The sequence below is a fragment of the Oncorhynchus tshawytscha genome, linkage group LG01, assembly GCF_018296145.1.
Source record: "Oncorhynchus tshawytscha isolate Ot180627B linkage group LG01, Otsh_v2.0, whole genome shotgun sequence".
NCBI lineage: Eukaryota > Metazoa > Chordata > Actinopteri > Salmoniformes > Salmonidae > Oncorhynchus > Oncorhynchus tshawytscha.
Genome location: NC_056429.1, coordinates 62,595,160 through 62,667,248, shown reverse-complemented (window position 1 = coordinate 62,667,248; position 72,089 = coordinate 62,595,160). Strand labels below are relative to the sequence as shown.

The window sequence follows — 72,089 nt, the reverse complement described above, 5'->3', positions numbered from 1 at the left end:
TCTACTGAATGTGGCCCTGATCCTTGATAAAACAGAAAGCTCACCAATCAATCTCTCTAGGTTGCCCACAGCCAGAGAATGCCACGATACCACGTTTGCCTTGCATCATAGTAACAATTTAACACACAGACAGCAGAGTAACCATCCTCAAGCAGCCTCCAGCTTTCCTATAATTAATTCCCAAAGGCATCGGGAAGTATCGAAGTCAACTATCAAAGAGTTAATGGAGGCATGGAAAAAAGTCAATACCTCTCGTTATACCTTACAGAGGTGAAGGAACCCCATATGCACGCAGACATATGCACGCACACACACACACATGAACACACACAGACACATAGGCTTTGGAAAAATGAAACCCTGGACTATTATAGTAAACATTATTGCTGCCTTGTATGAAGATGTGAAATTGGTGTTTTTAATTTATGACCCATCAAATGAGTGGAGATTTTTGAGTGAAGAAATAAATTAAAACAACTTAGAATAATGTATCCAAATGTCCACTAGATGTCCCTTGTGCACCATGTAACACTGTAGGCTATATCTCTCCAAAGTGGGACTCAAATTAATAAAATGTTTTGTTTTGATAGGCTTAAAGTAACTGTTCAGTTAAAATCTTATGTTTAAAAGCTTATAATCTGTCAACCCTCATTCTATTAATTTATTTTATATTACCAACTGGGGTCATTTTGACCCCAAGAAAAAACTATGGGAAAAGCAACAATTATAGACAAACTAAACTTAATTCTTATCAAAACGTCATTAGACATGTAAATAATGTTATCAAAAACAGAACAAAAACAGAATGCTGTTTTAGCAAATATACAGTTAACTTGCATATTCTGTAAAACTAAAATAGAAATGTTTTCCTTAAATAATGTGCATCTTTTTTCCAAAGTAGGATCCACATTAGTACTAAAGAGCGGAAATTATTATTATTGTTTTAATTGTCACAATCACCGGATAGATGCAGTGAAATGTACCATCATTTGATTGTAGTATCATTTCATTTTTAGAATGTTAAAGTAAATATGAATTGTATCTTATTTATGTGGTACAAACGACTGTCATTTAAAGGGGCGGTACACTAAAGTTTTAAATATACTTCATTTTATTGACATTCATCCTGAAAGAGAATGACCAAAAATATGGATTTGTTTTCTTTATTTAGTTACCCTAAAACCAACATTAGCATTGCTGCTAGTGAAACAATGGGAGTGGTAGGGCCTATGTCAGGAGGCTTCAAAATTCATGCGCAAATCTTCAAAGTTACTTCAAAGCAAATGTTGTAGCAAACCAAATACCATATCAACTTTCACATATAGAATATTGGAGGATATTATAGGAAATCTGGTATTTAAATAATATTTTCCGTATAATAACTATTTTTCAGAGAATAAACATAAATACAGCACAATGTGTTCATTCAGAGGGAAGCTGGTTTCTGTATTGTAGTTCTACCAAGTATTTATACCACTGACAGACTTGTATTAATTTTTTTGACCTCAACTAAGCATGTACAGTAGCAGTTAAAAGTTTGGACACAACTACTCATTCAATGTATTTTCGTTATTTTTACTATTTTCTACATTGTAGAATCATAGTGAAGACATCAAAACTATGAAATAACACATATGGAATCATGTAGTAATCAAAAAGGTGTTAAACAATTCAAAATATATTTCAGATTTTTGATTCTTCAAAGTAGCCACCCTTTGCCTTGATATAAGCTATACACAATCTTGGCATTCTCTCAACCAGCTTCATGAGGAATGTTTTTCCAACAGTTTTGAAGTAGTTCCCACATATGCTGTGCACTTGGCTGCTTACCCTTCACTCTGCAGTCTGACTCATCCCAAACCATCTCAATTGGGTTGAGGTGGGGTGATTGTGGAGGCCAGGTCATCTAATGCAGCACTCCATCACTCTCCTTCTTGGTCAAATAGCACTTACACACCCTGGAGGTGTATTGGGTCATTGTCCTGTTGGAAATGAAATGAGTCCTACTAAGCGCAAACAAGATGGGATGTCGTATCGCTGCAGAATGCTGTGGTAGCCATAATGGTTAAGTGTGCCTTGAAATCTAAATAAATCCGCAAGAGTGTCACCAAACCACCTCGACAAGGTTCACGGTGGGAACCACACGTGTGGAGATCATCCGTTCACCTACTCTGCATCTCACAAAGACACGGCGGTTGGGAACCAAAAATTTCAAATATGGACTCATAAGACCAAAGGACAGGTTTCCACCAGTCTAATGTCCATTGCTTGTGTTTCTTGGCCGAAGCAATACTCTTCTTCTTATTGGTGTCCTTTAGTAGTGGTTTCTTTGCAGAAATTCGACCATAGAGGCCTGATTTACGCAGTCTCCTCTGAACAGTTGATTTTGAGATGTGTCTGTTACTTGAACTCTGTGAAGCATTTATTTGGGCTGTAATCTGAGGAGCAGTTAACACTAATGAACTTATCCTCTGCAACAGCGGTAACTCTGGGTCATCCTTTCCTGTGGCGCTACTCATGAGAATGAGTTTCATCATAGCGCTTGATGGTTTTGCATCTGCACTTGAACAAACGTTCAAAGTCCTTGACATTTTCTGGATTGTTTGACCTTCATTTCTTAAAGTCATGATGGACTGTCATTTCTCTTTGCTTATTTTTTATTTATTTATTATTATTTTTGTTTGAATTTTACCCTCTTTTCTCCCCAATTTCGTGGTATCCAATTGTTAGTAGTTACTATCTTGTCTTATCGCTACAACTCCCGTACGGGTTCGGGAGAGGAAGGTCGAAAGCCATGCGTCCTCCGAAACACAACCCAACCAAGCTGCACTACTTCTTTAACACAGCGCGCATCCAAACCGGAAGCCAGTCGGAGGCAACACCATGCACCTGGCGACCTGGTTAGCGTGCACTGCACCCGGCCCGCCACAGGGGTCCTCTCTTTGCTTATTTGAGCTGTTCTTGCCATAATATGGACTTGGTCTTTTACCAAATAGGGCTATCTTCTGTATAGCAACCCTACCTTGTCACAACACAACTGATTGGCTAAAAAACATTGAATGAGTAGGTCTGTCCAAACCTTTGACTGGTACTATACATATTTTTTTTCAAGGTGAGTGGTTAGAAGAGATTCGTCCAGCCCATTGGGTATCTCACTACATCCCCATATGCCATGTCTTGAAATATGCAGACATACAGATTACAAGTTTGCATTGTAATACTTCTGGCAGCCAACTTTCTAGCTCCACCCATAACTATTGGACATTATTGAGTCATTGTTAGTTAACACTTAAAACATTACTCTGCCATTGTGCTGTAAAATTTGTGAATTTTGTCTATTCTGTAATACATTTTGTACATTAGTTTACACTGGATTTAGCGTACATTTTCGTTAACTGTACTTTCGTTAGTTATGCTCCAACATTTTCTCCATCTTGCACCAACATCAGTTATCTTTAAGATTTGGTTCCAATAATTTATATTCTAACAGATTGTCAGTTGGATATGACCTCTGCAAGGTTTTGTATATCTTACCTATCATATGAACATCCTTCTGTGACTCAAATAAGACTCCCTGAAGTTTGCTCTGATGTCCATAAGATTTAAAATTGAAATGTTATGATATTTAACTTTTAAGTTGCATGTATTTGAAAATATCTACATTGGTCAGTCCAAAATTGCTTTTTAATTCTGTCATGGAAATAAAAGTATTTCCTGTTACTAAGTCATTTATGATTTCCATGCCTTTAGTTTTCCAAGGATTATTCCATAGGGTTGTTTTAGGGAGGGATATTGGTTCCTGTAGAATACACTAGTATGGTGTATAGTATATATAAATGTAGACACTATACATACAAATGTATGTGGACACACCTTCAAATTAGTGGATTTGGCCATTTCAGCCACACCCGCTGCTGACAGGTGTATAAAATCGAGCAAACAGCCATGCAATCTCCATTGATAAACATTGGCAGTAGAATGGCCTTATTGAAGACCTCAGTGACATTCAGCATGGCACCGTCATGTCACATCGTGATGTTTCACCTGTCTTGTAATTCTCTCCACACCCCACCAGGTGTCTCCCATTTTCCCCTGTGTAATTATACCTGTGTTTTCTGTTGATCTGTTCCCAGTTTGTCTTGTCAAGTCTTACCAGCGTGTTTTCCAGTATATCTAGGTTCTATTTTCTAGTCCTCCCAGTTCTGACCATTCTACCTGCTCTGAGCCTGCCTGCCGTTCTGTCCCATATTGATGCTGTCTTGGATTACTGACCCCTGCCTGCCCTGGACCTGCCATTTGCCTGCCTCCTGTTTTGTAATAAACATCTGAGAATCTAACTGTCTGCCTCCTGTGTCTGCATCTGGGTCTTATCCTGAGTTGTGTTGGTCATAGGATGCCACCTTTCCAACAAATCAATTCATCAAATTTCTGCCCTGCTAGAGCTGCCACGATCAACTGTTATTGTGCAGTGGATACGTCAAGGAGCAACAACGGCTCAGCCACGGAGTGGTAGGCCACACAAGCTCACAGAATGGGACCGTCAGGTGCTGAAGCGCGTAGCGTGTAAAAATCATCTGTCCTCAGTTGCAGCATGTGAACAGTACGAAGCTGTGTCACTACCAAAGTCGAATGGTTTTAAATGACTGTTTTGTATTGTCTGGAAACTCACTTGTAGAATTTGCTTGCAGTAGGTCTCCTAAAAAAGAGAGGCCGTGCAAGGTTATTAAACCGAGGTGCCTAGTTATTCTTCTTTTGTTGATATCAGGTAACATGCAACCTGGCCCTGATATGCAATGTCTCCAAACCGACTCTGAATTTAAATCTAACTCTGGTTTTGGTATTTTAAATGTACGCAGCCCGTTGTCCAAAATTGATGGGGTTAGGATTTGGGCTAAATCAACTGATGCTGATGTAATTGTGTTTTCTGAAACCTGGCTCAGCAAGCCTGTTCTTGATAAGGATATTTGTATAAATGGTTACAATGTGTATCGCACTGATACAGTTAAGAGTTAAGGTGGGGGTGTGGCTATATATGTAAAGACTAAATTCCTTGCAAGTGTGGCAAAGTCTGAAACTGCCGAGCCAATCGGGGCAAGGAAACCTCTCGAGCCAGCTAGCGCATGACAGCCCGACGAGCCAGCTTAGGCACCCCTGGTTCCATCGGTGGCGGCCCCCAAGTCTGATGTCATCATCAACAAAACAAAATCCTAAAAAACTCCCTGATGCTTCTTGTAATGTAATGGTAGTAGCTTTCTGTAAGGCCCAACGCAGCAGATGAGAAGCAGGTACAGGTAGTGAACCATTTAATACAGACGGACATGCAACGGAACAGGGACAGCATCTGGACATAAACACGACACGACAAACAATGCTACTACAGGGAACAACACAGAGGAGCAGACATACATGCAGGGGCAATAAACAAAGTGAGAGAGTCCAGGTGAGTCCAATGAGCGCAGCTGCACGTAATGATGGTAACAGGTGCGTATGATGACGGGTAGCCTGGCACCCTCCAGCGCCAGGGAGGGAGAGCGGGAGCAGGAGTGACACTTACAAAAAAATTAAGCTGAAGTTGTGATTTTACTTTAGAAATAAGGCCTGTTTTTCTTTTGAAGCCAGAAGAAGGCTAGTATCGGCAACATTTATGCCTATACTAGACTATGGGGTATTTTGAATATGAATGCTTCCACTCAGCATTTGAGATCAATTGACACCCTTTACCATGGAGCATTGAGATTTATTTTAAACGACAAAACCCTTATGAACCACTGCACTTTATATACCAGGGTTGGCTGGCCTTCTCCAGTCAATCATAGGCTCAGTCATTGGTATAATTTTATTTACAAAGACATTTTACCATTTTATTTGTGCATTTTTATCATCTCCGCATATGTGATTCCCACCGTGAAGCATGGAGAAGGAGGTGTAATGGTGTGTGGGTGCTTTGCTGGTGACACTGTCAGTGATTTATTTAGAATTCAAGGCACATTTAACCAGCATGGATACCACAGCATTCTGCAGCGATACGCTATCCCCTCTGGTCTGCGATTACTGGGCCTATCATTCGTTTTTCAACAGGACAATAACCCAACACACCTAAAGCCAGTGTAAGGGATATTTGACCAAGAAGGAGAGTGATGGAGTGCTGATTCAGATTACCTGTCCTCCACAATCACCCGACCTCAACCCAATTGAGATGGTTTGGGATGAGTTGGACCGTAGAGTGAAGGATAAGCAGCCAACAATTGCTCGGCATACAGTTGAAGTCGGAACTTACATAGACCTTAGCCAAATTAGGCAAATAAGGTTTAACTTGGGTCAAACGTTTCGAGTAGCCTTCCACAAGCTTCCCACAATGAGTTTTGGCCCATTCCTCCTGACAGAGCTGTTGTAACTGAGTCAGGTTTGTAGGCCTCCTTGCTCGCAAGCACACGCTTTTTCAGTTCTGCCGTCAAATTTTCTCTAGGATTGAGGTCAGGGCTTTGTGATGGCCACTCCAATACCTTGACTTTGTTGTCCTTAGCCATTTTGCCACAACTTTGGAAGTATGCTTGGGGTCATTGTACATTTGGAAGACACATTTGCGACCAAGCTTTAACTTCCTGACTGATGTCTTAATATGTTGCTTCAATATATCCACATAATTTCCTTCCTCATGATGCCATATATTTTATAAAGTGCACCAGTCCCTCCCGCAGCAAAGCACCCCCACAACATCATGCTGCCTCCCCCGTGCTTCACGGTTGGGATGGTGTTCTTCGGCTTGCAAGCCTCCCCCTTTTTCCTCCAAACATAATGATGGTCATTATGGACAAACAGTTCTATTTTTGTTTCATCAGACCAGAGGACATTTCTCCAAAAAGTCCGATCTTTGTCCCCATGTGCAGTTGCAAACCATAGTCTGGCTTTTTTTTTGGCGGTTTTGGAGCAGTGGTTTCATCCTTGCTGAGCGGCTTTTCATGAGAAGTTTTACTGTGGCTTTAGTTTTACTGTGGCTATAGATACTTTTGCATCTGTTTCCTCCAGCATCTGCACATGGTCCTTTGCTGTTGTTCTGGGATTGATTTGCACTTTTCGCACCAAAGTACGTTCATCTCTAGGAGACAGAACGCTTCTCCTTCCTGAGCGGTATGACGGCTGCGTGGTCCCATGGTGTTTATACTTGCGTACTATTGTTTGTACAGATGAACATGGTACCTTCAGGTGTTAGGAAATTGCTCCCACGGATGAACCAGACCGCCATAAAAAAGCCAGACTATGGTTTGTAACTGCACATGGGGATTGCTTCCGGCACCGACAGAGATGGCCGCCTCGCTTCGCGTTCCTAGGAAACTATGCAGTGTTTTTTTTAACGTGTTATTTCTTACATTGGTACCCCAGGTAATCTTAGGCTTCATTACATACAGTAGGGAAGAACTACTACTGAATATTAGAGCAACTTCAACTCACCTTCAGTACGACCAGGTATATGACTTTCGCGAAGCGGATCCTGTGTTCTGCCTTCCACCCAGGACAACGGAATGGATCCCAGCCTGCGACCCAAAACAACGACGTAGTAAAAGAGGCAAACGAAGCGGTATTCTGGTCAGGCTCCGGAGACCGGCACATCGCGCACCACTCCCTAGCATACTTCTCACCAATGTCCAGTCTCTTGACAACAAGGTTGATGAAATCCGAGCAAGGGTAGCATTCAAGAGAGACATCAGAGACTTGCTTCACGGAAACATGGCTCACTTGAGAGACGCTAACGGAATCGGTGCAGCCAGCTGGTTTCTTCACGCATCGCGCCAACAGAAACAAACATCCTTCTGGTAAGAAGAGGGGCAGGGGCGTAAGCCTTATGATTAACAAGACGTGGTGTGATCACAACAACATACAGGAACTTAAGTCCTTCTCTTCACCTGACTTAGAATTCCTCACAATCAAATGTCGACCGCATTATCTACCAAGGGAATTCTCTTCGATTATAATCACAGCCGTATATATTCTCCCCCAATCAGACACATCGATGGCCCTGAACGAACATTATTTGACTCTTTGCAAACTGGAAACCACATATCCTGAGGCTGCATTCATTGTAGCTGGCGATTTTAACAAGGCTAATCTGAAAACAAGACTCCCTAAATTGTATCAGCATATCGATTGCGCAACCAGGGCTGGTAAAACCTTGGATCATTGCTATTCTAACTTCCGCGACGCATATAAGGCCCTCCCCCACCCTCCTTTCGGAAAAGCTGATCACGACTCCATTTTGTTGCTCCCTGCCTACAGACAGAAACTAAAACAAGAAGCTCCCGCGCTCAGGTCTGTTCAACGCTGGTCCGACCACTCTGATTCCACACTTCAAGACTGCTTCGATCACGTGGATTGGGATATGTTCCGCATTGCTTCCAACAACAACATTGACAAATACGCTGATTCAGTGAGCGAGTTCATTAGAAAGTGCATTGACAATGTCGTTACCATAGCAACGATTAAAACATTCCCAAACCAGAAACCGTGGATTGATGGCAGCATTCGGGTGAAACTGAAAGCGCTAACCACTGCTTTTAACCAGGGCAAGGTGACCGGAAACATGACCGAATACAAACAGTGTAGCTATTCCCTCAGCAAGGCAATCAAACAAGCTAAGCGTCAGTATAGAGACAAAGTAGAGTCACAATTCAACGGCTCAGACACAAGAGGTATGTGGCAGGGTCTACAGTCAATCACAGATTACAAAAAGAAAACCAGCCCCGTCACGGACCAGGATGTCTCTCTCCCAGGCAGACTAAATAAATGTTTTGCCCGCTTTGAGGACAATACAGTGCCACTGACACGGCCCGCAACCAAAACCTGCGGACTCTCCTTCACTGCAGCCGACATGAGTAAAACATTTAAACGTATAAACCCTTGCAAGGCTGCAGGCCCAGACAGCATCCCCAGCCGCGTCCTCAGAGCATGCGCAGACCATTTGGCTGGTGTGTTTTCGGACATATTCAATCAATCCCAGTCTGCTGTTCCCACATGCTTCAAGAGGGCCACCATTGTCCCTGTTCCCAAGAAAGCTAAGGTAACTGAGCTAAACGACTACCGCCCTGTAGCACTCACTTCCGTCTTCATGAAGTGCTTTGAGAGACTAGTCAAGGACCATATCACCTCCACCCTACCTGATACCCTAGACCCACTCCAATTTGCTTACAGTCCAAATAGGTCCACAGACGACGCAATCTCAACCACACTGCACACTGCCCTAACCCATCTGGACAAGAGGAATACCTATGTGAGAATGCTGTTCATCGACTACAGCTCAGCATTTCACACCATAGTACCCTCCAAACTCGTCATCAAGCTCGAGACCCTGGGTCTCGACCCCGCCCTGTGCAACTGGGTACTGGACTTCCTGACGGGCCACCCCCAGGTGGTGAGGGTAGGTAACAACATCTCCACCCCGCAGATCCTCAACACTGGGTCCCCCACAAGGGTGCATTCTGAGCCCTCTCCTGTACTCCCTGTTCACCCATGACTGCGTGGCCATGCACGCCTCCAACTCAATAATCAAGTTTGCGGACGACACTACAGTGGTAGGCTTGATTACCAACAACTACGAGACAGCCTACAGGGAGGAGGTGAAGGCCCTCGGAGTGTGGTGTCAGGAAAATAACCTCACACTCAACATCAACAAAACAAAGGAGATGATTGTGGACTTCAGGAAACAGCAGAGGGAGCACGCCCCTATCCACATCGACGGGACAGTAGTGGAGAGGGTAGTAAGTTTTAAGTTCCTCGGAGTATACATCATGGACAAACTGAATTGGTCCACTCACACAGACAGCGTCGTGAAGAAGGTGCAGCAGCGCCTCTTCAACCTCAGGAGGCTGAAGAAATTTGGCTTGTCACCAAAAGCACTCACAAATTTCTACAGATGCACAATCGAGAGCATCCTATCGGGCTGTATCACCGCCTGGTACGGCAACTGCTCCGCCCACAACCATAAGGCTCTCCAGAGGGTTGTGAGGTCTGCACAACGCATCACCGGGGGCAAACTACCTGCCCTCCAGGACACCTACACCACCCGATGACACAGGAAGGCCATAAAGATCATCAAGGACCACAACCACCCGAGCCACTGCCTGTTCTCCCCGCTATCATCCAGAAGGCGAGGTCAGAAAATTCTCCAATAATTCTTTGGAGTGGTTGAAAAACGAGTTTTAATGACTCCAACCTAAGTGTATGTAAACTTCCGACTTGTGACCAATGTTCAATGACTATGTACATACTGTAGGGCAGCATTCTCTAAGAATCAGGGTTAAGTACAGGGTGGTAGCCGGCTAGTAACAGTGACACTAAAGTTCAGGGCAGGGTACTGGGCGCCTTCTTCATACTGTCTGTGCGGATGGACAGTTTCAGGTTGTCAGTGATGTCCTTTACCGACACTTTTTTAATTGACTTGCATTACAAACACTTTTAAAGGTAGGCCTATGTTACATTTCAATGTACAACCATACATTGCACTTCAATTCAGTCATCAACATTATTAAGGGTGAGGATCAATCCAGTTTATATGTTGTCTCAATGAAGTTGCAAGGAGTAGGGCCGAGCCTAAATGACTCAAACATAGACAAAACTGTCTACAGTTAGGGATGGATGGATGGGAGGATGGAACTGAGTGAGTGGGAAATGGAGTCCCTTGAGACAGCAAGAACGAGATGTACATCAGGAGAAGTGCAGTATTATCATAAGAAGACGCATATTTGGATTACGGAGGAGGAATGGAGGGAAAAAGAGAGGCAGAGGAGGTCGAAGAGATAGAGGGAGGAAGAGGGTGAGCTTGAATTGGTTAAAAAATTAGGAGAAAATGGAGATGGTTTGTTAGAATAATGGTGGTAGTGGTAAATGTGAAAGTGGACTGGAGGGGAAGATTCTCTGTGTTTGTGCTACTCGTTGTTTGGTGTGATGCAGACAGGGTGTCCTGAATGGAGAAACAGAAGAGTCGTTGTCTGTTTTTTTCTAGTTTGATGTTGAGTCGTTGCTTGACAAAGTGATGTTAGGATATATCAGTTATCCCGTACAAGCTTTTGTACAGAATACATTACGTTGTTACAAGGTGTCAAGCTTATGGGCATGTGGCAGCAGTGTTTAGGAGGGAGGTTCCTAGGTGTGAGAAGTATGCAGAAGGGTATGAGACAAAGGTATGTGTAACATTAGGATAAGAAGCAGTATGTTTTAATTGTAGGGATGCCCATGGGCCTGGGAATTAAAATGTCCGGTGACAGAGAGGCAGGTTGAGATTACCAGGGTTAGAGTAGTGCAGAAGTTACGGCATGCTGAGGCAGTGAATAAAGTTGAGGAAGATGGGTCAAGAAGGAGGGATCCTAAGTGGAATGGTGTGAGTAGTAGATCTGTACCAGTGCAAAGGGATAGGCCAACAAGTGATATATGGTTCAGTAAGATTGGGTTTTTCTTGTGTTTTATAGCAATGATTATCAACTGTACTGCAGGGATGGAACATACAGTAAATCGCAGAAAATTGAGGTTGTGGTGGCAGCTGCAGAGTGATGCGTTGTGCAGACCTCACAACACTCTGGAGAGCCTTGCGGTTGTGGGTGGAGCAGTTGCTGTACCAGGCGGTGATACAGCCCGACAGGATGCTCTCGATTGTGCATCTGTAGAAGTTTGTGAGTGCTTTTGGTCACAACCCCCCCTTGGGTTGTGCCGTGGCGGAGATCTTTGTGGGCTATACTCAGCCTTGTCTCAGGATGGTAAGTTGGTGGTTGAAGATATCCCTCTAGTGGTGTGGGAGCTATGCTTTGGCAAAGTGGGTGGGGTTATATCCTTCCTGTTTGGCCCTGTCCGGGGGTGTCCTCGGATGGGGCCACAGTGTCTCCTGACCCCTCCTGTCTCAGCATCCAGTATTTATGCTGCAGTAGTTTATGTATCGGGGGGCTAGGGTCAGTTTGTTATATCTGGAGTACTTCTCCTGTCCTATTCGGTGTCCTGTGTGAATTTAAGTGTGCTCTCTCTAATTCTCTCTTTCTTTCTCTCTCTCGGAGGACCTGAGCCCTAGGACCATGCCTCAGGACTACCTGACATGATGACTCCTTGCTGTCCCCAGTCCACCTGGCCGTGCTGCTGCTCCAGTTTCAACTGTTCTGCCTCATTATTATTGGACCATGCTGGTCATTTATGAACATTTGAACATCTTGGCCATGTTCTGTTATAATCTCCACCCGGCACAGCCAGAAGAGGACTGGCCACACCACATAGCCTGGTTCCTCTCTAGGTTTCTTCCTAGGTTTTGGCCTTTCTAGGGAGTTTTTCCTAGCCACCGTGCTTTTACACCCGCATTGCTTGCTGTTTGGGGTTTTAGGCTGGGTTTCTGTACAGCACTTTGAGATATCAGCTGATGTACGAAGGGCTATATAAATACATTTGATTTTAAGTATTTGGGTGTAAGAGATTTGAAGTATGAAGAGTTGTAGACCGCATTATCTACCAAGAGAATTCTCTTCGATTATAATCACAGCCATATATATATCCCCCCCAAGCAGACACATCGATGGCTCTGAACGAACTTTATTTGACTCTTTGCAAACTGGAATCCATTTATCCGGAGGCTGCATTCATTGTAGCTGGGGATTTTAACAAGGCTAATCTGAAAACAAGACTCCCTAAATTTTATCAGCATATCGATTGCGCAACCAGGGGTGGAAAAACCTTGGATCATTGTTACTCTAACTTCCGCGACGCATATAAGGCCCTGCCCCGCCCTCCTTTCGGAAAAGCTGACCACGACTCCATTTTGTTGATCCCTGCCTACAGACAGAAACTAAAACAAGAGGCTCCCACGCCGAGGTCTGTCCAACGCTGGTCCGACCAAGCTGACTCCACACTCCAAGACTGCTTCCATCACGTGGACTGGGATATGTTTCATATTGCGTCAGATAACAATATTGACGAATACGCTGATTCGGTGTGCGAGTTCATTAGAACGTGCGTTGAAGATGTCGTTCCCATAGCAACGATTAAAACATTCCCTAACCAGAAACCGTGGATTGATGGTAGCATTCGCGTGAAACTGAAAGCGCGAACCACTGCTTTTAATCAGGGCAAGGTGACTGGTAACATGACCGAACACAAACAGTGCAGCTATTCCCTCCGCAAGGCTATCAAACAAGCTAAGCGTCAGTACAGAGACAAAGTAGAATCTCAATTCAACGGCTCAGACACAAGAGGCATGTGGCAGGGTCTACAGTCAATCACGGACTACAAGAAGAAATCCAGCCCAGTCACGGACCAGGATGTCTTGCTCCCAGGCAGACTAAATAACTTTTTGCCCGCTTTGAGGACAATACAGTGCCACTGACACGGCCTGCAACGAAAACATGCAGACTCTCCTTCACTGCAGCCGAGGTGAGTAAGACATTTAAACGTGTTAACCCTCGCAAGGCTGCAGGCCCAGACGGCATCCCCAGCCGCGCCCTCAGAGCATGCGCAGACCAGCTGGCCGGTGTGTTTACGGACATATTTAATCAATCCCTATACCAGTCTGCTGTTCCCACATGCTTCAAGAGGGCCACCATTGTTCCTGTTCCCAAGAAAGCTAAGGTAACTGAGCTAAACGACTACCGCCCGTAGCACTCACTCGTCATCATGAAGTGCTTTGAGAGACTAGTCAAGGACCATATCACCTCCACCCTACCTGACACCCTAGACCCACTCCAATTTGCTTACCGCCCAAATAGGTCCACAGACGATGCAATCTCAATCTCAACCACACTGCACACTGCCCTAACCCATCTGGACAAGAGGAATACCTATGTGAGAATGCTGTTCATCGACTACAGCTCGACATTCAACACCATAGTACCCTCCAAGCTCGTCATCAAGCTCGAGACCCTGGGTCTCGACCCCGCCCTGTGCAACTGGGTACTGGACTTCCCGACGGGCCGCCCCCAGGTAGTGAGGGTAGGCAACAACATCTCCACCCCGCTGATCCTCAACACTGGGGCCCCACAAGGGTGCGTTCTGAGCCCTCTCCTGTACTCCCTGTTCACCCACGACTGCGTGGCCACGCACGCCTCCAACTCAATCATCAAGTTTGCGGACGACACAACAGTGGTAGGCTTGATTACCAACAACGACGAGACGGCCTACAGGGAGGAGGTGAGGGCCCTCGGAGTGTGGTGTCAGGAAAATAACCTCACACTCAACGTCAACAAAACTAAGGAGATGATTGTGGACTTCAGGAAACAGCAGAGGGAACACCCCCTATCCACATCGATGGAACAGTAGTGGAGAGGGTAGCAAGTTTTAACTTCCTCGGCATACACATCACAGACAAACTGAATTGGTCCACTCACACAGACAGCATCGTGAAGAAGGCGCAGCAGCGCCTCTTCAACCTCAGGAGGCTGAAGAAATTTGGCTTGTCACCAAAAGCACTCACAAACTTCTACAGATGCACAATCGAGAGCATCCTGGCGGGCTGTATCACCGCCTGGTATGCTCCGCCCACAACCGTAAGGCTCTCCAGAGGGTAGTGAGGTCTGCACAACGCATCACCGGGGGCAAACTACCTGCCCTCCAGGACACCTACACCACCCGATGTTACAGGAAGGCCATAAAGATCATCAAGGACATCAACCACCCGAGCCACTGCCTGTTCACCCCGCTATCATCCTGAAGGCGAGGTCAGTACAGGTGCATCAAAGCTGGGACCGAGAGACTGAAAAACAGCTTCTATCTCAAGGCCATCAGACTGTTAAACAGCCACCACTAACATTGAGTGGCTGCTGCCAACACACTGACACTGACTCAACTCCAGCCACTTTAATAATGGGAATTGATGGGAAATGATGTAAATATATCACTAGCCACTTTAAACAATGCTACCTTATATAATGTTACTTACCCTACATTATTCATCTCATATGCATACGTATATACTGTACTCTATATCATCGACTGCATCCTTATGTAATACATGTATCACTAGCCACTTTAACTATGCCACTTTGTTTACATACTCATCTCATATGTATATACTGTACTCGATACCATCTACTGTATCTTGCCTATGCTGCTCTGTACCATCACTCATTCATATATCCTTATGTACATATTCTTTATCCCCTTACACTGTGTATAAGACAGTCGTTTTGGAATTGTTAGTTAGATTACTTGTTGGTTATTACTGCATTGTCGGAACTAGAAGCACAAGCATTTCGCTACACTCGCATTAACATCTGCTAACCATGTGTATGTGACAAATAAAATTGGTTTTGATTTGATTTGAGTTACAGGGTATGTTGAGTGGTGGTTTCCCATCCTTTCAGGCTGTTGGCCTGAGGTATGACTCAATAGATTTCGTGGAGTAGGGTGGTGGGTTTTAATGCGTGTAGGGCTATGGTAGGGTATTTGTTGGTTTATAAGCAAAGTAAACGGGAGATATACTCCAGTCTAGTTGGTGGCGGTAATGCAACATTTATTGGATGCCAACCGCCGTTAAAACTCATCAAAGAAGATGGATGGATTGATGGATGGTGGGGGTCTGGATAGATACCTGAAAGATGCTTGGAGGCATGTCGAAATAACGTCATTGTGTCACGCAATGTGCGCCATTTTGGATGGGGAAAAAATCACAGACGATTTCCGTGATCTGATCCCGACTCTTCACCTTGCCTGTGGATGTTGACTATTTTTACCCTATGCAAGTTACATTGGTTGAATAAGCAGTGTTCAGTAATAGCCAACTCTGCTAAATGAAACAATGGCAGGTAAGCTACTTTTGTAGCTAGGAAAGCGTCCCCATACCACTCACTCGTTGCTGTGTGGCCTGAATTGCAAGTTTTAACTTGGCTAGCTAGCGTTAACTGACAACACATCATTTGACTAAATGGGTTGGTGAACTGGCGCTAATTATTCCAATATTGTTGTTATGCAGGAGTTGCCGGTGGAAATGACTTTCAGTGGTGTTTCTCACAAGTGAAGGGGGCAATAGATGAAGATGTTGCGGAAGGTGAGTAGCTAATGGTAGCTAGCTAAACGTTAGCGTTTGAGCTCAAATGTGATACTGTTAGCTAACTTCCGCCAACTACGCCTTTGACTGACTGTCTTTTCAAGAACAAAGATGTCATGACACTGCATGTATATAAGGAGCACTGCTGGGCAACGCGGAGTTTGTTTTTCTAACTACTAACGTTATCTTAGCTGGCTTCTCTTGCTTACGTTCAGCTAGCATTAGCAAGCTAACGGTATAACTACCCAAACAACTGTCCCCAGTAACTTATGTCCCGCACATTTATATATTATATAATACGATTTAGGCAGTCAAGAGTACGTATTAGATATTGTATTTTTTTGTAGGCTAGTAAGATAAATATACTGTCGTAAACTAACGAGTCATCTTGCTAGCGTAGTTATTAAGTTAGCTAGTGTGGGTGCGATTTGTCAATGACGTCAAAGGTCTGCGTCGAACATGGCAAAAAAAAAAAAAAACCGTTTTTTAAAATTGAATTTCTATACATTTTGAAGAATACAAATGTGTTACAAAAATCTATGCGTCCTTCTTAAAAATTCTAACACAAAACATCACAAACAGATAAACACAAGAACAGAAACACTTACAGGGTTTTTACATTCAAATACATTTGAATAGCTTAGTGTATCAATTGATTTCATTGCCTTCATATTGTTACAGAGAATAGTATTCAATGTTGTAAAGTAATTATTTAAATCTACTTTGAAAAATATTGAATTTAAAATTATATATATTTTTTTAAATACATGTTATGATGTAATATTTCGCAATAATTATATTCAAATGAATCTCTAACTTTTTGTTATTATCAAAAAACTAAAAGAACCTCACAAGCTTGCAGATGGATGTCCCTACCAAATCTTTTACCCAAGTCCAGCTGAAGATCCACCCAGAACATAGTCACATACACACATTGGAAATACAAATGCCCCAAGTGATTCTGGCCCAGATGGACAAAATGTACATTTCTCATAAACATTTCTAATATATGTACTGATACTATGAGTTGCTTTAAAGAGTGTTTCCCTCACTTTGTTTGTGAGCACATATTTGTATGATAAAGTACTGGTGCTTTTATGACAACTGTGAACTAGAAGGGAAAAAAACAAGGTGAAATCATTACGTCTGTGATCTGCAGGTCCTTAAGTCGGGGCTCTAAAAAAGTTTCTGAGTTGGATGACCGAATTATTTCAAAATGATTTCCCCAGTCGGAGCTACTTTTTATCCCAAGTTCCCAGTTGTTTTGAACGCGGCATACATTCTGATAGGGAGAGAGTCACATTTGTGTGTTTCATTCTTTCAATGTAGAGGTAGAAATGCACAAACCGCTCTGTCGACTACATTGCATAGTGTGCACCCATGAAAGTTTCACCATTACTGTTTTTTGTACCAGGTGTCATTTTGCTGATGTGTGTCTATTGTATAAGGATAACCCTTAAATGTATAAGGATAACCCTTATACACTTAATCATGCTCCAGAATCCAGATTTAATGGTACATGTCCTCCTTTCAGCGGATATCATCTCAACGGTTGAATTCAACCATTCTGGAGAGTTTCTAGCAACTGGAGACAAGGGAGGCAGAGTTGTCATATTTCAACATGAACAGGAGGTGCATTTTGTAATTACCAACTACATTTATTTTCATAAACACTAGCTAAGTTTCCATCCAATTGGCAACAAATTTTCATGCAAATATTCTAAATCTGCATTTTCCCAACAGAGATGATTCCATCAAATTGACTTGTTGCGGCTAAAAGGCTGTGCGTGATGACGTAGTGCACATAAAATGACTTTTGTGGTTAAATTCCCATGTACAGGTTTGCATCCCATTTTCAACTCTACTGATGGTTTTGTCACAAAAAAAGTTGTGTTTATAGCGAATGCGCCCACTCTGGTATTGGCATGTGCACTCTACAGCTCGCAGATACCGTGCAGGTATAGCCTAGGCTACATGAGATTATTATTGACAAAAGAGCAAGATTTCACCTCCATTTCTTGCATTTTACCAACACAAAGATCCCACCTTGTCTAGCGTATTTTGTTTTGTTTGACGTTTGGAAAATTGACCGCCGAATTTGCTGGTTTCATCAGACCTGTAATGACATTTTAATTTTTTTTATCCGTCGTTCTTTACTCGCTTAAAAAGGTTGGATGGAAATCTGGTTACTGACATACATGTTGGAGTCAGCTATGATAGGTTGTTATGGAAAGAAATTATGAAAATTCTAATTATCATATATGTTTAATATCTAAGTTTGACATGCAGTGCACATCTACTTTTCTCTTTCAGTGTAAAAATAGACCACACCTGCGAGGGGAATACAACGTCTATAGCACATTTCAGAGTCACGAACCTGAATTTGACTACTTGAAAAGTTTAGAAATTGAGGAAAAAATTAACAAAATAAGATGGTTACCCCAACAAAACTCTGCTCACTTTCTGCTCTCAACAAATGGTAAGAACATTTTGCTTGAACCTACTAAGCTTTTGGTTGGGTTGTCTTCAGCCTCAACATACACGTTTTTGTTTCATACAGATAAAACTATCAAATTGTGGAAGATCAGTGAACGAGACAAGCGGGCTGAGGGTTACAACTTGAAAGACGAAGATGGACGTCTCAGGGATCCCTTTAGAATTACCTCCCTGCGGGTTGGTTTAGTGTTGCTTAACCTTTTAAGATTTCAGCAAACACTGTACAAGAACAAACACACGCAGCATGCTTATCGCATCCACCTCTGAATAAATCTGTCCTGTGTTTATAGGTACCAGTGCTGATGCCCATGGATCTCATGGTAGAAGCAAGTCCTCGGAGGGTGTTTGCCAACGCTCATACATATCATATTAATTCCATTTCTGTAAATAGCGATCATCAAACGTACCTCTCCGCTGATGACCTAAGAATTAACCTATGGCACTTGGAAATCACTGACAGAAGCTTTAGTATCTTTTGTCTGAAAAGTTATCTGTCCTGAAGTCTTCAGCATCATGACTTTTAGATGCAAATGTTTGCTTTGTCCGAACTGCGCTGTATTAGCCTATATCAGCCTTTTAGACTCATTTCAGTTAATTTCCTTAACAGTGTGTTCTCAGACATTGTAGACATCAAGCCTGCCAACATGGAGGAACTGACAGAGGTGATCACAGCTGCTGAGTGCCAACCAAACCAATGCAATGTATTTGTGTACAGCAGTAGCAAAGGCACCATACGCCTCTGTGACATGCGAGCAGCAGCACTCTGCGATAGGCACACTAAGTGTGAGTATCCGTAGAGCCTTGTTCTCTGCATTCTAAATGATGTTCATTGAGAGATAAATGAGCTTTGATTGTCTGTCATTTTGAGTATCTCTCCATGTTTGTGATTGTAGTCTTTGAGGAGCCTGAGGATCCAAGCAGCAGGTCGTTCTTCTCTGAGATCATCTCGTCCATTTCTGACGTGAAGTTCAGTCACAGCGGGCGCTACATGATGACTCGGGACTACCTCTCCGTCAAGGTGTGGGACCTCAACATGGAGAACAGGCCAGTCGAGACATATCAGGTACTAGGGCTGGGAATTATCAGGGACCTCACAATACAATATCGCTATACTTAGGTGCCAATACAATATGTATTGCAATTCTCACAATTCTATATGTATTGCGATTCGATGTTCCAAACATATTGCTCACCAAACGTCTGCTGCATAGAGATGAGAGATAAAAAATAAATTCCCTATTTAAAAATAAGATGGAGAACAAGCTATGAAGGACAAATACTGAAGTTTTGGTGCAGGTACAGCCAACTAGTGCAAAAATAAAATTGCGATATTGTAAAAAAAAAATAATAATAATAATAATAATTATATCACGATATGTAACTATCCATTTTTCCCCCCAATCACTGTAAGGTACCTAGCTTGCTCTTCCTAGTGATAACACTACAACTAACATCATTTTCAGTGTGGTTTGCTTACCCACAATTATCGAGTTGGATATAAGAAAAATAGTTAGAAAGACGCAATTCTTTTCCAAATACACTAATCAACGTTCTCCCGTCCAGGTTCACGAATACCTTCGCAGCAAGCTCTGTTCATTGTATGAAAATGACTGCATCTTTGACAAGTTTGAGTGCTGCTGGAACGGTAGCGACAGGTGAGAAAACCTAGCACTTTCTCTGTTTAAGGCAATCTGCAACTTCTACGTTTGTTCTTTGGACAACTTTTCTGCCAATATGTAAGTTTTAATAATTAATGTTTCTTTCATTTCTCAGTGCAATCATGACTGGCTCCTACAACAACTTCTTCCGGATGTTTGACCGCAACACCAGGAAGGACATTACACTGGAGGCCTCCAGGGAGAGCAGCAAACCGCGTGGCACACTCAAGCCCCGCAAAGTCTCCACTGGAGGCAAGAGGAAGAAAGACGAAATTAGCGTGGACAGCCTGGACTTCAACAAGAAGATCCTGCACACCGCCTGGCACCCCAAAGAAAATGTCATCGCTGTGGCAGCCACCAACAACCTGTACATTTTCCAGGATAAGATCAACTAAAAAAATAATTGGGCTCCATCCTGAGGACAAGGCTTTACTGTTCCTGCGTAGTTAAGCCTAGTGGTTTATCCGTATCAGAAACTAACAGCCCTATCGTCCTCCTGGTGGCACTTTTCTCCTTTTGTTGCTGCAGGAGGTTGATTGGTCTGCCTGTTTTTTATTTTGAGTCAGAGGTTGATTTTGCCTTGGGTCAATCAGTGCCAGGGCAGAGATCGGACCCGGAGAGCCCACCTTACTTTGAATCAATGGAACGGCACTCCCAAGAGGTCAAACTCTTGAACATTGGTGTTTGTGTTGACATTTTCAGCCTTTATTTCATAATCTAACAACCAAACAATGGAAAGCCCTGAAAATAACCTCTTGTTATTGTTATAACACCCTCTTTTGGGCCTTTCTAAAACATGATATTTCCTGGGTTTTAGGCCTACCTGTTAACATTCCCCCATTGACCATGCATTCAGGCCAAAGCACTTGCAACAGGTCATGAATTTGGAAAGTGGACCTTTTTCTTTTCTCTACCCACTCCCTCCTATCCCCAATTTATCCCCCAGACATGGTAATCTCAATGACTGTATCTATTCAAGTACACCTTTATGGTGTCATCCACTTAATAAAAGTAACTAAAACTACAGCTATGTGTTTTAATATTTAGAACTGTATTAATTCATGTTCTTGAACTGCTTTGCATGTTTTTATGTTGTGGAGGTGGAAAAACATTGTCACACTTCGGTCTTTTGAGTAGTTCTCTCCAGCCATCTTCAAAGGAACTACTCTGACGTTTCAGAACCACCGTTTGAGACCGATCATGTGCAAGTGTCGAGATATTTATTTGTGTTTCTCTCATTTAAGATCCAGGCTGGAAACTTCATGGGAGGAGATGCAAGACAAAGGGAATCTGCAGCCTTAATACCTACGTCTATCAATGACAGCTACTGGTTATGTCCCCAAATGTTTTACGAACCTTATGTGCATTATTTTTAAATTCTATTTTATAGATTTCTCATTACTGCTGCTATTTGTGGCTGTCTGTGAAAACACTAGGTATATAATTAGTCAGAGAAAGAGTACTGCACACCATACAGCTCTATTGATATACAGATTACCTCCAAAACATGGAAAGTTGATGGTTCTTCATGTCGTAAGAGGACATTCCGACAAGCCTCTTACATGTGCCCTTAAATCATTTATTGGGATCAAAAGTGCATACTTTGTTTTCCAAGTTACCAATGCAAAAATGAAGGTTGAATTGACATATGTACTGGTTATAACATTAAAAACAGGAACACTGGTAATAAAGCATTTCTCTGTTTAATAATTAACATGGTGGCAATGTATTCATATGTTTATGTTGACCAAAGTTAAATAAAATCAAATAATGTTCATTTGCATTATGCCTCCATTAATTTAAACAGGTGAAATGAGTCTGATGGCATACTGTAGATGTCTATTCAGTAAGTTGAGGTGTTCAGAGAAAATTATGGAATGATTTCAAATGCAGCAGGTAGCCTAGCGGTTAAGAACTTTGCTGGTTCAAATCCTGAGACTAGGTGAAAAATCTGTCAATGTGCCCTTGAGCAAGGAACTTAACCTGAATTGCTCCTGTAAGTCACTCTGGCTAAGAGTGTCTGCTAAATAACTCAAACATACATTGTACTTTTTCAGTACTCATTTAAGTAATTTCTCAAAGAACATTAGTGAAGGAAATATTTCACAATTAATATTCATTCACATGAATCATTCCCTTGAGCATAACAATCAGGCACACCACAAACTCGACATGCAAAAGAAAATGAGATAAACATGAATGCCGATTGGCAGCCATCAATATAAAACAACATTCTAAATACTGCGAGGAACAAGGCAGCACAAAGCAGTTCCTGATTCAAGGCATTTCTGGGAGAAAGAAGCAGTACAAAGCATTCACCAAGGTGAAGAAGATAAGATTTGAGGCAATCAGCTAAAATGGAGAATGCTATATCAACCCCTTCTCCCTTGAGTCTGAAGTTGTCCCATTTTAAGGCATGCCAGCTGTATGATTCTGAAGTTGTCCCATTTTAAGGCATGCCAGCTGTATGATTCCGAAGTTGTCCCATTTGAAGGCATGCCAGCTGTATGATTCTGAAGTTGTCTCATTTGAAGGCATGTCAGCTGTATGATTCCGAAGTTGTCCCATTTGAAGGCATGCCAGCTGTATGAGTCACAACAGGGGTGACTGGTGTCAGAACGCAGCATCAGCATCAGTAGGTGCTGAGACGTCTCCCAATGTATATCCTGAGAAGACAGAATAGAAAGGTCATTTAAAAAGGTTCATTTGATTGAAGTAAAAATTCATCATGGCTGCAAATTTAAACCACCAGAAGACTTTTTTATTTATTGTTATTTTTAATGGCTGCTGGATAATTTCATATGTGTTCGTAGGCATACAATTGAGCGGATACTGCGCAGGTACACTGATTTGCAAACCAAATGGATGGTCTAGCGCAGTGGTTCCCAAACTTTTTATAGTCCTGTACCCCTTCAAACATTCAACCTCCAGCTGTCTTCCCTCTTGCACCAGGGTCAGCGCACTCTCAAATGTTGTTTTTTTGCCATCATTGTAAGCCTGCCACACACACATTATACAATACATTCATTACATATAGGAATTATGTTTTAACCCAGCGTGTGAGAAGTGACAAAGAGCTCTTTTAGGACCAGGGCACAAATAATAATGATATATAATTTTGCTCTTTATTTAGCCCTCTTACATATAAAACCTTATTCGTTCATCAAAAATGGTGAATAACTCACCACAGGTTAATGAGAAGGGTGTGCTTGAAAGGATGCACATAACTCTGCAATGTTGGGTTGTATTGGAGAGAGTCTCAGTCTTAAATCATTTTCCACACACAGTCTGTGCCTGTATTTCGTTTTCATGCTAGTGACAGCCTAGAATCCACTCTCAAATAAGTACGTGGTTGCAAAAGACATCAGTGTCTTAACACTGCAATTTTCCAAGGCAGGTTACTCTGAGCGCAGCCCTATCCAGAAATCTGGCAATGGCTTCTGATTAAATAACATTTTCACATAACCGCTTGTTGCAATTTCGATAAGGCTCTCTTGTTCAGATATCAGATATCGGTAAATGGACTGGAGGCAGGGTATGAAAGGGATATTGAATATAGTTGCGGAGAGTCCCTGTAATCCTAGATTCAGATCATTCAGGCAAGGAAAAACTTCACCCAGATGGGCCAATCGTGTGAGAAACACGTCATCATGCAAGCGGTCAGACAAGTGAAAATTATGGTCAGTAAAGAAAACTTTAAGCTCGTCTCTATTTTTTTTAAAAAAACGTGTCAATACTTTCCCCCTTGATAACCGGCGCACTTCTGTATGTTGTAAAAGCGTTACATGGTTGCTGCCCATAACATTGCGTAATGCAGAAAATACATGAGAGTTCAGGGGCCTTGCTTTAACAAAGTTAACCATTTTCACTGTACAGTCGTGGCCAAAAGTTTTGAGAATGACACAAATATCAAGTTTCACAAAGTCTGCTGACTCAGTTTGTATGATGGCAATTTGCATACACTCCAGAATGTTCTGAAAAGTGATCAGATGAATTGCAATTAATTGCAAAGTCCCTATTTGGCATGCAAATGAACTGAATTCCCCCTAAACATGTCCACTGCATTTCAGCCCTGCCACAAAAGGACCAGCTGACATCATGTCAGTGATTCTCTCGTTAACACAGGTGTGAGGTGTGAGTGTTGACGAGGACAAGGCTGGAGATCACTCTGTCATGCTGATTTAGTTCGAATAATAGATTGGAAGCTTCAAAAGGAGGGTGGTGCTTGGAATCATTGTTCTTCCTCTGTCAACCATGGTTACCTGCAAGGAAACACGTGCCGTCATCATTGCTTTGCACAAAAAGGGCTTCACAGGCAAAAAGATTGCACCTAAATCAACCATTTATCGGATTGGACTGATGAGGACTGGGGTAAAGTCATTTTCTCTGATGAATCCCCTTTCCGATTGTTTGGGGCATCCGGAAAAAAGCTTGTCCGGAGAAGACAAGGTGAGCGCTACCATCAGTCCTGTGTCATGCCAACAGTAAAGCATCCTGAGACCATTCATGTGTGGGGTTGTTTCTTAGTCGGAGTGGGCTCACTCACAATTTTGCCTAAGAACACAGCCATGAATAAAGAATGGAACCCAACACATCCTCCGAGAGCAACTTCTCTCAACCATCCAGGAACAGTTTGGTGATGAACAATGCCTTTTCCAGCATGATGGAGCACCTTGCCATAAGGCAAAAGTGATAACTAAGTGGCTCGGGGAACAAAACATTGATATTTTGGGTACATGGCCAGGAAACTCCCCAGACCTTAATCCCATTGAGAACTTGTGGTCAATCCTCAAGAGGCGGGTGGTCAAACAAAAACCAACAAATTCTGACAAACTCCAAGCATTGATCATGCAAGAATGGGCTGCCATCAGTCAGGATGTGGCCCGAAGTTAATTGACAGCATGCCAGGGCGGATTGCAGAGGTCTTGAAAAAGATGGGTCAACACTGTAAATGTTGACTCTTTGCATCAACTTCATGTATTTGTCAATAAAAGCCTTTGACACTTATGAAATGCTTGTTATTATACTTCAGTATTCCATAGTAACATCTTACAAAAATATCTAAAGACACTGAAGCAGCAAACTTTGTGGAAATTAATATTTGTGTCATTCCCAAAACTTTTAGCCACGACTGTAGTATCCAAAACGTCTTTCAAGCCGTCAGGAATATCCTTGGCAGCAAGAGCCTCTCGATGGATGCTGCAATGCACACAAGTGGCATCGGGAGCAACTGCTTGCACGTGCCTTACCATTCAACTGTGTCTCCCTTTCATGGTTTTTGCGCCATCAGTACAGATACCAACACATCTTGACCACCGAAGTCCATTTGATGTCACAAAGCCATCCAGTACTTTAAAAATATCCTCTCATGATGTCCTGGATGTCTTCCTTAATTGACCCCCCATAAAGGTAACGGTCATATACCAGGAGCTGTGCCAGGCCCGCCACGTCTGTTGACTCATCCAGCTGTAACACATAGAATTCACTGGCTTGTATGTGGAGCAGTAATTGTTTCAAAACTTCTCCTGCCATGTCACTGATGCGTCGGGAAACAGTGTTGTTTGATGAAGACAATGTCTGTATAGTTTTTTGGGCCTTTTCCCCCAGCATTGTCCCAGCCATATCCACGGCAGCAGGAAGAATTAAGTCCTCCACAATAGTATGGGGCTTGCCTGTCCTACCCACTCGGTAGCTCACCATATAAGATTCTTCTAGCCCCTTCTTATTAATGGTATCTGTTGCTTTTATACATGTCTTACTACTCGATAGTCGTTTTTATTCTCGCTCAAAAAACTCCCATGGCTTATTTTTCAAATGGTTTTGTTTAGTTTCTAAATGTCTGCTCAAGAGTGAAGGTTTCCCATGAGAGAGTAACAGTTCATGTGATTGGATGTTCATTATTTGACTAGGCTACCTGTATTTAACATTGTGTTGTTATTTCGCTGAACACTAGATGGTTTAATTTTTTATTTTTGGCAGTGAAACGAGCTACTCAGGTGAGAAAAAACTTCACCCAAATGTATAGCCCCGTTGGAAAATATAAATGTACTGTTTTGTACTGTTATTTATTTTTTTAAATGTGAATCACATTTTTATTTGGGGTATCCCCCTGACGACATTGCGCGTTCCCCCTGTAACCCAGTTTGGGAATACCTGGTCTAGCGAATCGATTTGTAGATCAGACACAGTTGCTGTCTCAAATTATGAGCCCAGCGAGTGTCGTGAATGAAGTGTGTGGTACCTGCAGATAGCCACGAAGAAAAGCAAGAGAGCTATAAATCCATATGCCAGCAGCATACCACCATGCATACCACTGCTGGCTTGCTTCTGAAGCTAAGCAGGGTTGGTACTGGTCAGTTCCTGGATGGTGTTGGTGGTGTTGGAGGGCCAGTAGGAGGCACTCTTTCCTCTGGTCTAAAAAAATATCCTAGGGCAGTGATTGGGCACAATGCCCTGTGTAGGGTGTCGTCTTTCGGATGGGATGTTAAATGGGTGTCCCGACTCTCTGAGGTCATTAAAGATCCTATGGCACTTATTGTAAGAGTAGGGGTGTTAACCCTGGTGTTAACCCTGGTGTTAACCCTGGTGTTAACCCTGGTGTTAACCCTGGTGTTAACCCTGGTGTTAACCCTGGTGTCCTGGCTAAATTCCCAATCTGGCCCTCAAACCATCATGGTCACCTAATAATCCCCAGTTTACAATTGGCTCATTCATCGCTCTCCTCTCCCCTGTAACTATTCCCCAGGTTGTTGCTGCATATGAGAACATGTTCTCAGTCAACTTACCTGGTAAAATAATGAATAAATACATTTTTTTGCCTTAAAAACACTAGCTCTAGGTAAAACTTATTTTAGCCTTAACCCTAAACAGAGAGTATTAGTACTATTTTAGTAATAGTATGTTAGTAAATACCATTATAGTATTAAATAACATTTGTTATTTTTGTATCAAAACCTACGTAAGCATTTGCTGTTTAATAATTAGTTATTTTGTTGTATGTATTATTGCAAGGAAGAACACTTGATAACAACCCACATGTGATTGTATTTTATATTTCAAATGCGGTTTGAACTGTTCGTGACCTAGTAATCTCTATGTGAAAGTCGAGCAATTGTCGTGGGATTGTCGTGGGATAGTCTCTGCAATTAATAAGGCAAAATACATTATCTCTCAACTGCATCTCCAATGACTTTATGGTCTGCTGTGAAACAATAACCTTTAATTGCTAAATATTTCCAGTAGATGGCAGCATAAGACCATGATCAGCAAGTTATAGCCAACAAGCAGCAATATGATTGACATAAAATAGCATGCAACCAAAGACTTTTTGTCCCATGATTTAAAAAAATGGTAATTCATTACTTTACAGTTACACACACACACACACACACACACAACCATTCAAAAGTTTGGGGTTATTTAGAAATGTCCTTGTTTTTGAAAGAAAAGCACATTTTTTGCCATTAAAATAACATCAAATTGATCAGAGATACAGTGTAGACATTGTTATTGTTGTAAATCACTATTGTAGCTGGAAATGGCTGATTTTTATGGAATATCTACATAGGCGTACAGAGGCCCATTATCAGCAACCATCACTTCTGTGTTTCAATGGCACGTTGTGTTAGCTAATCCAAGTTTCTAATTTTAAAAGGCTAACTGATAATTAGAAAACCATTTTGCAATTATGTTAGCACAGCTGAAAACTGTGTTCTGATTAAAGAAGCAACATGCAGTGGGGAGAACAAATATTTGATACAATGCCGATTTTGCAGGTTTTGCTACTTACAAAGCATGTAGAGGTCTGTAATTTGTATCATAGGTACACTTCAACTGTGAGAGTTGGAATCTAAAACAAAAATCCAGAAATTCACATTGTATGATTTTTAAGTAATTCATTTGCATTGTATTGCATGACATAAGTATTTAATCACCTACCAACCAGTAAGAATTCCGACAGACCTGTTAGTTTTTCGTTAAGAAGCCCTCCTGTTCTCCACTCATTACCTGTATTAACTGCACCTGTTTGAACTCATTACCTGTATAAAAGACACCTGTCCACACACTCAATCAAACAGACTCCAACCTCTCCACAATGGCCAAGACCTGAGAGCTGTGTAAGGACATCAGGGGTAATATTGTAGACCTGCACAAGGCTGGGATGGGCTACAGGACAATAGGCAAGCAGCTTGGTGAGAAGGCAACAACTGTTGGCGCAATTATTAGAAAATGGAAGAAGTTCAAGATGACGGTCAATCACCCTCGGTCTGGGGCTCCATGCAAGATCCCATCTCGTGGGGCATCAATGATCATGAGGAAGGTGAGGGATCAGCCCAGAACTAAATGGCAGGACCTGGTCAATGACCTGAAGAGAGCTGGGACCACAGTCTCAAAGAAACCCATTAGTAACACACTACGACGTCATGCATTAAAATCCGGCAGCGCACGCAAGGTCCCCCTGCTCAAGCCAGCGCATGTCCAGGCCCGTCTGAAGTTTGCCAATGACCATCTGGATGATCCAGAGGAGGAATGGGAGAAGGTCATGTGGTCTGATGAGACAAAAATAGAGCTTTTTGGTCTAAACACCACTCGCCGTGTTTGGAGGAAGAAGAAGGATGAGTACAACCCCAAGAACCCCATCCCAACCGTGAAGCATGGAGGAGGAAACATCATTCTTTGGGGATGCTTTTCTGCAAAAGAGACAGGACGACTGCACCGTATTGAGGGGAGGATGGATGGGGCCATGTATCGCGAGATCTTGGCCAACAACCTCCTTCCCTCAGTAAGAGCATTGAAGATGGATCGTGGCTGGGTCTTCCAGCATGACAACGACCCGAAACACACAGCCAGGGCAACTAAGGTGTGGCTCCGTAGGAAGCATCTCAAGGTCCTGGAGTGGCCTAGTCAGTCTCCAGACCTGAACCCAATCGAAAATCTTTGAAGGGGGCTGAAAGTCCGTACTGCCCAGTGACAGCCCCGAAAGCTGAAGGATCTGGAGAAGGTCTGTATGGATGAGTGGGCCAAAATCCCTGCTGCAGTGTGTGCAAACCTGGTCAAGAACTACAGGAAACGTATGATCTCTGTAATTGCAAACAAAGGTTTCTGTACCAAATATTAAGTTCTGCTTTTCTGATGTATCAAATACTTATGTCATGCAATAAAATGCAAATTAATTACTTAAAAATCATACAATGTGAATTTCTGGATTTTTGTTTTAGATTCCGTCTCTCACAGTTGAAGTGTACCTATGATACAAATGTACCATCCTCTACATGCTTTGTAAGTAGGAAAACCTGCAAAATCGGCAGTGTATCAAATAATTGTTCTCCCCACTATAACTGGCCATCTTTAGACTCGTTGAGTATTTCTTCGACTGTATTATTGACTGTATGTTTTGTTAATTCCATGTGTAACTCTGTGTTGTTGTATTGTGTCGAATTGCTATGCTTTATCTTGGCCAGGTCACAGTTGCAAATGAAAACTTGTTCTCAACTAGCCTACCTGGTTAAATAAAGGTGAATAAAAAATTAAAAAATCTAGAGTATTTGTGGGTTTGATTACAGGCTCAAAATGGCTAGAAACAAAGAACTTGCTTCTGAAACTCGTCAGTCTATTTCTTGTTCTGAGAAATGAAGGCTATTCCATGCGCGAAATTGCCAAGAAACTGAAGATCTCGTACAACGCTGTGTACTACTCCCTTCACAGAACAGCGCAAACTGGCTATAACCAGAATAGAAATAGGAGTGGGAGGCCCCAGTGCTCAACTGAGCAAGAGGACAAGTACATTAGAGTGTCTAGTTTGAGAAACAGATGCTTCACAAGTCCTCAACTGGCAGTTTCATTAAATAATACCCGCAAAACACCAGTCTCAATGCCAACAGTGAAGAAGCGACTCTGGGATGCTGGCCTTCTAGGCAGAGTTGCAAAGAAAAATTAATATCTCAGACTGGCCAATAAAAATAAATGATTAAGATGGTTGACAGACACCGGACAGAGGAATTCTGCCTGGAAGGCCAGCATCCCGGAGTCGTCTCTTCACTGTTGACGTTGCGACTGGTGTTTTGCGGTACTATTTAATTTAATGAAGCTGTCAGTTGAGGACTTGTGAGGCATCTGTTTCTCAAACTAGACACTCTAATGTACTTGTCCTCTTGCTCAGTTGTGCACCGGGGCTTCCCACTTCTCTTTCTATTCTAGCTAACACAATGTGCCATTGTAACACAGGAGTGATGGTTGCCGATAATGGGCCTCTGTACGCCTATGTAGATATTCCATTATAAAAATCAGCTGTTTCCAGCTACAATAGTAATTTACAACATTAACAATGTCTACACTGTGTTTTTGATCAATTTGATGTTATTTTAATGAACAATTGGTTTTGCTTTTCTTTCAAAAACAAGGACATTTCTAAGTGACCCCAAACTTTTGAACGTTAGTGTACGTGTAGGTAGGGGTAAAGTGACTTTGCATAGATAATAAACAGCGGGTATCAGCAGCATAAAAAAGGGGTCAATGCAAATAGTCCAGGTAGCCATTTGAGTAACTAAATGTGCTTTTCCTAAAAATTAAAAATAAATAAAACTGTTTTTGCTTTGTCATTGTGGGCTATTGTGTGTATATTGATGAAGGGGGGGACAATGAAATACATTTTAGAATAAGGCTGTAACTTAACAAAATGTGAAATAAGTCAAGGGTTCTGAATACTTTCCGAATGCACTGTAAAGGACACTTGGCACCAGAGGTGCGGATGTTTACTTTCTTCATGAGTTGTTATTTTTCAGTTTCGTCCTAAGAACTGATTGTAGTGGTAAAATAAAAGTTTGACATTTTTTGGTGCCATTTAGGGGAAATTGAATTCTTAGCATCACTTTAGTCAGAAAAGACTCTGCGACGGTTAATTTCAATGAATTTGCTGTGGCCTCATGCTAGTCGTGTTCCAGTTCAGCCAACTTTCTTTAGCCGTTTTTCAGACCTTGATTGTCCAGCCTGTCTTTCTTGATCCCAACTCAGGTAAGCCAAAACCACGCCCGTTATTCAGAGGGGCGTTCTATGCGTCCAGGCTACTTTTGGCGGTAGGAGGTGGAGATAGGGTATCCACAGGAAAGTGTTGTTTATCAGACTTTTTGCGGCACCGGTACTAGGTTCTGTCACTTCTATTTTCAATCTGGTGACACACTGCACAATAATGTAAACAACAGCCAGATGTAATCAACTGAACAGCACGTTTCATAGCAATCAGCTATTAGTGTTTGCCTTTCGGTTAGTCTCAGCAATATTGCGTTTGACACATGCAAATTGCATCAGTATCGGAAAAAAAAACGGATACAAAATATATACTATACAGACCATCATACTGAAGTTCAGGTTGATAACACTACTCTGTGGATATTTTGTCTCACATCCCTACCTGCAAAAAGGACCAAGCACACGGACAACCGGTAAAGTACCACTTCAGCATTCTGACTTGTGGAGGTCGTGAGAGGAAACATTCCTAATCCAAACGCTAATTTCTGCCCGACATAGAATTTTAACTCTGCAATTCAACGTTGGGTCTTCAGCCTAGTTAGCAAGTGACATATAATTAGATATTAGCTAATAGGATCTCTGTGTGGCCATCTGGCAAAACAGCTTTGTTGATTTTAGCTAGCTAACAGGTCACATGACCAAGGAGCTATTGAAATGTAACATTTTGAAAGATTCATGTAAAATCGTGTGAGATGAAAATGGACAAACTAAAGGGTGTGCAATGTGTAGGCCCACTTACTGTGCATTCGGGAACCCTGTTTAAGTCCAGTAGATCACATGACCAAGGAGCTATTGAAATTAGAATGTTTGAAAAATGTATGTAAAAACGCGAGAGATGAAAATGGACAAATCAAAGGGTGTGCAATACAGAAGGGTAGTCAGTGGACATTCTGAACTTTGTTTGAGTCAAGTAGGTCACATGACCAAGGAGCTATTGAAATTCGAATGTAAAAAAAGTTTGTACTTTGTTTATGCTCCCTAACTAATTCAACTATGAATACAAAATGATGCGTACATTACCACGTGTTTGTTAGCTTTGGAAAGCAAATTAATGTCCAAATCGTGAAAATAAGACCTGTGCAATTTTTCCAACAACATGACACTTATTTGGAGTATGTGGTTCAAGTAGTTTGAAAGCTTTTGAGGTTTGAATGTCCGAATATCCGCCGAATATTCAACTTGAAACTGTCTTTACCTCTGTAAGTTATGAGCAACACTAGGCAGCAGGAAAACGATTAAATGTAATTGCCTAGTAACTGATGGGCTGTCATTTATGAACATCACACATGTGCTGCTTATGTTTACAGTACAAACAAATAATTTTATAACTGACCTAAGATAGACCACTGCCTGTTGTTAACGATGGGAGAAAATGAATCAATAGTGCCTGGGCAGAACAAGCAAAGGTGGGCAGAGCCAACACAAAGTAGTGAGATCCTATTGGTGCGTTATAGCATGTATTTGCATATTTCCGATAGGGAAAGCCTACTCTGAAGTGCGCTTGTGTAATAATCAAGGAGGTGTATAAACCCTGGATGATTTCCTAAGGGAGTTGTCTTGGAGACACCGTCCAGCCATCTTGGTACTCCTCAATTGTAAAAAAAGATTTAGGAAGCTATAGAAATGCATTTATTAACGTCTACATTAGTTTTTGACACGTTTATTCTATTACAGACACCTTAATGCATATTTGTTAATTATATTATGTGAGCTAAACATACATCATTTAAAAACGTTTCCTTAAGGTATTTTCTGTTGTATTTGTGAGTACTAATGTTACTGTCACCACTACAAAAAATAATAATACTTAAATGAATGTAATTGTGTCCTTTAATTGAAATACTATAGAATTACATTAATTTAGTATTTAGATAAATAAAGGTTAAAAAATAAAATTTAAAAAATCATATGAAGGACTGCTCCTACTAGGGAGTGCCAATATGGCCAACCGGTGGCTTCGTAGTCTCTCGATGGTGAATACATAGGACAACAATCCAGGGCTTTTATACAGTGCCTTGCGAAAGTATTCGGCCCCCTTGAACTTTGCGACCTTTTGCCACATTTCAGGCTTCAAACATAAAGATATAAAACTGTATTTTTTTGTGAAGAATCAACAACAAGTGGGACACAATCATGAAGTGGACCGACATTTATTGGATATTTCAAACTTTTTTAACAAATCAAAAACTGAAAAATTGGGCGTGCAAAATTATTCAGCCCCTTTACTTTCAGTGCAGCAAACTCTCTCCAGAAGTTCAGTGAGGATCTCTGAATGATCCAATGTTGACCTAAATGACTAATGATGATAAATACAATCCACCTGTGTGTAATCAAGTCTCCGTATAAATGCACCTGCACTGTGATAGTCTCAGAGGTCCGTTAAAAGCGCAGAGAGCATCATGAAGAACAAGGAACACACCAGGCAGGTCCGAGATACTGTTGTGAAGAAGTTTAAAGCCGGATTTGGATACAAAAAGATTTCCCAAGCTTTAAACATCCCAAGGAGCACTGTGCAAGCGATAATATTGAAATGGAAGGAGTATCAGACCACTGCAAATCTACCAAGACCTGGCCGTCCCTCTAAACTTTCAGCTCATACAAGGAGAAGACTGATCAGAGATGCAGCCAAGAGGCCCATGATCACTCTGGATGAACTGCAGAGATCTACAGCTGAGGCGGGAGACTCTGTCCATAGGACAACAATCAGTCGTATATTGCACAAATCTGGCCTTTATGGAAGAGTGGCAAGAAGAAAGCCATTTCTTAAAGACATCCATAAAAAGTGTCATTTAAAGTTTGCCACAAGCCACCTGGGAGACACACCAAACATGTGGAAGAAGGTGCTCTGGTCAGATGAAACCAAAATTGAACTTTTTGGCAACAATGCAAAACGTTATGTTTGGCGTAAAAGCAACACAGCTCATCACCCTGAACACACCATCCCCACTGTCAAACATGGTGGTGGCAGCATCATGGTTTGGGCCTGCTTTTCTTTAAAATTGATGGGAAGATGGATGGAGCCAAATACAGGACCATTCTGGAAGAAAACCTGATGGAGTCTGCAAAAGACCTGAGACTGGGACGGAGATTTGTCTTCCAACAAGACAATGATCCAAAACATAAAGCAAAATCTACAATGGAATGGTTAAAAAATAAACATATCCAGGTGTTAGAATGGAAAAGTCAAAGTCCAGACCTGAATCCAATCGGGAATCTGTGGAAAAAACTGAAAACTGCTGTTCACAAATGCTCTCCATCCAACCTCACTGAGCTCGAGCTCTTTTGCAAGGAGGAATGGGAAAAAATTCAGTCTCTCGATGTGCAAAACTGATAGAGACATACCCCAAGTGACTTACAGCTGTAATCGCAGCAAAAGGTGGCACTACAAAGTATTAACTTAAGGGGGCTGAATAATTTTGCACGCCCAATTTTTCAGTTTTTGATTTGTTAAAAAAGTTTGAAATATCCAATAAATGTCATTCCACTTCATGATTGTGTCCCATTTGTTGTTGATTCTTCACAAAAAAATACAGTTTTATATCTTTATGTTTGAAGCCTGAAATGTGACAAAAGGTCGCAAAGTTCAAGGGGGCCGAATACTTTCGCAAGGCACTGTACTTCATTGGCAATAACTCAATTTGCCCTTGCACTCCTGCTAAAGAATGCCTTTATAAAAAAAAACTTGGGCAAAGGCTTAAGTCTACAAAAAGTTGTCCACTCTGTTCATACTGATTCTAGTTTTGGAAACCGAAAACTGAAAACTTCTTTAATTGATGAGAAAATGTGTAGAATGTCAGCCAAATCCATCTCGCTCCATCTTCGACCACTGCTGGGTCACTTGGGCTTCCTCTCATCACCATATTTGGCATTGAGTGGCAGCGGCAGAATTCTTCACATTTATACATCAAGTGAAATATCTGGCTCATTGTTCTATCTATGGTACAAACTTGAGTCACCACTGTAGCGCCACAAATAAGGTTGTTTATTAATTAATTAACTCCTTAGGAAAAGCATTGTGAGCAATGATGTCTATGGTGAAACATGCAGCAACTTTTTTTTGGTCAAATATTCTTATTAGAGAAATAAATACTCAGAGAAGAATGTCACTTCTTTTCATGTCTCTTCGGAGGAGCTCATAGAGATACTTTTAATTAACAGATTCACAAGTTATAGTTATATAAATAGTTGAATCCCTATATCTGGAAAAGAGAGAGAACATTGCCATAAGATCCTTGAAAGCAGTTCAGTAGTTTGTCTCTCTGCAGATGGCAGTGATGGTCGATGTGGTAAAGTTCTTTCTCTCTCTCTCTCTCTCTCTCTCTCTCTCTCTCTCTCTCTCTCTCTCTCTCTCTCTCTCTCTCTCTCTCTCTCTCTCTCTCTCTCTCTCTCTCTCTCTCTCTCTCTCTCTCTCTCTCTCTCTCTCTCTCTCTCTCTCTCTCTCTCTCTCTCTCTCTCTCTCTCTCTCTCTCTCTCTCTCTCTCTCTCTCTCTCTCTCTCTCTCTCTCTCTCTCTCTCTCTCTCTCTCTCTCTCTCTCTCTCTCTCTCTCTCTCTCTCTCTCTCTCTCTCTCTCTCTCTCTCTCTCTCTCTCTCTCTCTCTCTCTCTCTCTCTCTCTCTCTCTCTCTCTCTCTCTCTCTCTCTCTCTCTCTCTCTCTCTCTCTCTCTCTCTCTCTCTCTCTCTCTCTCTCTCTCTCTCTCTCTCTCTCTCTCTCTCTCTCTCTCTCTCTCTCTCTCTCTCTCTCTCTCTCTCTCTCTCTCTCTCTCTCTCTCTCTCTCTCTCTCTCTCTCTCTCTCTCTCTCTCTCTCTCTCTCTCTCTCTCTCTGAGTGTGCTGTTTAATAACCGCAACCATATTAGTCTAGCTTATTGGTCTCTAGAAAATTGGCTTTTTGTTTAAATTTATGTCATGAATGGACAGATAATGTACTTTGCATTCGAAAGGCTCTGGAATAAAGACAAACTTAATTTGAATAACTTGTGAACAGTGGTGGTGTTCTCTAATGCTAGGAGGATAGGTAATATAAGGAGCTGTCATAACAATTATATGCCAGCTACCTCAAGGTACTGGATCTTGGCAGGATAAGTCGGTTGAAGTTGGGCTTTTTGCTTATTGTGAGGACTATTTTATTACAAATTGCCCCCAGATCAAAGCTGTCAGAATCGATAGCCATTTTAATGTATACTTGCTTTGATTGAAATTAAATTAAACTAGCTAATTAAATATAGCTTCAAACAATGGGAAACGTATCATAATGCAAATATTGTCCCTTTGGAATGAGAAGGTTTACACTGGATCATTTGAATCCATTTATAGAAATATATCTTTCAATTCTCTCTGGGTGAAAATAAGATAGTAAGATGGATCCTTCAAGGCAGTTCATTAGTCGGTCTGCAGATGGCATTAAAGGTCCTAGACATATATATCTATATCTATATCTCAGCAGCACTTGGATTGGTGTCTGTGTCCTCAACTTGCAGCAGGCAGACAAGTTTGCTGTCACAGTCAGAATGGGGATTTTATTTTTTCCCTACTCTTTCCCATAGTCACGGGAAGTAGAGGTGCTGATAGTGCTGCAGCACTCCCTGAAATATATTTCTTTCTTTTTTTACTGAGTTACAGTTCATATAAGGAAATCAGTCAATTTAAATGAATTAATTAGGCCCTAATCTATTGATTTCACATGACTGGGAATACAGGTATGCATTTGTTGGACACATATACCTTTACATGTATGGGCCTCACAATGGGACTCTGGATCTCGTCACGGTATCCCTGTGCATTCAAATTTCCATTGATAAAATACAATTGTGTCCGTTGTCCGTAGTTTACGCCTGCCCATACCATAACCCCACCGCCACCATAGGGCACTCTGTTCACAACTTTGACATCAGCAAACTGCTTGCCCACACAATGCCATATAATAGGTCTGCGGTTGTGAGGCTGGTTGGACGTACTGACAAATTCTATAAAACTACATTGCTTATGGTAAAGAAATTAACATAAAATTATCTGGCAACAGCTCTGGGGGACATTCTTGCAGTCAGCATGCCAATTGCACGCTCCCTCAACTTGAGATATCTGTGGCATTGTGTTGTGTGATAACTGCATATTTTAGAGTGGCCTTTTATTGTCCCCAGCACAAGGTGCACCTGTGTAATGATCATGCTGTTTAATTAGCTTCTTGATATCTCACACCTGTTAGGTGGATTTCTGGGATCTTTTATTTTAGCTCATGAAACAAACATGGACTAACACTTTACATGTTGCATTTATATTTTTGCTCAGTGTATATAATGAGCACCCAGATGTTGCGTAGGCAACACAATAATATCAGACAGAGACAAACTGGCCCTGGGATATAAGTGGATATAATATTCTCAGAGCAGTCTTGTTGATACAAAATGTTTCAATATTCTCAGAGCTGCCTAGTTCGTTGACGCAATAATAATGACACTGTCATAGTACACTGTATGGTGACTTCATAAAGCCTATAGTAGGGGGTATGTAACCTTTTTCATATAATTTACAATTTATCCTACAATTTCTAAAAATATGTGTGCCAGTTATGATTTTCATATAAGCATTGTAGGCTACTAATCTGTGCCAAGAAAATGTCTAATTTCCCACAAACAGAATAGCCTAATTCTAGCTGGCTACTAGACAGAGACTCTGTCCTTTCAGCCACACCCCACGGAGCTCCACTATGCCTAACTGTACCGAGGCACTGTCCATTCAGCAGTGCTGAATCATGGGCACAGCATTAATGTATAGATTTTTCTTCATGCCATGGTCGAGTTTGTTTGTCTTTATACGGCCTCGTCGATTGTAGGCCTAAGTAATTCCTTTGACGTATGCCTTTTATTTCAATGCATATGTAGGATTCATCTGGCAAAGTTAGCATTAGCAGTCAGCTGTTACTTTCACATTGATTTCAGTATTTGAAGTCAGCCTTGATAGCGTGTACTATGCATCTATTTCATGTTGTACTCTGTATGTACTATTCTTCAAGCAGGCTAAATGCGTCATGTAGCCTATGTATAATGAGGTTGAGTAGTACATTGTACACGCCATTACATATACCCTTAAACCCAATAAACCTAATTTTAGGGGGACATTTTTGTTTGTTCTCCAAATAGCATTTTAGAGTTTTAGAATTGTGTAGAAGTACAGTAAATGAGCTTGAAATGGTGGGTGTATTTCTACACACCCCACTTTGCCATACCACCCCCAAATTACTTCCTGTGGCTATGCTCTTGCCCAATTTGTTAGATATTATGCACAGCTTGATAGCAAACTTCCTCAACATGTGGTTTATCATAGAAGCAGGCAGCAGCAATCAAAATGATCAGATCGAAAACATGCAAGGTAAACTGATTGGGTGAAATTATGAAGCGAGTGATAGGAGAAATACAGTTTCAATCAGAGCAGTAGGATCAACGTACAGCCCACCCTTCTCTTCACAGACAGCCAGTTTAGTTATTTAAATCAGTGGTTCCCAAAATGTGGGGCCCGCAGGGATCAGCAGGGGGCACATGTTTCTCTGTTTTCAAAACTAGAATCTGTTATGAACAAAGTGGACAATGTTTTGTAGACTTTACCCTTTGCCCAAGATATTAAAAAAATGTGTTCTTTAGAAGGAGTGCAATGGCGAATTTAATTTTTGCCAATTAAGTATATAATCCCTGGATTGCTGATGCTATGTATTGGCCATTGAGAGGCTTTGAAGCCACCGGTCGGCCATATTGGCACTCCCTAGTAAGAGCAGTCCACCATAGGAATGAATGGAATCCTACAGTATTTCAATTAAATGTTTCAAGGACAAAATTACATGTATTTAAGTATTTTTGTTGTTTAAGGTGACCAAAGCACATACATCCCTGGGTCGCTCCTCTTTTCAGTTCGCTGCAGCTTGCGACTGGAACGAGCTGCAAAAAACATTCAAACTGGACAGTTTAATCTCCATCTCTTTATTCAAAGACTCAATCATGGACACTCTTACAGTTGTGGCTGCTTAGCCTGATAAATTGTTGTCTCTACCTTCTTGCCATTTGTGCTGTTGTCTTTGCCCAATAATGTTTGTACAATGTTTGTACTGCTACCATGTTGTGTTGCTACTATGTTGTTGTCATGTTGTGTTGCTACTATGCTGGGTTGTCATGTATTGCTGCCATGCTATGTTGTTGTCTTAGGTCTTAGTCTTTATGTAGTGTCGTGGTGTCTCTCTTGTCGTAATGTGTGTTTTGTCCTATATTTTTATTTCATTTTTTATTTTTAATCCTAGCCAACGTGCCCGCAGGAGGCCTTTTGGTAGGCCGTCATTGTAAATAAGATTTTCTTCTTAACTGACTTGCCTAGTTAAATAAATAAAATGAAAAAGTAAAAAATTGGTCATAATACCCACAAAATCTATTGGTCAAACAAGGAAATGGTTCCAATCATTTTAAGTCCATACATTTTTCACATAGGGGATTTTAGAAACCCTTAAATTAAGGGCTGTATTTTGTATAGGCTTACCCTGGCGTGATGTTTTAATAACTGCATAAATCTCTCTAGGTCAAGGTGGCTTTTATCAATATATTCACCTGTATTTCCCCCAAATGAAATCCTATTAGCTGTTAATGTAGCTATCACAAATAACTACAAATGCCTTGATGATATGGACAAGACTGCCGAATCAAGGCAAAGGTGAGCAATCTGTAGATTATTGTTTTCTAAATTTAGTAATGAATAAATTGCCAACATTACTTTAAACTGACAATCATGCGAACTGTCTTATGCGTTTTAAATGGACACAATACCTGTTAGCAAAGGTGTCAGCTAGAGAGGTGCAGGAGCTTGCATGGATTTGTAGTCTTGCATGATGTCTGCTTTGATACTAATGAGCATTTTCGAATCTAAGAGTAAACAGAGCTGAATATATTGATGTCACCTTGTCCGAGAGAGATTTACATGGTTATCAAAATGTCAAACCAGGGTAAGCCTACCGAAACACGGCCCTTATTTTAAGTGTTTCTAAAATTGAATGGTGGAAAAACAATTGGATCCATTGGCCCTGTTTGACAAATAGCTTTTATGGATATTATGACATCTCCGCTGTGGGGCTCTATAGGAAATTACAGAATGTGGTCTATCTTGGGTCAGTTATAACGTTCTTAGTATTGTACATGCATGATGTTCACCAATGACAGCTCATCAGTTCCTAGGCAATCACGTTTCACAACATTTTATCATCATTGTTTTCCTGCTGCCTGGTGTTGCTCATAACTTTTAGCTTACTCATGTAATCAATTAAATGAGACCAAACTATTTTATAGTTAATCGACACAGTGTTTCCGGTAGATGTTAACGTTTCTGAGATAATAATGTTGCTTCATAAGGAAATTCCATCTGAGAGATTGCATGGTAAGTAGCTAATGTTAGCTAGCTAACATCAACAAATAATTGTTTGCCAGGTGGCCATAGAGACCCTACTAATATCTAATTCTATGTAGCTGGCTAACTAGGCTGAAGACCCGATGTTGAATTGCATAGAATTCTACGTCAGGCAAAAATGTGCGTTTGGATCACAAAAGTTTCCTCTCATGACCTCTACAAGTCAGAATGCTGAATAAAAATGAAACTTTATCTGTTGTCCGTGTAGTTGGACCTTTTGCGGGTAACGTTAGGAATGTGAGACAAAATATCCACAGAGTAGTGTTATTAATCCGAACTTCATTATGCTGGTCTGCATATTGTTTGTATCCGGTTTTTACTTTCAGTACTGATGCAATTCGCATGTGACAAGCATTTGCACCATATGGCTGAGCATAATGGAAAGCAAACACTACCAGCTGATTGCGAGGAAATGTGCTTCGGTTGATCACAATTCTATACATTTTGCCATGTCTAATGAGTATTCATTTGATATTTCAGTGACTCAAACATCACAACAAAATATATGGGCTAAAAAAACCTAGCTGATATGTCCTAGTTCAGGTATTCCCAAACTAGGGTACGCGCAATGCCACTGGGGGTACGCCAAATAAAAATCTGTTTTGAAACATTCCCTCACATCTTCAAACAGTCCATTTCTATTTTCCAATGGGGCTATATATTTGGGTGTTTTTTTTCTCGCCTGAGTAGCCTCGCTTCACTGTCATAAATACAATTAAACCATCTAGTGTTTAGCGAAATAACAACAAAGTCAAATACAGATGGCCTATTCAAATAACTCCACTAACGGTCAGCATGTAGCCAAACGTAGCTACTGCTCAATCCGTTTGCTCGAAAATTGATAAATGGTTAAAAAAAAAGTGACTCCCAGCAGTAGAGCTACTAACAGTAGTACTACAACTGCACCTGTCGATGACAAGTTGTTCTGCTTCCACGAGCACATCCAATGCTAGCATCAGTAATTCTACATTTGTTGTTAGCCAAGCTAGCATGGACACTGACAGTTGTGAATCTGATGCAGCCGAAGAGAACAAGGGACAGGAACGTTGGACCATCGAAGAGGCGCAAATATGATGAGAACTACATTGATTTGGGGTTCACTTATATTGGAAGTAGTGCCTTTCCTCAGCCACAGTGTGTTACATGTGCAAAAGTAAAAAAATCTCACAACTCAATCAAACCACTCTTGCGCAGTCATTAGAAACAAAGCATACCAATTAGAAAAATAAGCCACAGGAGTTTTTTGAGCGAGAATTAAGACAACTTTCGAGTAGTAAGACATGTATAAAAGCAACAGATACCATTAATTAGCAGCTAGATGCGTCTTATATGGTGAGCTACCGAGTGGCTAGGACAGGAAAGCCGCGGATATGGCTGGAACAATGCTGGGGGAATGGCCAAAAAAACTATACAGACAATAACTTCATCAAACAACAGTGTTTCATGACGCATCAGTGAACTGGCAGGAGATGTTTTGAAAAAATTACTGCTTCGAATACAAGCCAGTGATATATATGTGTTACAGCTGGATGAGTCAACAGACGTGGTGGGCCTGGCACAGATCCTGGTATATGTCCGTTACGTTTATGGGGGTCAATTAAGGAAGACATCCTCTTCTGAAAACCACTAGAAACCAGGACAACAGGAGAGGATATTTTTAATGTACTGGACAGCTTTGTGACATCAAATGGACTTTGGTGGTCAAGATGTGTTCATATATGTACTGATGGCGCAAAAGCCATGACAGGGAGACATAATGTAGTGGAGTGGTAATGTGTGTGCAAGCATTTGCTCCCATCGCCACTTGGGTAAACTGCAGCATTCACCAAGAGGCTCTTGTTGCCAAGGGAATGCCCTACAGCTTGAAAGACGTTTTGGACACCAGTGAAAATGGTTAACTTAATTTTTAAATTGAGAGACGAGCTTAACGTTTTCTCTACTGATCATAATTTTCACTTGTCTGACCTCTTGCATGATGACGAGTTTGTCACATGACTGGCCTATCTGGGTGATGTTTTTGCTCGCCTGAATGATCTGAATCTAAAATTACAGGGACACTCTGCAACTATATTCAATGTGCGGGACAAAATTGAGGCTGTGATTAAGAAGTTGGAGCTCTTCTTTGTCTGCATTAACAAGGATAACACACTGGTCTTTCCATCATTGCATGATTTTTGTGTGCAATGAACTCAAGCTTACGGACAATGTCAAATGTGATATAGCGAAGCACCTGAGTGAGTTGCGTGCACAATTACGCAGGTACATTCCCAAAATGGATGACACAAACAACTGGATTCGCTATCCCTTTCATGACCTGGCTCCAGTCCACCTACCGATATTTGAACAAGAGAGCCTCATCGAAATTGCAACAAGCGGTTATGTGAAAATGTAATTTAATCAGAAGCCACTGGCAATTTCTGGATAGGGCTGATTGTGCTGGCAAATCACGCTGTTATGACACTGACGCCCTTTGCAACCACGTACCTATGTGAGAGCGGATTCTCAGCCCTCAATAGCATGAAAACTAAATACAAGCACAGAATGTGTGGGAAATGATTTAAGGCTGAGACTCTCTCCAATACAACCCAACATTGCAGACTTATGTGCATCCTTTCAAGCACACCCTTCTCATTAACCTGTGGTGAGTTATTCACAATTTTTGATCAACAAATAACATTTTTTATGTAAGATGCCTAATAAAGAGCAAAATGATTAATTATTATGATTTATGCCCTGGTCCTATAAGATCTCTTTGTCACTTCCCACGAGCCGGATTGCGACAAAAACTCACACTCATTCCTATGTTTAATAAATGTATCATATAGTGTGTGTGTGGCAGGCTTACAATGATGGCAAAAAACAAGATTTGAGATTGCGCTGACCCTGGTGCGGGGAGGGGGTATGCAGCTGAGGGGGTATGCAGCTGGAGGTTGAATGTTTGAAGGGGTACGGGAGTATAAAAAGTTTGGGAACCACTGTCCTAGTTGATCTGGACATTTCTGACAAGTTATAAATAACTCTCTAAAGTAGGCTATGACTGAGATGACAAAAGGAAAACTCATGCACTAACAATTTCAAAATTGCACCTCATACATTATACTATTATAACTTTAAAGAGTAAGTTGAAAGCCGGACTAAGTTCCCAAAAATATATACAAATATTATCAAGATTTTAATTAATTAATTTTTTGGGGTGGGGGACCCACGCGCCCCCATGCCGACACCTCGCGCCCCCGTAGAGTCCACACCCCAGAGTTTAGGAGCAACTGATTTAGTCCACGTAGGAATTCGCACATAACCTGAATGACATGAGAAAGATGCATGCTAGCAACTGAAAAATACTAGGATCATAATCATATCCAGAAAATTGCCCATATCCTGTACGATACTCGTTTTGTCCGACTACTCGGCACACCCCTACTTTTGTCTCTTTTGTTGTACCGCACCACGACATTACACTTTAAAGTTAGTATGGGAATTCACCACCAAACCAGAAGATGCATCAAAACAGCCTGGTGTCATAGACGATGTAACTTAGTAAATATAAATCCGGGACACTCAAATTAGTATGATATGTTACGTTTGGTATGGTAACATAAGACAGCTGGTTACTTAATATCAGTCGAAATCTGTCTCTTATATACAAGTACATTAGAGTGTCTAGTGTGAGAAACAGACGCCTCACAAGTCCTCAATTGGCAGCTTCATTAAATAGTACATGCAAAACCCCAGTCTCAACGTCAACATGAAGAGGTGACTCCGGGATGCTGGCCTACTAGGCAGAGCTCCTCTGTCCAGTGTCTGTGTTATTTTGCCCTTTTGCCAGTGGGTTTGGCGACGAGTATGAAGCGAGGGCCAGCCGACGAGAGCGTACAGGTCGCAATGGTGGGTAGTATATGGGACTTTGGTGACAAAACGGATTGCACTGTGATAGACTGCATCCAATTTGCTGAGTAGGGTATTGGAGGCCACTTTGTAAATGACATCGCTTCGGTAGGATGGTCGGATTGGTAGGATGGTCAGCTTTACAAGGGTATGTTTGGCAGCATGAGTGAAGGATGCTTTGTTGCAAAATAGGAAGCCAATTCTAGATTTAACTTTGGATTGGAGATGTTTGATGTGGGTCTGGAAGGAGAGTTTACAGTCTAACCAGACACCTAGGTATTTGTAGTTGTCCACATATTCTAAGTCAGAGCCATCCAGAGTAGTGATGTTGGATAGGCGGGCAGGTGCAGGCAGCGATCGGTTGAAGAGCATGCATTTAGTTTTACTTGTATTTAAGAGCAATTGGAGGCCACGGAAGGAGAGTTGTATGGCATTGAAGCTAGCCTGGAGGGTTGTTAACACAGTGTCCAAAGAAGGGCCATAAGTATACAGAATGGTGTCGTCTGCGTAGAGGTGGATCAGAGACTCACCAGCAGCAAGACCGACATCATTGATGTATACAGAGAAGAGAGTCGGTCCAAGAATTGAACCCTGTGGCACCAGCATAGAGACTGCCAGAGGTCCGGACAGCAGACCCTCCGATTTGACACACTGAACTCTATCAGAAAAGTAGTTGGTGAACCAGGCGAGGCAATCATCTGAGAAACCAAGGCTGTCGAGTCTGCCGATGAGGATGTGGTGATTGACAGAGTCGAAAGCCCTGGCCAGATCAACGAATACGGCTGCACAGTAATGTTTCTTATCGATGCCAGTTAAGATATCGTTTAGGACCTTGAGCGTGGCTGATATGCACCCATGACCAGCTCTGAAACCAGATTGCATAGCAGAGAAGGTATGGTGAGATTCGAAATGGTCGGTAATCTGTTTGTTGACTTGGCTTTCGAAGACCTTAGAAAGGCAGGGTAGGATAGATATAGGTCTGTAGCAGTTTGGGTCAAGAGTGTCCCCCCCTTTGAAGAGGGGGATGACCGCAGCTGCTTTCCAATCTTTGGGAATCTCAGACGACACGAAAGAGAGGTTGAACAGGCTAGTAATAGGGGTGGCAACAATTTCGGCAGATAATTTTAGAAAGAAAGGGTCCAGATTGTCTAGCCCGGCTGATTTGTAGGGGTCCAGATTTTGCAGCTCTTTCAGAACATCAGCTGACTGGATTTGGGAGAAGGAGAAATGGGGAAGGCTTGGGCGAGTTGCTGTGGGGGGTGCAGTGATGTTGACATACAGTCAATACAGTAGAAAAATAAGTCTATATACAATGTGAGCAAATGAGGTGAGATAAGGGAGGAACAGGCAACAAAAAAAGGCCATGGTGGCAAAGTAAATACAATATAGCAAGTAAAACACTGAAATGGTAGATTTGCAGTGGAAGAAAGTGCAAAGTAGAGAGAAATAATGGGGTGCAAAGGAGCAAAATAAATAAATACAGTAGGGGGAGAGGTAGTTGTTTGGGATAAATTATAGATGGGCTATGTACAGGTGCAGTAATCTGTGAGCTGCTCTGAGCTGCTTTAATCAGAACAAAAATTTTCAGCTGTGCTAACATAATTCCTAAAGGGTTTTCTAATGATCAATTAGCCTTTTAAAATTAGAAACTTGGATTAGCTAACACAACGTGCCATTGGAATGCATGAGTGATGTTTGCTGATAATGGGCCTCTGTTCGCCTTTGTAGATATTCCATAAAGAAATCTGCCTTTTCCGGCTACATTAGTCATTTACAACATTAACAATGTCTACATTGTATTTCTGATCAATTTTATTTTATTTTAATGGACAAAAAATGAGCTTTTCTTTCAAAAACAAGGACAATTCTAAGTGACCCCAAACTTTTGAACATTAGAGTACGTGTAGGTAGGGGTAAAGTGACTATGCATAGATAATAAACAGTCCAGTCCAAATAGTCCAGGTAGCCATTTGATTAACTCTTCAACTGTAATGTTCGTCGTTAAGGGAAGGCCAAGGCGTGCTTTGGGTTTATCATATTTTATAAAAATGTGAACCAGCAAAGAAAACAATGAAAAATACAACGAATGAAAAGCTTCGTCGTGCAAAATACATGCAACCAAACAAAGACAAGATCCCACAACAGAAGGTGGGAAAAAGGGCTTCTTAAGTATGATCCCCAATCAGAGACAACGATAGACAGCTGCCTCTGATTGGGAACCATACTCGGCCAACAAAGAAAAAGAAAACATAGATATACAAAAACTAGATTACCCACCCTAGTCACACCCTGACCTAACCAAAATATAGAGAATAAACAGGGATCTCTAAGGTCAGGGCGTGACATCAACAGTCTTATGGCTTGGGGGTAGAAGCTGTTAAGGAGCCTTTTGGATCTAGACTTGGCGCTCCGGTACTGCTTGCCGTGCAGTAGCAGAAAGAACAGCCTATGAATAGGGTGGCTGGAGTCTTTGACAATTTTTAGGAACTTCCTCTGACACTACCTGGCATAGAGGTCTTGGATTTTATTTAAAATGTAACCTTAATTTAACTAGGCAAGTCAGTTAAGAACAAATTCTTATTTACAATGACAGCCTACACCGGCCAAACCTGGATGACACTGGGCCAATCACGGCCGGTTGTGATACAGTCTGGATTCGTACCAGGGTGTCTGTAGTGATGCCTCTAGCACTGAGATGCAGCAACTGCGCCACTCGGGAGCAGATGGCAGGAAGCTTGGCCCCAGTGATGTACTGGGCTGTAGCGGCTTGCGGTTGGATGCCGAGCCTTTGCCATACCAAGCCGTGATGCAACCATTCAGGATGCTCTCGATAGGCATTGTCGTGCCCTCTTCACGACAGTCTTAGTGTGTTTCGATCGTGAGAGTTTGTTAGTGATGTGGACGCCAAGGAACTTGAACTTCTCAACCCACTACAGCCCAATTGATGTGAATCGGGGTGTGCTTGGACCCCTTTTTCCTGTAGTCCACGTTCAGCTCTTTTGTCTTGCTCACGTTGAGCGTTGTTGTCCTTGCACCACACTTCCCACACTGCCATGTCTCTGACATCCTCTCTGTAGGGTGTCTCATCATTGTCGGTGATCAGTCCTACCACCGTTGTGTCGTCAATAAACTTAATGATGGTGTTGGAGTCGTTAGTGGCCATGCAGTCCTGGTGAACAGGGAGTTCAGGAGGGGACGAGCACACACCCCTGAGGGGCCCTGTATTTAGGATCAGCGTGGCAGATGTGTTGTTGCCTACCTATACCACCTGGGGTCAGTACATCAGTATGTCCAGGATCCAGGTTCAGAGGGAGGTATTTAGCTTATTGATGAGCTTTGAGGGCAGTATGGTGTTGAACGCTGAGCTGTGGTCCACGAACAGCATTCTCACATAGGTGTTCCTTTTGTCCAGATGGGAAAGGGCAGTGTGGAGTGCAATTGAGATTGCGTCATCGGCGGATCTGTTGGGGCGGTATGCGAATTGTAATGGGTCTAGGGTGTCTGGGATGATGCTGTTGATGTGAGCCATGACCAGCCTTTCAAAGCACTTCATGGCTACAGACGTGAGTTCTACGGAGCGGTCGTCATTTAGGCAGGCTACCTTGGTGTTCTTGGGCACTAGGACTATGATGGTCTGCTTGAATACGTGTCCTGGTAATCCCTCTGGCCCTGTGGCCTTGTGAATGTTGACCTGTTTAAAGGTCTTACTTTTAGGTTATGGAGAGCGTGATCACACAGTCATCTGGAACAGCTGGTGCTCTCATGCATGGTTCAGTGTTGCTGGCCTCGAAGAAACCATAGAAGGCATTTAGCTCATCTGGTAGGCCCGCTTCACTGGGCAGCTCACAGCTGGGTTTCCCTTTTGTAATCCGTAATAGTTTGCAAGCTCTGCCACATTCGTCTAGGGTTTACAGAGAGTGGTGCAACAAACAAAAAACCTTCCAGCCAGTGGCAGTCCTGTGGGCGAAAACAGCTTGATGATGAGAGAGAGTGGAAGGAGAATGGCAAGAATCACGCAAGCCAATAGACAGGCCACAAGCAAACAAATAACCTCGCAGTACAACAGTGGTGCGCAGAACGGCATCTCGGAACTCACAACTCGTCGATCCTTGTCACAGATGGGCTATTGCAGCAGACGACCACACCGGGTTTCATTCCTATCAGCTAAAAACAAGAAGAAGCGGCTACAGTGGGCACGTGATCACCAACACTGGACAATTGAGGAATGGAAAAACATTGCCTGGTCCGACTATTCCCAGTTCCTGCGTCATGCTGATGGCAGAGTCAGGATTTGGCATAAGCAGCATGAGTCCATGGAGACATCCTGCCTGGTTCAGATTGGTGTCGGTGGTGTACTGGTGTGGGGAATGCTTTCCTGGCACACGTTAGGCCCCTTGATACCAATTGAGCAGCAAACTTTTACAACACCTCCAGGCTGTTCTGGAGGCAAAGGGGAGTCCGATCCGGTATATTTCCTTGTACATCCTGTTTTTTGTGCTTGTTAATTTCCCAGTTCCTGCAGGAATGTCTACCAATGGCATGCCCATATTTTTGTGAGAAAATACACTGTTCACTCAAAACATTTATAAAGTATAAATAGCACTCACTTTAGATTTGGGATTGCAGAAAGACTTTACTAATGACTAGTAAATGCTTTATTAATGTGGGAGTAATGATTAATAAATGGTGAACACAATTTATAAATGCCTTATAATTGGTTTATTACAGACTCCATCCAGAACCATCCTAGTTGTGAATGAATAAACACATTGTATATTAGACAAAGAACAAAAGCACTAAATAAATGCCTTATAGAAGAATATTGGCTGATATAATATCTTAGAACAGCCTACCTACATATTTCAAATGTGTGCATTTCAAGTGTTCCCTCCTGCCCACTTTAGATAAGTGTTTAAATATTAGATTGCATATAATTCAATCAAAGAAAACAGAGAGAAAAAAGGAGAGAGAGAGAGTTTAGGCTGTAGCCAATGGCTACATTAAGAACCTGGCTGTCTCTTTTTTCCCTCTCTCTGTTTTCTTCTACTGAATTCAAAATACAGTACAACATTCTGTGTTTGTCAATGAACAATGCCGGGACTAGTGTTGTGCTTCGTTTGACAGTGCCGTGCGCATATACCTATATTTCTGCCAGGAAGTGACAGGCCTTTCAGAGAATGAAATAAGTGGGAGATAGGAGGGACTTTCTAGCCTTCAGTGCAGTGGCAATGTAATGTAATCCGACACCATAGTCACTTGTTACTACAGATCATAAACTCACTGGCTGAGTTAAAGAGACTGAGACTCAGAAGCGAATAAACATTGATAAAACAAATACATAGACAGTCCGCGAATGGACCTTTATTGTAATACACGATGACTTGTGTTTAGTAAAAAGCACTGTATAAATGTCTAGTAGATAGCTATTGCCTTACCTTATGTTTTATAAAAGCCAATCTAAAGACTTGTTATTGCCAGTGTACCACAGCAGATGATCTGTCATTTCTCACAGACACAGCACTCGGCCCAGCAGAACCAGAACCGTTTTGAACCTTGCCTGTTTTCTGGACTCCGTACCCACCTGCCTGACCATTCTGCCGGCCCTGACCTTGATCCTGCCTGCCACACTGTACCTCCTGGACTCTGAACTGGTTTTGACCTTTTTTCTGTCCACGACCATTCTCTTGCCTACCCCTTTTGGTTTATTAATCAATATCAAAGACTCAAACCGTCTGCCTCCTGTGTCGGCATCTGGGTCTCGCCTTGTGCTATTATATATACGGAGTGTACAAAACATAATATTCAGTTGCACCCCCCTCAGCACACATTCAAGTCATCAGGGCATGTACTCTAAAAGGTGTTAAAGCATTCCACTGGGCTTCTGGCCCATGTAGACGCCAATGCTTCCCACAGTTGTGTCAAGTTGGGTGGTGGACTATTCTTGATACACAGGGGAAACTGTTGAGTGTAAAAAACCCAGCAGCGTACCTACTACCATACCCGGTTCAAAAGCACTTAAATATTTTGTCTTGCCCATTGTCTTGCCCATTCATCCTCTCAATTGCACACATACACAATCCATGTCTCTATTGTCTCAAGGCTTAACAATCCTTCTTTAACATGTTTCCTCCCCTTCAACTACTCTGATTGAAGTGGATTTAAAAGGTGACATCAATAAGGGATCATGGCTGTCACCTGGATTCACCTGGTCAGTCTATGTCATGGAAAGAGCAGGTGTTCTTAATGTTTTGTACACTCAGTGCATGTCACATTATGGCATCTGTGAGGGCACGGGCAGTGCCTTTGAGGCCATCTCCATATTTTTTGTTGGCAAACTGAAAGGGTGCATACTGCCAGCTAATGTTGTTCAAACATGTATAAAGCCAAGGTTTGTGATTTACTGCCACCTACAGTTATGGAATGTTTGCTCACGAGTACCACAGTATGAGTCATAATACCCATAAAACCTACACAGGGTAGTGCGTACTATCCAGTACATCACTGGGGCCAAGCTTCCTGCCATCCAGGACCTCTATACCGGTGTCAGAGGAAGGCCCTAAAAATTGCCAAAGACTCCAGCCACCCTAGTCATAGACTGTTCTCTCTGCTCCCACATGGCAAGCGGTACCGGAGCACCAAGTCTAGGTCCAAAAGGCTTCTTAACAGCTTCTACCCCCAAGTCATAAGACTGCTGAACAGCTAATCAAAAGCCTACTCGGGAATTTGCATTGACACCCCCCTCCCCCCTTTTTTTTTACACTGCTGCTACTCTCTGTTTATTATCTATGCATACTCACTTTACCCCTACCTACATGTAGATATTACCTCGACTAACCTGAACCCCCACACATTGACTCTGTACCAGTATCCCCTGTATATAGCCTCGTTATTGTTATTTTATTGTTTCTCTTTTATTTTTTACTTCAGCGCATGTGACAAATACAATTTGATTTGATTTAGTAGTGCTCTTTTTCATTCTATCAAGCATTCACACAGCAGAGACGCAGATGGATGAACACTTCCATAGTAGAAACTATGCTCTGCAGCTCATTTGCAGATTGGACTATCCAATTCCCAATACCGTAATGCTACCTAATATACTGTATGTATTGGTTCTATGTAGAACTGTCCCCTGAGGTGGGTGCTGTGCTGTAGAGATAAAAAATCTAATTAACCATTGTATCACATTCAGATAAAATCTGAAGGGAATGCCAAGATACAAACATTAAGTTCTTCAACTTACTATGCTATTACAGTGGCAGAATTTTTAATCTCCACTGTGAATAATAAGTTTGTCATCAATGAAGTAGAGGCGTAGAAAATGGTTAATGTACCATATGTTATATCTGCTAAATCTCAAGAATATTGGAAATGAACTCTAGTACATAAAAACACAATCAAAGTGCTGTTGCTATTTCATTCATTTTGGCAGTGATACAGTACTGTTTGGCAATAGAGGTACTTTTTCCTGTATGTCCTACATTAAAACAAATACTGCAATAGCCCCAACACAATATAGCCTATCCTACTGCATACAAAGAAAAGAATGAAATGAATAAATCTATGTGCCCATCAAATCAAATGTACACTAATCTACTTATGTGCACTCAAGGATCAGGAATCATCTCTTTTCAGAGATGGTCCATAGATGAGTATTTGATTTTTCAATATTTTCAATTCATTATCAATATTTTTTTAGTCATGATATACTGTATATTGGCACAACTCTGCTCAATGTATTCACCAATGTGTATTGGCTTAAGTCTTCATCAGGGTGTCCGAAACTCTGATGAAGACGTGAGCCGATATATGTTGATGTATTTGTTTTTTAAAATTGCTTGGCCTACACATTAAGGTTTTTTTAAACTTTCAAACTCACACAAGTTCCTCAACTTGGATTTTGTATTCTACTTAGCGCCTATTTGTGGGTATAATTTTCCCTTTAGCTTTTCTAGTACTATTCCCCTCCAAGAGCACCTGTACTTGTTTTGGAATACCTGAAGCGCTCCTGCTACTTATTTTTCTTTTGCTCAGTATATGCTGATGATAATCCACCTCTCTTCTCATGGCATTCATATCAATATGTTGACCTTTCCAAGCCATTTCAAGTATGATAGCAGCTACTCTTTGTTGTGGTCTTGCAGGTTCTTTGTTTGATTCGATACACTGCTTTACCCTCTCAGTATTCCTGGCATTTGCTCTGACACATTTTGCCTTGGTACTTCTTCATTCTTCATACTTTTTCTCATTTTTACAGGCGCTCCTCCCCTAAACCTGTTCAGTATTGTGTTTGACCCTCTCAGTGCGTGAAACCCCCTCCAGCACTGACTACACCAGCAATGTTTCAGACACAGTACAGTCGAATTTTCCAGAATCACTGTGACTTAATGTGGCTTAGGGAGTTAAATGGGGAGAGGCAGACTTGAGATCAATGTGAAAATCATGGGAACTACTGCCATACACAGCTTATTAAGCATACAAGCCTGGGTGTCATAGCCATAAATTCCGGCCCTGTTCGAGGACCTTAGACTGGGAAATAAATTATTGACGGAAACCCAGAAGAAAAAATGTGTGTCTGTGAAAGTGTGGCAATGAGGATAGCGCTACAGTGCTAGTGTAACCAGGAAAAATATAAACTCAGTGTTGAAATGATGCTAAATCAAAGTGATTTTAGGTTAAAAGGCCATAATTGTTTCGCACATACATGTTTAAAAGAACAAAACTTACCTGTGATGACCGCATTACTTTTATCAACTGTAGGAAGAACTGCTTTATCTGGTCAAAGGTTCAACAAATACTGTCTTTGTTTCCACAATTTCCTCTTACTACTTTGAGCAATTGAGATTAATATACATGCATTCACATTCAACCTTTTTAGGATCTGTTAAAAACTGCTCAACCAAAACATTTAATTGTAATGTATGCACAGCTGGCAATGCATGGCACATGCCTTCATTATTCTCCTGGTTGTTATTTTGATTAAAAGAACTAAGAACATCCAGAAGCTAAACACGATGAATGCTAATGACTTCGGATATATTCCATATCCTCTGCAGATTTTGGGAAGTCAAGCAAATTACATCTTTAGAGGATCTGAGTTTCACAGGCAATATATTCATTATGTCTCTCCATCTGTCTCTCTCTCTCTCTCTCCTGCCCTCTCCCTTGGTCCTTTACTCTGATAGGAGGCAATCTATCTTGTTAAATGAATGGGCTTTTAACATTAGAGGTAAAAAAGTAATGAGTGATCCATTTCCTGCATATCTGACACCTGCCTCAGGAGGATAATGATGGAGGATGATGGAACAGAATGGGGAGAGGGGTGCAAACTACAGACTACACAAATCTTCCCTCTAATCTGATGGGAAAGTGTGACCACTTCCGTTTCGTTTTTAATGGACTTCAAGAGCAAAACGCACAAAAACAGTAGCTATGTCCTAATGCCCTGTCACTATATGATGACAAATTACATTGAAACAATGTTGATTCAACCAGTTTGTGCCCAGTGGGTTTTGTTGTGTACATTTGACATGTCAGATGGTTTGTGGGAATCCATCAAAGATGGGTCTATAGTTTAACATCCGTGGTGACTGGTGAGTAATAGTTGTTGTATTTTAAGACTGGCTACATGGCTAAACCCAAGTATGTGTACCACAGGAATGTTAAACAGCAGAACTGCTGCAACTGAGGCATATTCTATCTATTGGAATGAGAAAGGACTGTTGGAGCTGAGTTATGATAATCCCTAATGGTGTGTATTTTACTGTGTGCCTTCCTCATTGGCAAAAACATTCAAATGAAATAACACATATTGAAACTGATAATGAGAATGCCACCATAATTCTGTTGTACAGTATAACACTAGAAGAACCAGTGCAAACGAATTTCAAAGCCTCTAACGTTTCCATAGAAGAAAAGAGTGCTAATCAAAGAAACTGCCTGACATTGAGGCCGGCCTAAATAAGGCTGTGAATATTACATCACAATGCAATTACACACACCTTAATGTTTGGAGTGCAGGGCCAATAACATTTGGCTCTTGATATGTTTCTTGTTTGACTTGGGGGAAGGATTTAATGATATCTGCAAGTGTAGCATTATTATTTCTGCTGAACTGAGCTGTGTTCAATATTGTTGTGCCAGCCATTACCTTGTAGGCATACTTTCCCTCTCATTTAATTTGCATTGTTCTCACTGGTAGTTTGGTGGGAGGGGGCTCTTTGAAGGCAATGCAATTTGTTTTGATGAGAGTTTCATCACCCACTTGAGAGAAGACGATGAAACACAGGGAGATAATGGCTCCTCAGAATACACTTATCATGTTCCAATGGCCCTCCTGAATAGGGCTTTATGTAATGTTCATGTTCATGTTGATTCTCTGCCATTTTGTGTTGATTTCAGTGCTATATTCCCCTGCTCGTGGTCATAATATGTAATATGTAATAATATGTCTCAAATAAGTTTTTATACAAAAGGCTTATTTCACACCGAGACCATTTCTAGTCCGATTAGCCTGATAAGCAACAGAATATGTTGTGTGAAGAATTTAAGAATAGTCCCACAGCATGTTGCATAATTCTCCCTTATGTGATAATGTAAGCGGAACAATTACTGTTATAGTATGGGAAACCCGTTTTATTTCAGTCACATCGATAAGGCGATAGAGTTCCTCTATTGTTTTTTTTTTTCAAGATACCTGAAATGGTGGCGATAAAGTAAATGCAAGACCCCAGAAAGAGGGAAGTGAAGGCAACTGCATGTATATTTTGATTTATGAGCAATAGAGTTAATTTTGCTATGGCTCATCGACAGGGGTTGCAGTGACTCGTGTGCATCACTAACATAATTAACTTCTCTCTGATGGCAGAAATCCAACATCCATCACTTAATGTACTGTTTTACTTAAAAAAAAAAATTTTAAAAGGTGATGACCTCTTTCTTTTGTGTGCATCATGAATATTGGCAGGCTGTGCGTGAAAGATTATAAAAATAATACACTGTATACAGTATACACCATAAAATCTGTTGATTGTGGGTGGATTATTGGCATGGTGTTTCCTCTCTCTACTGATAAGGACACAGTAGATGATTCAGTCTGTTGCCCTGTGGGAACCCAGGTTCTCTCTTTCTGTTGGCTCCTCTGGGTCTGTGCCTCTGTGCAATATGGTACATGAAGGAAACACAGTTGTGGTTGAAACATGATTGTCCTTATTCAATAAGTAGAATACAATTGAAACGATTAGAGTGCAGTGTTGTAAGTTTAAGTAAATGTTCCAGAAAACAAATACTCAATGTACAACAATACCCCTAAAACTCAATGGGTACCCCAACGAACGTAAACTGATAGAACATACTGTAAAATTGAATACATGTTTAAATATGTTTATTCATTATACGCACATATGCTCCCTGTAAATCTGCACAGCTAATCGATTATGCATGACTGAATTGTAGCCTACATAATAACATTAAGCATCCTCCATGGAGATACAAGCCAGCTGCCTCACTACATAAGCATGAAGTAAAACATGGAATGCCAAATACATTTAAATGTATGTGGTGGGATTAAAGATTGTAATGATCTCAAAACGATCGTACATTGACACACATGTACAAAATTAATGATACAAGTATTTCCCAATAGGTATATTTTCTTTCCATGAGAAACTGTACATGACTCCCAACTTGTAAACAATTAAATCTGTATTCAGACAAGAATCAGTAGCTAGTCCAAAAAAAGTATATTCATAGCCCTCGTCTATCCTTCTTGCAAAGGATCTTTTTGAAAGACCTCCTGAAGTCATTGTTGAAAATAGTGTAAATGACTGGATTCAGCGAGCTATTGCAGTATCCGAACCAGAAGAAGAAATTGAACAATGTCTCAGGGACACAGCAGGACTCACATATGGCGGTGAGTGTGTACGTGAAGAAGAAGGGGAACCAGCAGACAACAAACACTCCCATGACCACAGCCAGAACAAAGGTGAAGCGCTTCTCTCTGTTCTGCCTTCCTTTCCACCGGCTCACTTTCACACACTGCTGTGCATCGTAATCTTTAGGGGACGGGTCTTCTAGTTTCACCTGACTCACTTTGGTCTTTCCCTTTCTCAGCTTCATTTTGATGGAGCACTGGTTCTCATTCCCATCAGACGAGGAGCACTCTTCCCCCACGTCGATTCCATTGACCTCCTCACCCTCCTCCACTCCTTCTCTGTTCCTTCTCTCCAGGGGGTCCTGCTGAACTAAGCCATACTGACTTTTATCTGGATTATTGTTTCCCCTTCTCCTTTCACCCGGAGGGGCCCTGGTTCTATTCTTTGCAACCTGGTAAATTCGAACGTAGACCAGAATCATGATCACACAGGGGGCAAAGAATGAGGCGGTGCTGGAGAATATGATGTACCACTTCTCCTCATTGATCTTACATGTGGGACCCTCCTCTTTGGCCCCTTCCTTTTCCATTGAAATGAGAGGTGGGAATGATATAATGGCAGCCAGCACCCACACAAATAAAACTATACATTTGATCCTGCGTGGTGTCCTTTTCGAGTTGTACTCAATGGCTTGAGTGACTGACCAGTATCTGTCCAGACTTATGGCACACAGATGCGTGATGGACGAGGTGCAGAACAGAACATCCAGGGCCAGGTAGATCTCACACCACACTTGACCAAAGTACCAATATCCCATCAGTTCATTAGCCAGAGAAAAGGGCATCACCAGAGTGGCCACTAGAATGTCTGCACATGCTAAGGACACTAAAAACAAGTTCTGAGGGGCTCTTAGGGCTCGGCTGGTGAACACAGCGATGACCACTAGGACATTACCAAACACTGTGAGGAGAATAAGGATACCCACCAGTATTGTCAGAGGCACAGAAGTCTGCACAGTGTAAGGGAGCCTGCCAGGCAAAGTCTTGTTGCTGTTGGTCAAGTTATCACACCCCATAAGGTTGAAGCTGGGGTCCTTACAAGACAAGTCAACCAATCCACTATTATGGCACATTCGTTAATTAAGCATCCCACAATAACGTAGCCTTTAATTTTTGCCCACTGGGGAAAATGTCATATCAACAATCTCACATACAAATAATCTCAAAATGTGGTTTTACTCCTTTGTTTTCCAGCATCCAAAAATGTAATTTTCTCCATTTACATATTCAGGAAAAAAGTGGTAATTCGTTATCCTCTTCCTTCGAGCTTCAAACACTTCAAATTGTCCCACGTTGTGCATGGAATAGCATCGACAGGATTATATTTCTCTGCCACTGAAACAGTAGTTGGTGAAGCAGATATGTATGTGGCAGAGGAGGGGATTGCCGCTTTTTATATGGTGGTGAGCCTCATCTCCCTAGTCAGTATATCTTAGTGGGAATAATGGGTGGGGTCCAATTACTATCGGAGCTACAGAAGAGATTCATTGTTGCTTTCCAAATTGTACATTGACAAAATACCTTGTCATTCCAAATATTCTCCAGATATATCTATTTTTTTTTTAAATTTTGTGACTACGTCAAGGCTAGTGTTTATTAATGAACCACATGAGATATCAGTAATCTTATTTCATAATCTCAGGTAACCTAGTGGTTAAGAGTGTTTTATTTATATATTTTATTTCACCTTTATTTAACCAGATAGGCTAGTTGAGAATAAGTTCTCATTTGCAACTGCGACCTGGCCAAGATAAAGCAAAGCAGTGTGACAGACAACAACAGAGTTACACATGGAGTAAACAATAAACAAGCCAATAACACAATAAACAAGTCAATGACAGTAGAAAAAAAGAAAGTCTATAAACAGTGTGTGCAAAAGGCATGAGGTAGGCAATAAATAGGCCATAGGAGCAAATAATTACAATTTAGCAGATTAACACTGGAGTGATAAATGAGCAGATGATGTGCAAGTAGAGATACTGGTGTGCAAAAGAGCAGAAAAGTAAATAAAATAAAAAGGGGATGAGGTAGGTAGATTGGGTGGGCTATTTACAGATGGACTATGTACAGCTGCAGCAATCGGTTAGCTGCTCAGATAGTTGATGTTTAAAATTGGTGAGGGAAATAAATCTTTAACTTCAGCGATTTTTGCAATTTGTTCCAGTCACTGGCAGCAGAGAACTGGAAGGAAAGGCGGCCAAATGAAGTGTTGGCTTTGGGGAAGATCAGTGAGATATACCTGCTGGAACGTGTGCTACGGGTGGGTGTTGTTATCATGACCAGTGAACTGAGATAAGGCGGAGCTTTACCTAACAGACTTATAGATGACTTGGAGCCCGTGGGTCTTGCGACGAATATGTAGCGAGGGGCAGCCGACTAGAGCATACAGGTCGCAGTGGTAGGTGGTATAAGGTGATTTGGTAACAAAACTGATGGCACTGTGATAGACTGCATCCAGTTTGCTGAGTAGAGTATTTGAAGCTATTTTGTAGATGACATCGCCTAAGTCGAGGATCGGTAGGACAGTCAGTTTTACTAGGGTAAGTTTGGCGGCGTGAGTGAAGGAGGCTTTGTTGAGCCAGTAACCGAAAGGTCGCTGGTTCCAATATATATATATATATATATATCTTTTTATATTTAACCTTTATTTTAACAGGGAAGACATATTGAGACCTGGGTCGCTTTTACAAATGCACCCTGTATATACAACGCAAATATACACATTGAACCCAACACACATACATATATATATATATATACACAGTGCTTTCGGAAAGTATTCAGATACTTCACTTTTTCCACATTTTGTTACGTTACAGCCTTCTAAAATGTATTACATTTTTTCCCTCATCAATCTACACGCCATACCCCATAATGACAAAGCGAAAATAGGCATTAGACATTTTTGCTAATTTATTCAAAACCAAAAACCGAAATGCCTTGGGGATGCTGTGGGGATGTTTTTCAGCGGCAGGGACTGGAAGACTAGTCAGGATCGAGGGAAAGATGAACAGAGCCAAGTACAGACATATCCTTGATGAAAACCTGCTTCAGAGCGAAGGTTAATCTTCCAACAGGACAACGGCCCTAAGCACACAGCCAAGACAACGCAGGAATGGCTTCGGGACAAGTCTTTCAAGGTCCCTGAGTCAGCATGCCATAACCTGGACTTGAACCCGATCAGGCCTGAAAAATAGCTGTGCAGCAACACTCCCCATTCAACCTGACAGAGCTTGAGAGGATCTGCAGAAAATATTGGAAGAATCTCCTCAAATACAGGTGTGCCAAGCTTGTAGCATCATACTCAAGAAGACTCAAGGCTGTAATCATTCCCGAAGGTGCTTCAACAAAGTACTGAGTAAAGGGTTTGAATACCTATGTAAATATGATAAACGTGTCTAAAAACCTGTTTTTGCTTTGCGATTATGGGGTATTGTGTGTAGTTCAAAAACTATTGAATAGATTTTAGAATAAGGCTGTAACGTAACAAAATGTGGAAAAAGTCAAGGGGTCTGAATACTCTCCGAATGCACTGTACATACACATTCATATACAAAAACACAGTCATGGGAAGCACAAATAAACCATCACAAATCACCCAGAAAAACAGTTACATTACTCCACAAATAAGTCCCCAATCAATACTTGAAATTGTCTGAAGGGGCACCAGAACATTAAGATGAAATGCATTTTGAATTTTGTTCCAGTAATATGGTGCATTAAAACTCAAAGCAGATGTACCTGGCTCGGTGGAGATGCTAGGAACCTTGAGTTAATCCAATAATCTCCGAGCCGACTAGGTGAAAAATCTGTTGAATTGCCCTTGAGCAAGGCACTTAACCCTAAAGTCTCTCTGGATAAGAGCGTCTTGTAAATTACTTATTTTTATGTAAAAAAATGCTAATGACAGCAAGTAGCCTAAATTAATTGCTGCAAACAGTAGGCCTAAATAATAGCTTCATATATTATTATGCGCTCTAATCTACTCCGATTTCAGAGCACTCTCTTCTGCGCGTGCGAGAGCACAGAATAACTGATTAATTTACGAAGGTGCAACACCCATTGAATATGACTTGTCAGTAAACCATTCTCCTCAGCCAGAGCGTCCAGTGTGCGCTCTGAACATTGAGAGCAAAACGCTCTGAATTTATGAACAGACAATCTGACAATGCTCTGAATTTACTAAACGTAACAGACACACCGGAGGCAATTTACGAACGCACCCTGATATGACTTGTTGAAGACATACTGACGGCTCTTATTTAATGGTGCGTTTGTAAATTCACTCTGGCTATCTACTCCGACTTTAGAGTACTCTCGTTTTAAGTGTGCAGAATAATTTATGAATTTACGAACCTGCATAACTGGTCAAATATGACCGGTGTCAGTAAACGTAGGCAAAAAACGTTCTAGATGACATGAAAACAGCATAACCAGCTTTGCTAGTGGAGTAAAATGGTCAGAGTAAGGTGCTCTGGAGGTAGCTACTAGCAAGCTAGCCAACTTTAGCCAGTTAAAATTGGGTGCTCCTGGAGCGAAACACAATTTACAAACGGACAATCTGGCAATTCCAAACGCCCAGAGCGCACTCTGGCACTCCAAATAGAATTTATGAACGCACCCAACATATTATAGAATAACTCTGCGTTCGTAAATTCACTCTGGCTATCTACTCCGACTTCTGAGCACTGTTGTCTGAATGTGCCAGAGCGCAGAATAACTGATGCATTTATATACACACACAACACCGCTGAATATGATCGGTGTCCAAAGTCAGCTGCAGTTAGTCACCAATGCTCTAGGTAACATGGAAACAGCCTGACCACCTCTGCTAGGGTAAGCACAATGTCAGCGTGAAGTGTTATCTCGTTGTGTTACTCATTTGTGTCTGGAAGTAGCTAGCAAGCTAGCCAAATTTAGCCAGTTAGCTTGAGTGCTGTTGTGAGGTCAGAATGCTCTGATCAAACCTACTCCTCCTCCAGAGCGTTCAGTGTGTACACCGAGAGTGAAACACTCTTAATTTACGAACGGAAAAGATTAAACGACCGACACACTGGAGGCAATTTACGAACGTACCCTATGAGTTACAGTCAGTTGACCTTTACAGTGAATTCGTTAGGATGTCGATTCAAATACCAATTGTCCATTCTAAGTACTAGGGACATAATTTATTGGGATAAAGCCCCATCTGCTGACAATGAGCGAAATGACACTTTGGCAGACTACTATCGCGAGAATAACATGTTATAAGAAATAATCGACATTTCCGGTTTATTTTTAAGATATTTATTTTTGCTGATATATGAGAACCTATTTCAGTAAAATCTGAATGTTCGTGTTTATTCAGTTGAAACAAATACAGAAAGGTAAGATTATTAATGAACATTTAGCCGTTTTAAATGTGTTTTCTTTTGCAAAAATGGCACTGGATGCCAGCTGTCACTGTGTTGTGGCGATGGCCTACTAATTAACTAACGTTAGCCATCTAGCGGTAACGTTAGTTAGCTGACATTCTTTCTAGCGATGCCTATTTGAAATGTATTTGAAAGTCGATAGCTAGATTTGATACCTATCAGAGTAAGGAAATAAAGAGAACTAACGTTAGTTACCTGAGAACCGAGTGCTGAAAATGTGTTAACCCTCCACCGAAATGTAACTAGCTACGCTAGATAGCCAATTAAGCTAACTAGCCAGCTGGAATTGGTTGTGTAGCTACACATGTCCAAAAGTATGCAGGCACCCCTTCAAATTAGTTTATTCGACTATTTCAGCCACACCCGTATACGCAGCTGACCAGCGTATAAAATCAAGCACACAGCCATGCAATCTCCACAGTCAAACATTGTCAGTAGAATGGCCCATACTGAAGAGCTCAGTGACTGTCAAATGGCATAGTCATAGGATGCCACCTTTCCAACAAGTAAGATTGTCAAATTTCTACCCTGCTAGAGCTGCCCCAGTCAAAATCGTCTGTCCTCTGTTGCAACACTCTACCGAAGCAACGTCCGCACAAAAACTGTTCATGAAATGGGTCTCCATGGCCAAGCAGCCGCAGACAAGCCTAAGATCACCATGTGCAATGCCAATTGGCTGGAGTGGTGTAAAGCTCGCCACCATTGGACTGGAGCAGTGGAAACTCGTTCACTGGAGTGAGGAATCATGCTTCGCCTTCTGGCAGTCTGGCGGACAAATCTGGGTTTGGCGGATGCCAGGAGAGCGCTACCTTCCTGATTAAGGTTTGGTGGAGGAGGGCTAATGGTCTGGCGCTGTTTTTCAGAGTTCGGGTGAGGCCCCTTAGTTCCGGTGAAGGGACATTTTAACGCTACAGCATACAATGATATTCTAGACTATTCTGTGCTTCCAACTTTGTGGCAACAGTTTGGAGAAGGCCCTTTCCTATATAAAATGTTATTTGTCACGTGCCGAATACAACAGGTACCTACCGGGTAATTACCTAACCATTAAATGATTAATTACAAGCCCATAACCAACAATGCAGTTCAAGAAATAGTTAAGAAAATGTTGACTAAATAAATAAAGTAAAATAATCAAATCAAAAAGTAACACAAGAAAATTACATAACAATAATGATGCTGTATGCAGGGGTACAAGTTAATTGAGGTAATTTGTGACGATAGATAGCGAGTAGCAGCAGTGTAAAAACAAAGGGGGGTCCATGTAAATTGTCCAGGTGGCCATTTGATTAATTGTTCACCAGTCTTATTGCTTGGGAGTAGAAACTGTTAAGGAGCCTTTTGATCCTAGACTTGGTGTTTCGTTACCGCTTGCTGGGCGGTAGTGGAGAGAATTATCACTTGGGTGACTGGAGTCTTTGACGTTTTTTTGGGGCCTTTCTCTGACACCATTGCCTAGTATATAGGTCCTGGATGTTAGGAAGCTTGGCCCCAGTGATGTACTCACTATCCTCTAGCGCCTTACGTTCAGATGCCGAGTAGTTGCCATATCAGGCGGTGATGCAACCAGTCCGGATGCTCTTGATGGTGTAGCTGTAAAACTTTTGAGGATCTGGGGACCCATGCCAAATTTTTTCAGGCCTGAGGGGGAAAAGGTGTTGTCGTGCCCTCTTCACAACTGTCTTAGTGTGTTTGGACCATGATAGTTTGTTGGTGATGTGGAGACCAAGGACTTTGAAACTCTCGACGCATTCCACTTCAGTCTCGTCCATGTTAATGCGGGCCTGTTCGGCCCTCCATTTCTTATAGTCCACGATCAGCTCCTTTGTCTGTATCACATTGAGGGAGAGGTTGTTGTCCTCGCACCACACTGCCAGGTCTCTGACCTCCTCCCTATGGGCTGTCTCATTGTTGTCGGTGATCAGGCCTACCACTGTTGTCGTCAGCAAAGTTGATGGTGTTGGAGTCTTGCTTGGCCATGCAGTTGTGGGTGAACAGGGATTACAGGACTAAACACGGACCCCTGAGAGGCCCCAGTGTTGCGGATCAGCTTGGCAGATGTGTTGTTGCCTAACCTTACCACCTGGGGCTGCCCGTCAGGAAGTCCAGGATCCAGTTGCAGAGGGAGGTGTTTAGTCCCAGGGTCTTTTAGCTTGATGAGCTTTGTAGGCACTATAGTGTTGAACGCTGAGCTGTAGTCAATGAACAGCATTTTCACATAGGTATTCCTTTTGTCCAGGTGGGAAAGGGCAGTGTGGAGTGCAATTTGAGATTGGGATCTGTTGGGACAGTAATCACTTAGGCATGTTACCTTCGCTTTCTTTGGTACAGGGACTATGATGGTCTGTTTGAAACATATGTAGGTATTACAGACTTGGTCAGGGAGAGGTTGACGATGTCAGTGAAAACATTTGCCAGTTGGCACGCACACATCTTGGTAATCCGTCTGGCACTGCGGCTTCATGGATGTTGACCTGCTTAAAGGTCTTGCTCACATTGGCTACGGACAGCTTGATCACACAGCTGGTATGAAAGCTAAACAGCTTTTATCCACAGAGCCCTTTTGCCCTTTGTTAGGTAACGTAACAATTAGAGGTCGACCGATTTAATTAGGGCCGATTTTTCAAGTTTTCATAACAATGGATAATCTGCCTTTTTGGATGCCGATTATGGCCAATTACATTGCAATCCTTGAGGAAACTGTGGCAGGCTGACCACCTGTTACACGAGTGCACCGTCAAAAGGACCTTGTGGCTGCAAGAGGCCAAGGTACTTTGCTAGCTAGCATTAAACTTATCTTATAAAAAAACAATCAATCAAACATCAAACATTAACACTAGTTAACTACACATGGTTGATGATATTACTAAGTTAACTAGCTTGTCCTGCATTGCATATAATCAATGCGCTGCCTGTTAATATATAATTGAATCACAGCCTACTTCAACTTCGCCAAAGAGGTGATGATTTAACAAAAGCGCATTCGTGAAAAAAGCACAGTCGTTGCACAAATGTATCTAACAATAAACATCAATACACAGAAGTAAATTTGTTAAACCTGCATATTTAGTTAATATTAGCTGCTAAAATGAATTTCTTTTGACTAGGGAAATTGTGTCATAGTATATGCAACAGTTTTGGCCGCCTGGCTCGTTGTGAACTGTTGTGACCGTAATTAATTTGCCAGAATTGTACATAATTATGACATAACATTGACGGTTGTGTAATGTAACAGCAATATTTAGACTTGGGATTGCCACCTGTTCGATAAAATACGGAACGGTTCTGTATTTCACTGAAAGAATAAACGTTTTCTTTTTTCGAAATGATGGTTTCTGTATCTGACCATATTAATCGCCTAAGGGTCATATTTCTGTGTGTTTATTCTAATTAAGTCTATGATTTGATATTTGATAGAGCAGTCTGATTGAGCGATGGTAGCCAGCAGCAGGCTCGTAAGCATTCATTCAAACAGCACTTTACTGAACATGTTTCATTATTTGTTATTTTTTACATGGCACATATTGAACTTCTTCTCCATGTTTCATTATTTATTTCTGACTAAATATATGTTATTTATGTATTATATTAATTTCAAATAAGTGTTCATTCAGTATTGTTGTAATTGTCATTATTACAAATATCAGCTTTTTTTGGTCCTCCAATAATCGGTATCGGCGTTGAGAAATCATAATCCGTCGACCTCTAGTAGCAATTCTCTATGATGTGCAACACTTAATGATGTTATTGGGCTATGTGTTATTTGCTATCATTGCTTTGTTTCAACTATCGTTTTACCCCCCCCCCGCCCCTCTTTCATTGTGAATTTTCAGATGTCAGAGGATTTGTTGAAACAGTTGGGCAGCTACAAAGCACAGTTGCAACAAGTGGAAGCCGCCTTATCAACCGACCCTGAAAATGAAGACCTTCTCAAATTACAGAAAGACTTATCGGTAACTAGTTAGCCGTGTGTCACCTGTATTGGCCATGAACATTTTAGATTTTACATCATTTTTACATCATTGAGTGTCAATATGTTTCTTAGTGTGTCTGTTTTCAAATGCGATTATTATCCAGCAATTGAATGACCTCAATTACGTATCCTTCACAGGAAGTCATAGACTTAACAAAAGACCTCCTGACGTCGCAGCCCTCCGAAGGTACTGCTACTGCCAACAGCTCAGATGCAGCCCCCCTGAAACATAGGTGGAGCGTTGGGGACAGGTGTATGACTGTGTGGAGTCAGGATGGACAGTGAGTATCACCCAGAAGCTCCTCAGTCCATAGTCAACCTGAATATTCAACTGTTAATTTACCAATTTTACAATGTCATCTTTGTTCGTCTTGCTTGCACATATAGGGTCTTGACTTCATTTGACCTACACTATTCAAATGTATTTGTTCAGTGAAGCAGTGATAGACATGACAAGACTATTTTGCAAGAAGGGTCTAGCCCATGAATAAGAACAATAACAGAAACTCTCAGAATCTGTCATTCTTTATAATTGTGTAGTAGGGCTTGTCTTGCTTGTACTCACCTGCTTACAGCCGGGATTCTTTGACAGGGTGTATGAAGCTGAGATTGAGGAGATAGACGGCGAGAATGGCACGGCGGCCATCACCTTCTCCGGCTACGGGAACGCAGAGGTGGTGCCACTGCAGAACCTCAAGCCTGCCGAGGAGGGCAAGCACTCTGAGGATGACGGGAAATCCAAGTCCAGGTAGGAGAGACAACGTATATGTTAATAAAATAGGTCCTGTGTTGGGTCAGGAGTTTCCCTTGTTTCCAGTTCTTGATGTCCAGAAGAGTCCATGGCTGATCTAAAATTGTAACTTTGTGTGTGTGCCATGACAGGAAGGAGCAGATAGCAGACCAGAGGGAGTACAAGAAGAAGAAGGCCCAGAAGAAGGTGCTGAGGATGAAGGAACTGGAACAGGAGCGAGAAGACCAGAAATCCAAGTGGCAGAGTTTTAACAACAAGGCCTATAACAAGAACAAGAAAGGACAGGTATATTCATTCATTCGCATATTCATCTACTTTACACACTAGAAATTCCGGGCCTTGAGCCATCCCGTTTTGAGCCAATAACATCCTAACAGTCTAATAAATACATTTCGTATATTCTATTGGTTGTGTTTATGAAGATCTTAGGTAACATTGGAATATGCATTTTCCCCCAAAAGAATACAAAAGCATTTTCATTAGTTTGTTCTAAATCAAATCAAAGGTTATTGGTCGCATTCACATATTTAGCAGATGTTATTGAGGGTGTAGCGAAATACAGTGCAGCTAACAATACACAATACACACAAATCTAAAAAGTTAAAGAATGGAATTAAGCAATATTAGGACAAGCAATGCTGTGGTATTAGTGGGTATGGGATGAAGAGACAATATCGATAGAATATGTAGTACATCTGAAGAATAGTATATGTATAGCAATAGTTAAATAGGATATGCCTTGACTAGAATACAGTATATACATATGAAGTGGGTAAAACAGTATGTAAACATTTTTTTAAGTGACCAGTGTTCCATGACTGTGTACATAGGGCAGCAGCCTCTAAGGTGCAGGGTAGAGTGCCCAGCTGTTAGCCGTCTAGTGAGGGTGACTAAAATTCAGGGGGCTGGCTAGTTGTCACTATCTAACAATCTGATGGCCTTGGGATAGAAGCTATTTTTCCAGTCTCTCAGCCCCAGCTTTGATGCACCTGTACTGACCCCGCCTTCTGGATGGTAACTGGGTGAACAGGCCATGGCTTGGTTGGCTGAGGTCCTTGATGATCTCCTTGTTCTTTCTGTGACACCGGGTGCTATAAATGTCCTGAAGCGCAGGCAGTGTGCCCCTGGTGCTCTATTGGGCAGACTGCGTACCAGGCTGTGATCTCAATGGTGCATCTGTAAAAGTTTGTGAGGATCTTAGGGGCCAAGCCAAATTTCTTCAGCCGCCAGAAGAATTTCACCACACTATCTGTGTGGACCATTTCAGATTGTCAGTTACGTGTACGCTGAGGAACTTGAAGCTTTTCACCACCTCCACTGTGGCCCCGTCGATGTGGATGGGGGTGTGCTCCCTCTGCTATCTCCTGAAGTCCACGATCAGCTCCTTCGTTTTGTTGAAGGGAGGATACTTTCCTGGCACCACTCCCCCAGGGCCCTCACCACCTCCCTGTATGCTGTCTTGTATTTGTGGGTAATCAAGCCTACCACTGTTGTCGTCTGTCAACTTGATTTTTGAGTTGGAACAGGAGGGGGCTGAGTACGCACCCTTTTGGGGGCCCTGGTGTTGAGGATCAGTGTAGTGGCAATGTTGTTGCCTACCTTTACCACCTGGGGGTGGCTTGTCAAAGAATGATGAGCTTGGTGGGTACTATGGTGTTGAATGCTGAGCTGTAGTCTATGAACAGCATTCTTACATAGGTATTCCTCTTGTCCAGATGGGATAGGGCAGTGTGCAGTGCAATGGTGATTGCGTCATCCGTGGATCTATTGGGGCGATATGCAAATTGCAGTGTGTCTAGGGTGTTGGTTAAGGTGTTGATGATCCTTATCTAGCCTCTCAAAGCACTTCAAGATGACAGAAGTGAGTGCAGCGGGATAATAATTTCTTGTAACCAAGAAAGCAATGGTCGATGTCTTGAAGCAAGTGGGGACAACAGACTGGGATAGGGAGATATTGAATATGTCCTTAAACACTCCAGCCAGCTGGTTTGTGCATGCTCTGTGGACGCGGCAAGGGATGCCGTCTGGGCCAGCAGCCTTGCGAGGGTTAACATGCTTAAATGTCTTACTCACGTTGGCCATGGAGAACGAGAGCTCACAGTCCACAGGAGCAGTGTTGACCCACTGTTTCCCTCGAAGCGGGTGAAGAAGGTGTCTTGCCATCTTACCATGGTTTTTGGTTTGAATAGGTTTTAATCGTCACAGTGGGAACAACATCCCCTATACACTTCCTGACGAACTCAGTCACCGTGTCAATGTTATTCTCAGAGGCAACCTGGAACATATCCCAGTCCATGTGATCAAATCAATCTTGAAGCATGGATTCCGATTGGTCAGTCCAGCATTGAACAGACCTTACCACGGGTACTTCCTGTTTGAGTTTCTGCCTATAGGAAGGGAGGAACAGGATGTAGGTGTGATCTGATTTGCCGAAGGGAGGGTGGAGCAGGACTTGTAGCCGATCCCGAAGGGAGAGTAGAAATGGTCGATCGTTTTTGAAGCGCGATTGGAGTGGGCGACGTGTTGATATAACTTTACTAGTGTTTTCCTCAGTTTTGCTTTATAAATGCAGCTACAATAAATGCGGTCTCAGGATATGCCTTTTCCAGTTTGAGTTCCTTGAGAGCCGTCATGGTATCGGCTTGAGGGGCAATATACACGGCTGTGACGATGACCGAAGAGAATTCTCTCAGGAGGTAATGCGGTCGGCATTTGATTGAGATATTCTAGGTCGGGTGAACAAACAGACTTAAGTTCCTGTACATTAAAAACTAAAACACAAACGCCACAATTCAGTGTTATATCCATCGCAAAGAAATCCTTTTTTTTGGCATGTCTTAAAGGTCCAATGCAGCCATTTTTACCTCGATGTCCATTAATTAATTAACGATCTTACTGTGATTTCAGTTAAAATGTTCAAAAAGAACAATTTCTCAAGAGAGAATTTTGCTAGGTATGTCTGAGTGGGAGGGGAAAACTAGAAATGAGCTGTTATTGGCAGAGAGGTTTGGAACTCTTTCGTATTGGTTGATTAACTAATTTATTGCCTGTTGATGTCACCAGGCAGGCCAAAACTCCATCCCACCAAAACAGTCTGAAGTTTCAGGTGGTCTTTTCAAACAGCTCTTACGCTAAAAGGGCATTATAATTTTCACAGTATTATTTCATCCTCATAGTTCAGAAATGTATATAAAACATAGGAAAAGCACTTTTGACTGCACTGGGCCTTTAAGAAACATGATCCTAAGACGATGCATTTTAAAAGAACAGAATAGCATATTTTAAGTGTCATGTTACCAATCACAGGGAGTGCTCACATGTTGAAAGCATGGATTGAAAGCATGGATTCTTAGTTATTCATGGGAAAAGTTAGCTTTAGAAATACAGCCCATCCACTCAAATTTGAGTTTTGTGAAAAGTTATTTTTTTTAAAACCATAGATATGCTCTCTGATGGGTAATATTAATCTAAGCTGCATGAACCTCTCGATAAGATGATTTGGAAAATTAGCTTTTTGGTAAGCTCTTCTCTTTGTCAATTACACATGCCTCGCTGTTCATCAGTTTCTTCATTGACAATTGATAATATGGTCACCCATCAGACTTCTGTCAATTTAATGTTGTGTTTAGGTTACATCCAGGCTGTATCACAACCGGCCATGATTGGGAGTCCCATAGGGCGGCACACAATTGGCCCAGCGTCGTCCCGGTTTGGCCGGTGTAGGTCGTCATTGTAAATAAGAATTTGTTCTTAACTGACTTGCCTAGTTAAGTAAATTAAAATGTCTATGTGTGAAGTTGGTTTAGTTTAGCTGTAGTTTCAATGGGCTATAATCAGATGGGCAGCGAACTCTCATGTGAAGGAAGGGCAGAAAATGACATGTCTTCCTAAGACTGCTTATAACACGATCTGTTTGTAATCAAAATTCTAACAAAGTCATTCTGTTGAATATTCCTAAATAAGTCTATTTAAGGATGGAGGGGGACAAGACTTTAAAAATTGCAGAGGTATTACCATTTTAAATTAATATGAAATCAAAATTACTGTCTGCGCTTCGTGTTAAACTAAGTAACTTTTCAAATGTTATTTGCACATTTTCAGCTGTTGCTTTTTCGCAGGAGAAGTACCATCACAAATAGTCTTACTGAGATTTCCATTGTCTGTTGCAGGTGAAGAGGAGTATATTTGCATCGCCGGAGAGTGTAAACGGCAAGGTGGGAGTAGGAACATGTGGCATAGCAGACAAACCTATGACCACGTATCACGACACATCCAAATATAACGTCAGGCATCTAATGCCACAGTGACCTAACATTTTATCTTTGTGTAAAAGTATCCTATTGTATAGTAGCAAGATCATTGCTTACCTTTGTGTTTATGGTTTGGGTTACCCCAGTAAAGGAGCTTTGAAACAAATTGCTTGCTCACCATTGGTTGCCTCATTGGGAAATTGTCCTTACCAGTATTATCACATAGAACAGCAGAATTCTTAATAAAATAAATAACCACTGTAATGGAGTTGCAGCACAAATAATGGTTGTGGTGAAATTAGTCTGGGTTGCTGTATCCTTCTGAATGCAACAAAGGCCAAAAAACTATTTCCATGTTTTCAATGTTACACATTTATTATAGATTTTTCAGGTTGAACTAGACTATAATATACATTTTTACAATTTAGTGATAAGACCCTTTTTAAAGCAAGTCATATAAAGCTAATTTTACATCTCGGTTTTGTACATTTACAGGGAAACACATTTTTTTGTTTAGAGGTAAGATGTTCCTCTCATTTTTCCCTGAACCCTGAATTTTTCATATTGGTACTGAATGTTGTTTAACACAGTTCCTCCAGATGGCAGTAATGTATTTTATACCGTCTTTGTTCTGTGATGTATGTCAATGACCTTATGCCACTGCTGGTGATATAAGCTTTTTAAAAAATAAAATCAGGGAAGAGTTGTGGATTCTCCTATTAAACCTTCATGTTTGATTTATTGTGAGGTTTTGTCTATGGTGCTAGTGCATAAGTGTACATTCTGCAGATATAAATGTATTGTATAGAAAATACATGATTTCAATCATGAAGAGTATATACAGTGGGGCAAAAAAGTATTTAGTCAGCCACCTATTGTGCAAGTTCTCCCACTTGAGATGAGAGGCCTGTAATGTATCATAGGTACACTTAAACTATGACAGACAAAATTAGAAAAAAAATCCAGAAAATCACATTGTAGGATTTTTTTTAATGAATTTATTTGCAAATTATGGTGGAAAATAAGTATTTAGTCAATAACAAAAGTTTCTCAATACTTTGTTATATACCCTTTGTTGGCAATGACAGAGGTCAAATGTTTTCTGTAAGTCTTCACAAGGTTTTCATCCACTGTTGCTGGTATTTTGGCCCATTCCTCCATGCAGATCTCCTCTAGAGCAGTGATGATTTGGGGCTGTTGCTGGGCAACACGGACTTTCAACTCCCTCCAAAGATTTTCTATGGGTTTGAGATCTGGAGACAGGTTAGGCCACT

The 72,089-nt window shown here is 41.6% G+C and overlaps 3 protein-coding genes across 7 annotated transcripts; 2 read left to right on the top strand and 1 right to left on the bottom strand.

Moving 5' to 3' along the window:
• Positions 1-15,542: 15,542 nt before the first annotated feature.
• Positions 15,543-21,931, top strand: LOC112254675 (serine/threonine-protein phosphatase 2A 55 kDa regulatory subunit B delta isoform). 3 transcript variants are annotated; one of them, XM_024427423.2, is made up of 10 exons: positions 15,543-15,758; positions 15,926-16,000; positions 17,535-17,641; positions 18,314-18,479; positions 18,561-18,673; positions 18,787-18,964; positions 19,115-19,279; positions 19,390-19,559; positions 20,060-20,151; positions 20,270-21,931. In XM_024427423.2, exons 1-10 carry the CDS (start codon positions 15,752-15,754, stop codon positions 20,547-20,549), a joined length of 1,353 nt encoding a protein of 450 aa, XP_024283191.1. In that variant the 5' UTR covers positions 15,543-15,751; the 3' UTR covers positions 20,550-21,931. The 3 variants fall into 3 exon arrangements, with proteins under 3 accessions (XP_024283191.1, XP_024283206.1, XP_024283199.1); XM_024427431.2 differs by having other exon boundaries at positions 15,545-15,758; positions 17,535-17,632; XM_024427438.2 differs by lacking the exons at positions 17,535-17,641; positions 18,314-18,479.
• Positions 21,932-55,872: 33,941 nt separating this feature from the next.
• LOC112251138 (alpha-2A adrenergic receptor-like) lies at positions 55,873-58,103 on the bottom strand. Its single transcript, XM_024421945.2, has one exon. The coding sequence runs from the start codon at positions 57,498-57,500 to the stop codon at positions 56,241-56,243; it is 1,260 nt and encodes a 419-aa protein (XP_024277713.1). The 5' UTR covers positions 57,501-58,103; the 3' UTR covers positions 55,873-56,240.
• Positions 58,104-61,112: 3,009 nt separating this feature from the next.
• Positions 61,113-71,543, top strand: LOC112254656 (survival of motor neuron-related-splicing factor 30). Of its 3 annotated transcripts, XM_024427406.2 has the most exons (7): positions 61,648-61,793; positions 62,377-62,711; positions 65,675-65,794; positions 65,953-66,095; positions 66,407-66,562; positions 66,697-66,850; positions 70,735-71,543. In XM_024427406.2, the coding sequence occupies exons 3-7, from the start codon at positions 65,675-65,677 to the stop codon at positions 70,870-70,872; spliced, it is 711 nt and encodes a 236-aa protein (XP_024283174.1). In that variant the 5' UTR covers positions 61,648-61,793; positions 62,377-62,711; the 3' UTR covers positions 70,873-71,543. The 3 variants fall into 3 exon arrangements, with proteins under 3 accessions (XP_024283180.1, XP_024283167.1, XP_024283174.1); XM_024427412.2 differs by lacking the exons at positions 61,648-61,793; positions 62,377-62,711 and adding an exon at positions 61,113-61,263; XM_024427399.2 differs by lacking the exon at positions 62,377-62,711 and having other exon boundaries at positions 61,640-61,793.
• The last annotated feature ends 546 nt before the right edge of the window (positions 71,544-72,089 follow it).

Excerpts from the sequence above, each read along its gene's own strand:
- LOC112254675 (XM_024427423.2), top strand. Across the intron at positions 16,001-17,534 it reads AGATGAAGATGTTGCGGAAG|CGGATATCATCTCAACGGTT; the intron begins GTGAGTAGCTAA and ends TCCTCCTTTCAG. Across the intron at positions 17,642-18,313 it reads ATGAACAGGAGGTGCATTTT|TGTAAAAATAGACCACACCT; the intron begins GTAATTACCAAC and ends TTTCTCTTTCAG.
- LOC112251138 (XM_024421945.2), bottom strand. The coding sequence starts at position 57,500 with ATGTGCCATAATAGTGGATTGGTTGACTTGTCTTGTAAGGACCCCAGC.
- LOC112254656 (XM_024427412.2), top strand. The coding sequence starts at position 65,675 with ATGTCAGAGGATTTGTTGAAACAGTTGGGCAGCTACAAAGCACAGTTG. Across the intron at positions 65,795-65,952 it reads AATTACAGAAAGACTTATCG|GAAGTCATAGACTTAACAAA; the intron begins GTAACTAGTTAG and ends TATCCTTCACAG. Across the intron at positions 66,096-66,406 it reads GTGTGGAGTCAGGATGGACA|GGTGTATGAAGCTGAGATTG; the intron begins GTGAGTATCACC and ends ATTCTTTGACAG.